The sequence below is a fragment of the Triticum aestivum genome, chromosome 7A, assembly GCF_018294505.1.
Source record: "Triticum aestivum cultivar Chinese Spring chromosome 7A, IWGSC CS RefSeq v2.1, whole genome shotgun sequence".
Taxonomy (NCBI): domain Eukaryota; kingdom Viridiplantae; phylum Streptophyta; class Magnoliopsida; order Poales; family Poaceae; genus Triticum; species Triticum aestivum.
Window position 1 is genome coordinate 437,052,590 of NC_057812.1, and position 72,089 is coordinate 437,124,678.

The 72,089-nt window shown below is 43.4% G+C and overlaps 2 protein-coding genes and 2 long non-coding RNA genes across 13 annotated transcripts; 2 read left to right on the forward strand and 2 right to left on the reverse strand.

Moving 5' to 3' along the window:
- The first annotated feature begins 23,125 nt into the window (after positions 1 to 23,125).
- LOC123147418 (lysine-specific histone demethylase 1 homolog 2) lies at positions 23,126 to 29,445 on the forward strand. Its single transcript, XM_044566663.1, has 2 exons — positions 23,126 to 24,749; positions 28,452 to 29,445. The coding sequence occupies exons 1-2, from the start codon at positions 23,204 to 23,206 to the stop codon at positions 29,183 to 29,185; spliced, it is 2,280 nt and encodes a 759-aa protein (XP_044422598.1). The 5' UTR covers positions 23,126 to 23,203; the 3' UTR covers positions 29,186 to 29,445.
- A 5,628-nt stretch (positions 29,446 to 35,073) lies between these two features.
- Positions 35,074 to 35,843, reverse strand: LOC123152375 (uncharacterized). The gene has a single exon (XM_044571939.1). It carries the CDS (start codon positions 35,798 to 35,800, stop codon positions 35,249 to 35,251), a length of 552 nt encoding a protein of 183 aa, XP_044427874.1. The 5' UTR covers positions 35,801 to 35,843; the 3' UTR covers positions 35,074 to 35,248.
- Positions 35,844 to 37,118: 1,275 nt separating this feature from the next.
- On the forward strand, positions 37,119 to 44,420 carry LOC123147419 (uncharacterized). 8 transcript variants are annotated; one of them, XR_006473190.1, is made up of 4 exons: positions 37,121 to 42,350; positions 42,455 to 42,496; positions 43,798 to 43,838; positions 43,956 to 44,420. It is a non-coding gene; the product is annotated as an uncharacterized lncRNA (long non-coding RNA). The 8 variants fall into 8 exon arrangements; XR_006473191.1 differs by having other exon boundaries at positions 37,122 to 42,072; XR_006473186.1 differs by having other exon boundaries at positions 37,124 to 41,417; positions 41,901 to 42,072; positions 43,798 to 44,420.
- Positions 44,421 to 48,391: 3,971 nt separating this feature from the next.
- Positions 48,392 to 53,293, reverse strand: LOC123147420 (uncharacterized). Of its 3 annotated transcripts, XR_006473194.1 has the most exons (3): positions 52,920 to 53,293; positions 52,485 to 52,556; positions 48,392 to 52,096 (listed from the first exon to the last, which is right to left on the reverse strand). It is a non-coding gene; the product is annotated as an uncharacterized lncRNA (long non-coding RNA). The 3 variants fall into 3 exon arrangements; XR_006473192.1 differs by having other exon boundaries at positions 48,392 to 52,556; XR_006473193.1 differs by lacking the exon at positions 52,920 to 53,293 and adding an exon at positions 52,675 to 52,907 and having other exon boundaries at positions 48,392 to 52,556.
- Between the last annotated feature and the right edge of the window lie 18,796 nt (positions 53,294 to 72,089).

Sequence of the window (72,089 nt, forward strand, 5' to 3'; positions counted from 1 at the left end):
TGGTTGTTGCGAACATCTGACATACACGTTTTGATAACTACGTGATAGTTCAGTTAAACGGTTTAGAGTTGAGGCACCAAAGATGTTTTTGAAACATCGCGGAACATACGAGATGTTTCGAGGGCTGAAATTGGGATTTCAGGCTCGTGCCCACGTCAAGAGGTATGAGACCTCCGACGATTTTCTTAGCCTGCAAACTAAGGGAGAAAAGCTCAATCGTTGAGCTTGTGCTCAGATTGTCTGAGTGCGACAATCACTTGAATCGAGTGGGAGTTGATCTTCCAGATAAGACAGTGATGGTTCTCCAAAGTCATTGCCACCAAGCTGTTAGAGCTTCGTGATGAACTATAACATATCAGGGATAGATATGATGATCCTTGAGGTATTCGCAATGTTTGACACCGCGAAAGTAGAAATCAAGAAGGAGCATCAATTGTTGATGGTTGGTGAAACCACTAGTTTCAAGAAGGGCAAGGGAACAAAGGGATACTTCATGAAACGGCAATTCAGCTGCTGCTCTAGTGAAGAAACCCAAGGTTGAACCCAAACCCGAGACTAAGTGCTTCTGTGATAAGGGGAATAGTCACTAGAGCAGAATTACCCTAGATACTTGGTAGATGAGAAGGCTGGCAAGGTCGATAGAAGTATATTGGATATACATTATGTTAATGTGTACTTTACTAGTACTCCTAGTAGCACCAGGGTATTAGATATCGGTTCGGTTGCTAAGTGTTAGTAACTCGAAATAAAAGCTACGGAATAAACGGAGACTAGCTAAAGGTGAGCTGACGATATGTGTTGGAAGTTTTTCCAAGATTGATATGATCAAGCATCGCACGCTCCCTCTACCAAAGAGATTGGTGTTAAACCTAAATAATTGTTATTTGGTGTTTGCGTTGAGCATAGACATGATTGGATTACGTCTATCGCAATACGGTTATTCATTTAAGGAGAATAATGGTTACTCTGTTTACTTGAATAATACCTTCAATGGTCTTACACCTAAAATGAATGGTTTATTAAATCTCGATCGTAGTGATACACATGTTCATGCCAAAAGATAGTAATGATAGTACCACCTACTTGTGGCACTGCCACGTAAGTCATATCGGTATAAAACGCATGAAGAAGCTCCATATTGATGGATCTTTGGGCTCACTCGTTTTTGAAAAGTTTGAGACATGCGAACCATGTCTATTAGTGTATATGCATGAAGAAACTCCATGCAAATGGACCGTTTTGACTCACTTGATTTTGAATCACTTGGGACATGCAAATCATACCACATGGGCAAGATGACTGAAAAGCCTCGTTTTCAGTAAGATGGAACAAGATAGCAACTTGTTGGAAGTAACACATTTTGATGTGTGCAGTCCAATGAGTGCTGAGGCATGCAGTGAATATCGTTATGTTCTTACTTCACAGATGATTCGAGTAGATGTTGAGTATATTTACTTGATGAATCACGAGTCTGAATTATTGAAAGGTTCAAGTAATTTCAGTGTGAAGTTGAAAGATCGTCGTGACAAGAGGATAAAAGATCTATGATATGATCATAGAGATGAATATCTGAATCACGAGTTTGGCACAGAATTAAGACATTGTGGAAATAGTTTCACAACTAATACAGCCTGGAACACCATAGTGTGATGATGTGTCCGAACATCATAACTGCACCCTATTGGATATGATGCATACCATGATGTCTCTTATCGAATTACCACTGTCATTCATGGGTTAGGCATTAGAGACAACCACATTCACTTTAAATAGGGCACCAAGTAATTCCGTTGAGATGACACCGTATGAATTATGGTTTAGAGAAACCTAAGCTGTCATTTCTTAGAAGTTTGGGGCTGCGACGCTTATGTGAAAAAGTTTCAGGTTGATAAGCTCGAACCCAAAGCGGATAAAATGCATCTTCATAGGACACCCAAAACAGTTGGGTATACCTCCTGTCTCAGATTCGAAAGCAATAAGGGATTGTTTCTAGAATCGGGTCCTTTCTCGAGGAAAAGTTTCTCTCGAAAGAATTGAGTGGGAGGATGGTGGAGACTTGATGAGGTTATTGAACCGTCACTTCAACAAGTGTGTAGCAGGGCACAGGAAGTTGTTCCTGTGGCACCTACACCAATTGAAGTGGAAGCTTATGATAGTGATCATGAAGTTTCGGATCAAGTCACTACCGAACCTCGTGGGATGACAAGGATGCGTACTACTTCAGAGTGGTACGTAATCCTGTCTTGGAAGTCATGTTGCTAGACAACAATGAACCTACGAGCTATGGAGAAGCGATGGTGGGCCCAAATTCCGACAAATGGTTAGAAGCCATAAAATCCGAGATAGGATCCATGTATGAAAACAAAGTGTAGACTTTGGAAGAACTACTTGATGGTCGTAAGGCTGTTAGGTACATATGGATTTTGAAAGGAAGACAGACAATGATGGTAAGTGTCACCATTGAGAAAGCTCGACTTGTCGTTGAGATGTTTTTCGACAAGTTCAAGGAGTTGACTACGATGAGACTTTCTCACTCGTAGCGATGCTAAGAGTCTGTTGGAATTATATTAGCAATTACTGCATTATTTATGAAATCTTGCAGATAGGATGTCAAAACATTGTTTCCTCGACGATTCTTGAGGAAAGGTTGTATGTGATACAACCGGAAGGTTTTGTCTATCCTGAAATATGCTAATAAGTATGCAAAGCTCCAGCAATCCTTCTGAGGACTGGAGTGAGCATCTCGGAGTTGGAATGTATGCTTTGATGATGATCAAAGATTTTGGGTGTATACAAAGTTTATGAGAAACTTGTATTTCCAAAGAAGTGAGTGGGAGCACTATGGAATTTCTGATGAGTATATGTTGTTGACATATTGTTGATCAGAAATGATGTAGAATTTCTGGAAAGCATATAGGGTTATTTGGAAAGTGTTTTTCAATGGAAAACCTGGATTAAGCTACTTGAACATTGAGCATCAAGATCTATAAGGATAGATCAAAACGCTTAATAGTACTTTCAAATGAGCACATGCCTTGACGTGATCTTGAAGGTGTTCAAGATGGATCAGTCAAAGAAGGAGTTCTTGCCTGAGTTGTAAGGTATGAAGTTAAGACTTAAAGCTCGACCATGGCAGAATAGAGAGAAAGGAACGAAGGTCGTCCCCTATGCTTAAGACGTAGGCTCTACAGTATGCTATGCTGTGTACCGCACCTGAAGTGTGCTTTACCATGAGTCAGTCAAGGGGTACAAGAGTGATCCAAGAATGGATCACAGGACAGCGGTCAAAGTTATCCTTAGTAACTAGTGGACTAAGGAATTTTCTCAATTATGGAGGTGGTAAAAGAGTTCGTCGTAAAGGGTTACGTCGATGCAAGCTTAACACCTATCCGGATAGCTCTGAGTAGAGATACCGGATACGTATAACGGAGCAACAATTTAGAATAGCTCCAAATAGAACAGTTATTTGGAATAGCTCCAAATAGAACGTGGTAGCTACATCTAGGAGATGACATAGAGATTTGTAAAGCACACACGGATCTGAAAGGTTCAGACCCGTTGACTATAACCTCTCTCACAAGCATAACATGATCAAACCCAGAACTCATCGAGTGTTAATCACATGGTAAATGTGAACTAGATTATTGACTCTAGTAAACTCTTTGGGTGTTAGTCACATGGGGATGTGACCTTGAGTGTTAATCACATATCGATGTGAACTAGATTATTGACTCTAGTGCAAGTGGGAGACTGTTGGAAATATGCCCTAGAGGCAATAATAAATTGATTATTATTATATTTCCTTGTTCATGATAATCGTTTATTATCCATGCTAGAATTGTATTGATAGGAAACTCAGATACATGTGTGGATACATAGACAACACCATGTCCCTAGTAAGCCTCTAGTTGACTAGATCGTTAATCAATAGATGGTTACGGTTTCCTGACCATGGACATTGGATGTCGTTGATAACGGGATCACATCATTAGGAGAATGATGTGATGGACAAGACCCAATCCTAAGCCTAGCACAAGATCATGTAGTTCGTATGCTAAAGCTTTTCTAATGTCAAGTATCATTTCCTTAGACCATGAGATTGTGCAACTCCCGGATACCGTAGGAGTGCTTTGGGTGTGCCAAACGTCACAACGTAACTGGGTGGCTATAAAGGTACACTACGGGTATCTCTGAAAGTGTCTGTTGGGTTGGCACGAATCGAGATTGGGATTTGTCACTCCGTGTAAACGGAGAGGTATCTCTAGGCCCACTCGGTAGGACATCATCATAATGTGCACAATGTGACCAAGGGGTTGATCACGGGATGATGTGTTACGGAACGAGTAAAGAGACTTGCCGGTAACGAGATTGAACAAGGTATCGGTATACCGACGATCGAATCTCGGGCAAGTACCATACCGTTAGACAAAGGGAATTGTATACGGGATCGATTGAGTCCTTGACATCGTGGTTCATCCGATGAGATCATCGTGGAACATGTGGGAGCCAACATGGGTATCCAGATCCCGCTGTTGGTTATTGACCGGAGAACATCTCGGTCATGTCTGCATGTCTCCCGAACCCGTAGGGTCTACACACTTAAGGTTCGATGACGCTAGGGTTATAAAGGAAGCTTGTATGTGGTTACCGAATGTTGTTCGGAGTCCCGGATGAGATCCCGGACGTCACGAGGAGTTCCGGAATGGTCCGGAGGTAAAGATTTATATATAGGAAGTCCTGTTTCGGCCATCGGGACAAGTTTCGGGGTCATCGGTATTGTACCGGGACCACCGGAAGGGTCCCGGGGGGCCACATGGGCTGTAGGGGGTGCGCCTTGGCCTACATGGGCCAAGGGCACCAGCCCCTAGAGGCCCATGCGCCAAGATATAGGAAAAAGGGGAGAGTCCTAAAGGGGGAAGGCACCTCCGAGGTGCCTTGGGGAGGATGGACTCCTCCCCCCTCCTTAGCCGCACCCCTTCCTTGGAGGAGGGGGCAAGGCTGCGCCTCCCCCCTCTCCCCTGCCCCTATATATAGTGGAGGGGAGGGAGGGCATCCATACCTGAGCCCTTGGCGCCTCCCTCCCTCCCGTGACACCTCCTCCTCTCCCGTAGGTGCTTGGCGAAGCCCTGCAGGATTGCCACGCTCCTCCATCACCACCACGCCGTTGTGCTGCTGCTGGATGGAGTCTTCCTCAACCTCTCCCTCTCTCCTTGCTGGATCAAGGCGTGGGAGACATCGTCGAGCTGTACGTGTGTTGAACGCGGAGGTGCCGTCCGTTCGGCACTAGGATCATCGGTGATCTGAATCACGACGAGTACGACTCCATCAACCCCGTTCACTTGAACGCTTCCGCTTAGCGATCTACAAGGGTATGTAGATGCACTCTCCTTCCCCTCGTTGCTAGTCTCTCCATAGATAGATCTTGGTGACACGTAGGAAAATTTTGAATTTCTGCTACGTTCCCCAACATCTTCCCCCCTCTACTCTCTTGTAATGAATTGAGTTTCCCCTTTGAAGTTATCTTATCGGACTGAGTCTTTAAAGATTTGAGAACACTTGATGTATGTCTTGCCGTGCGTATCTGTGGTGACAATGGGATACCACGTGATTCACTTGATGTATGTTTTGGTGATCAACTTGCGGGTTCCGCCCATGAACCTATGCATAGGGGTTGGCACACGTTTTCGTCGTGATTCTCCGGTAGAACTTTGGGGCACTCTTTGAGGTCCTATGTGTTGGTTGAATAGATGAATCTAAGATTGTGTGATGCATATCGTATAATCATACCCACGGATACTTGAGGTGACATTGGAGTATCTAGGTGACATTAGGGTTTTGGTTTTGTGTCTTAAGGTGTTATTCTAGTACGAACTCTAGGGCTGTTTGTGACACTTATAGGAATAGCCCAACGGATTGGTTGGAAAGAATAACTTTGAGGTGGTTTCATACCCTACCATAATCTCTTCGTTCGTTCTCCGCTATTAGTGACTTTGGAGTGACTCTTTGTTGCATGTTGAGGAATAGTTATATGATCCAATTATGTTATTATTGTTGAGAGGACTCGCACTAGTGAAAGTATGAACCCTAGGCCTTGTTTCCTATCGTTGCAATACCATTTACGCTCACTTTTATCATTAGTTACCTTGCTGTTTTTATAATTTCAGATTACAAATACCCATATCTATTATCCATATACCACTTGTATTACCATCTCTTCGCCGAACTAGTGCACATATACAATTTACCATTGTATTGGGTGTGTTGGGGACACAAGAGACTCTTTGTTATTTGGTTGCAGGGTTGCTTGAGAGAGACCATCTTCATCCTACGCCTCCTACGGATTGATAAACCTTAGGTCATCCACTTGAGGGAAATTTGCTACTGTCCTACAAACCTCTGCACTTGGAGGCCCAACAACGTCTACAAGAAGAAGGTTGTGTAGTAGACATCAAGCCTTCAGACATGCCGGGTGTACTGAGAGAACTCGCTGAGCACACTCTTAATATTGATCCAAAATTTAAGCCGGTTAAGCAGTTTCTTTGTCGGTTTAACGAGGAGAGACAGAAGGCCATTGGAGAGGAAGTGGCCCGGCTCTTGGCAACTGGGCTTATCGTCGAAGTTTTCCATGCTGAGTGGTTGGCTAACCCGGTGCTGGTACTTAAGAAGAACGACACTTGGCGTATGTGTGTGGACTACACGGATTTTAACAAGGCTTGTCCGGCTGATCCTTTTGCTCTCCCTCGTATTGATCAGACTATCGATGCTACGACGGGTTGTTAGTGTTTGAGTTTTTTGGATGCTTATTCTGGTTATCACCAGATCAAGATGGCAGTTAAGGACTAGGAGATGATAGCTTTCATAACTCCCTTTGGAGCCTTCTACTATGTGTTTATGCCTTTTGGGCTCAAGAGTGCCCAGGCGACTTATCAGAGATGTGTGCAAAATTGCCTTCATGGTCAAATTGGGCGCAATTTTCATGCTTATGTGGATGATATTGTGGTGAAATCCATAGAGAAAGAGACATTGATAGATGATTTGAAGGAAACCTTTGATAATCTCCAGGTTTATAAAATGATGCTTAACCCGGCCAAGTGTGTTTTTGGTGTGCCAGCAGGCAAGCTCTTGGGTTTTTTTGGTGTCTAACAGGGGCATTGAAGCTAATCCAGAGAAGATCAAAGCCATCACTTCTCTGGCTAAGCCGGCGTGTGTCACTGATGTGCAACGTCTGGCGGGTCGTATTGCGGCATTAAGCCAGTTCATAAGCCGGTTGGGAGAGAAGGCTATCCCTCTCTATCAGATGATGAAAAAGACAGATAATTTTGTCTGGAGTGATGCCGCTAATGAAGTGTTTGAGGACTTGAAGAAACAACTGGCTGAGCCGCCTATTCTGGTTGCTCCTGTTGATAAAGAGCCTTTGTTGCTATATGTGGCAGCTAATAGCCAGGCTGTCAGTGTAGCCATTGTGGTAGAAAGGAAGGAGGCAGGCAAGGAATATCCGATTCAAAGGCCGGTTTACTACATCAGTGAGGTGTTTATTGAGTCCAAGCAGAGATATCCGCACTGGCAGAAGCTTGTATATGGGGTATTCATGGCCAGCTAGAAGCTTAAGCACTATTTTATGGGTCATCCCATCACTATGGTTAGTTCTGCTCCTTTAGGGGACATTATTCAGAACAAAGAAGCCACAGGTCGGGTAGCCAAGTGGGCTATTGAGCTTGGTCCTCATGGTTTGAGATATATGCCTCGCACGGCTATCAAGTCTTAGGCGCTGGTGGATTTCATCAATGACTGGACAGAGCTACAGATGCCTGAGGAAAAGCCAAACAACACGTATTGGACTATTCACTTTGATGGGTCCAGGCAATTGGAGGGCTCGGAGCTGGAGTCGTGCTTGCTTCCCCTCGAGGTGATAAATTTTGTTATGTTCTCCGTTTGATGTTCCCTTGTACTAACAATGCAGCTGAATATGAGGCCTTGCTCCACTGTCTTCGAATGTCTAAGGAGATGAACTTAAGCCGGGTTAGGTGCTTTGGTGACTCAGATTTGGTGGCTCAGCAAGTCTCTGGTACTTGGGATTCTAAGGATCCACTCATGGCGGCTTATCGGCGAGAGGTGGACGTTACTGCTGGTCACTTCAAGGGTTATCAAGTTGAGCATGTTGATCGGAGGAAAAATGAAGCGGCGGATGCTTTAAGCCGGTTGGGTTCTCAACGTAAACCGGTGCCGCCTAATGTATTTCTTAACGTTTTGCATAACCCATCGGTCAAGTTACCTAAGAGGAGGATTTGGTTATTCCTGACCTAGAAGCTCAGTTGGTGGCGGCTCTTCATGTAATTCTTGATTGGACAGTCCCTTATTTGTCTTATATGACCCGGGGCGAGTTACCTGAGGATGAAACCTTAGCCAGGCAGATAACCCGGCGGTCTAAGTCAATGACAATTGTTAATGAAGAGCTACATCATCGCAGTGTCACAGGGGCGTTTCAACGTTGTGTTTCTCCAGAAGAGGGCTGTGAGATCCTGTGTGAGATTCATGAAGGAGACTGTGGTCATCATGACGGTTCAAAATCTCTCATGGCTAAAGCTTTTCATCATGGGTTTTATTGGCTAACAGCTCATGCTGATGCGGAGGACCTGGTCAGCAGGTGTGATGGATGTCAGAAATTTTCACGACGAGCTCATGTGTCGACTCAAGAATTGAGAATGATTCCAATTACTTGGTCGTTTGCAGTTTGGGGGCTTGATATGGTTGGAACTTTCAAAAGATCCAAGGATAAGAAGACACACCTTTTGGTGGCGGTTGATAAGTTCACTAAGTGGGTAGAGGCAGAGCCAGTCAGTAAGTGTGATGCAGCAACGGCGGTTCAATTCATGAAGAAGGTGATCTTCTGTTTTGGCTTTCCACACAGCATCATAACGGACAATGACACTAATCTCTAAGGGTGCTATGGAAGAATTTTATCAATGTGAGCATATCTGGCTTGATGTATCGTCAATGGCTCACCCCAATCTAATGGTCAAGCTGAGAGATCCAATCAAGAGATCTTGAAAGGCATCAAGCCCCGGCTTATGGTTCCCATGCAGAGGACGTCGGGTTATTGGGTGGAGGAGTTACCTTCTGTGTTATGGAGCATTAATACCACCCTAACAGATCTACGGGATATACACCTTTCTTCATGGTTTACGGAGCAGAGGCGGTTCTCCCTAGTGACATCCTCATGACTCACCTCGTGTGGTGGCTTATGTTGAAGCTAACAATGAAAAAGCACGTCAGGAAGCGCTTGACCTGTTGGATGAGGAGCGTGACATTGCAACGGCTCGTTCGGCGATTTACCAGCAAGATCTATGTCGTTATCACAGCCGCTGGGTTAAAACCAGAACTTTCCAAGAAGGCGATTTGGTGCTCCGGCTTAACCAGGATCAGACTGATATGCACAAGTTATCCCCACCTTGGGAAGGACCCTTTGTGGTCAGCAAGAATCTGAACAATGGGTCATATTACCTTATCGATGTTCGAGACCACAAGGACTCACGCACGTCGGAGGAAGAGACCCACCGGTCGTGGAATATTGCTCATCTTCGGCCTTACTACACTGGAGCCACTAGCTCTTCTAATGTACATATTTTGACAATGTATATATTATGATCAATATAATAAAGCTGACATCCCTGTTAAAGCATGGCCTCTGTCGTTTTTTCTCTTTAAATGACGAGTTTTTGGTCACTTGGGGGCTTCTGCTTTATACAGCAAAGTTATGATTACCCTTTGATCCAGCTTATAGGCCACATAAAAAAACTTGGGGGCTTGCTACCCAGGTTAAAGGGGCCAAAGAGAGTCTGTTGCAATAGCACAACTCAAACATAGGTGCCCCTTGAGCACAGCTCAAAATATTGCTTGGGGGCTCTTTTGTTCTAAAGAATAAAGAGTTTTATAACCCTTGTAATAGGCTTAAAAGCCAGGTGTATTCACCTAAAACCCCGGGTTATCCTCCCTTTTTAAGTAAGCCACTCCACCCAGGTATCCTGGAATGACCCGTCGAACGTTTGACAAGTCAATCTTATACAGACACTGAACTTGTCAAAGTTAAAACGACGATTGGTTAATGTGAGGTCCATCTTATAAGGTTTGTATATAGGCTTAACTCAGTGGCCTGGCAGCCCATGAAAAGCCTCGTTTTTTGTTGGTTTTTTAGTCGACAATTTCTTTCTTTTTGAGGTTTATTTGATAAGGCTTATAAAGTTTTATGATTATAATTCACCAGTGTTTATTAACCCGGCTTGGCTTTTGACTATGTATGAGATAATATCTGGTGTTTATTAACCCGGCCTGGCTTTTGACTATAAGTCACCAGTATGAGATGAGATAATATCCGGTGTTTATTAACCCGGTCTGGCTTTCTTTATAAACGAGCAATCTCTGATAATTACCAGTGCTCAAAAATTTGGGTTATCACCCTTACCGCACTGGCTTGGTAAACCAACAGTGTGGTCAAATATCACAGGTATGACATATTTTTAATCATATATGGTTATTATTCAGTTCAACCTTGGTTATAAATTGTGATAGTTTCCTATGGTTTATATCGGACATTATAACCCGTCCAGTGGTAAACCGCCAGGACACTTCACCTGTTGTATGCAGGAACAGATTCAAAATTTCTAATATCATAAAGCATACATGGCATATCTTAACATGGTGGATGAACAGTGTCATGCACAGCAAAATATGCACGATGGCATAGAAGAATAAGAGTTTACAGCTAGCCTATTACAAGGCGCTTGGTGCCCAAAAGATGATTGTTTTTAAGTCTTGCTAAAAGCAGATGATAAACCGGCCCCGATTCATGAATCTTGGCCTGGCTGGCTTGAAGGTTGTGATTCATCCCTTGTCGGTTCGTCTTCCTCCTCCATCGTCTGGAAGTTGGGTTTGGACCAGTCAAAGCCACGTAAGGCGACGCATTCAGCTTCATCGTCAATCAGATCAGATAGGTCAATATCAGGGGCGAAAGTGTGCTCACGAATTGGCGGAATTAAATCCATCACTTTATATGAAGGAGTCTGCATCTTTTGATTGTCTGCATCATAAGCCGGCTGGTACTTGGTGAGATTGGTCTCTTCAGCGATGATTGTTGCATGTGGATGAATCTCTTTGACACAGGCGGCAAAGTCTTGTTGGTCAAAAGAGGTTCCATCTTCCTTCAGACTAGGATACCCACTCGCTACATCTGTCGGGGCTAGTTCGGGTACCCATGCTTTGGCACGGCTCAAGGCTATTACAGCTCCGGCTCTAGCACAAGACCATTTGATTTCTTGAAACCTGGTGGGTAAGATGGATAGTTTCTTCAAAACGCCACTTAACAGATTTGGTCCTTGATTCGTTGGGGACATAGTAGCGAGAGTCCGCTGAGCTCCGGTGTATAATTGCTCAACACGCGTATAAACCGCCTTGAGCTTCACAAGTGTGTCTCGGCTAAGGTTGCTACTCCTGGGACCTAAAAAAGTTCAAAGATTGGTTAAGTGGCGGCTTACATTATGATGACAAATACTTACTTTGGATAAATGACAAGGTTACTTACCAAAGATAGCAGAAACTATCTGAGACACACGGTTCTTTAAACCGGTGAGTTCAGTGGTAACTTCCTCAAGAGCTGCCTCTGCTTTCTCAGCACGCTGAATCAGGGAAGTCTTTTCCTTAGCCCAAGCCTCTTTATCCACAGTGAAGATGGTCTTCAATTTTTCGGCTTCAGACACACTAAACTGGAATTTTGATTCGGCCTTTTTGGTCTTAGTTTCCTGAGTAGCCAGCCGGGTCTTGGCCTCGTTCAGTTGAGTTTCCAATTCAGTGGTAGCAGCCTGCATACAATACAAGTTTGTCAAGTTTCATGGCGGATTACAACAATATAAGTCCCAAGTGCTTTGCAAGCAACAACACTTGGCACTTGGGGGCTAATGTCTATCAACACAATTTTTCAATGGAAATGGCTTTTCTAAAAAGTCCCAAGTGCTTTGCAAGCAACAACAATTGGCACTTGGGGGCTAATGCATATTGCTTGTCTTTTCTTAAAGATGAGCCGGGTGAGCTGTCAACAGTCTCAACTGACTCATGGGGGCTATACAATTCAGTTCTGTTCTTTTACAGTGCTCAATAGGACCGGCTCATTCATACTGATTAAACTGGCCCTCGGGGACTATACATGCAAAATTGTGATACTATCAGCATCCAGTTTAGTTGTAAACCGGACTTGGAGGGAGTCTAGGACAGAAGCTTATAAGATTTTAAGTCTACATATTATTCAACCTTATCCTAATCAGCAGACTTGGGGGCTGGCAGTATATATAACTTATATAAGCCGAAAGACGTACCTCATACTTCTGGTAAATCTGCTTGACCATCTCAATTTCTAAGTCACGGCTGGAGTGTACTTGACTGAGATAACCAGATAGCACTTCACTATTACTCAATTGAGCATAGTGGGAGACATCAAACCTCACTTTCCGTCTTTCCATGACTTCTTGTTTGGCAGAATGTCTCGCTAGTACAGTTGGATTCCCCGGTTCAGTAAATCCGGTGCCAGTGATTAAAACGTCATCACCATGAGTCTCTAGCGGGTTAATTGAGCTTGACGGTTTAGTAATTGACGGATCAATAGTGGTTTCATCAACAGACGGCTCAGGTATCTCAGGTTGAGCATTGGGAGCTGGATCTTCTATTTGTTCAGGGTGTTCTGGTACAAAGGTTGGCTAGTCCAGTTCAGCAGCTTTCGGATCTTCGGTCGGCTTTATCACCTTCGCTTTCTTGTTGGGCTTTGCTTGATCGCTAAAAGAAATTTGGACAAGTCAGCATATTTCTGAAGATATAAAGGTACAGAAGAGAGATAATTATTCTTACCCAAGGGCAGTCTTGAAAGCCGGCAATTGAGTCTGCGATGAATCGCCAGAGGAAGAACGGTAAATCTCCTGCAAAAATGAAATCAAAAGAATTGAGTGGTTAACGAAAGGAACCCGCCGGTAAATAAAAGAGTCAAGGTTAAAAAGAACCTCATTTTGGCGTTTCCGAGGGGTGTTTGGTAAACCGGAGGATAAATCTTCACCTCCACTGGTATGGGTTTGGCGGCGGCTCTCATGTTGCTGTCGTTTCAAAAGAAAATGAGGATCTAAATAAGCCAAGGGGTGTGAAAACCTTACTTTCCGGGTTACCCGCTGAAGTTTCTGCCTTGCTAAAGGTTCTGAGTTGGAGGAAGTAATAATTACCTCCTCTTCGACTGCTTGGCTGGCTCCCGTGTCATCCTGGCAAAAGTCAGTGTCAATAAGGTGGTTGAAAAGCAAGCCAAGAGAGTCTAGGGCTACCTCCGACTCAGAGATATCGTCTAGCTTAAGCAGATCAGAGGCGCTTGGTTTCTTCCTAGATCTCTTGCTGGTCTTTTTGGCGGCTTTCGTGGCAGCCCTAGCCTTCTTAGCAGCTTCATGATCATACTTTGCCTTCCAGAAGTCAGATTTAGCCTGCGGAAGGATAACATATTTGAGTTCATGCAATATTTGAGTGATGGAGTAAGGAAAAAGAAATCAAAAGACTTACCTCTAGCACCGGGTTAAGCTTGCAGAAAGGATTTAAACCCACTTTGTTGCAGTCTTCAAATTTGTTATTTACAAGTGTGGTTTCCATCTCAACGATGCCCTCTTCAGTCAGACGCAGAGAGCTATGACGTAAGGGATCGTCTGTTCCCCTGGTATAAGTACACATCAAGCCGGATCGGCGGCTTAAGGGTATGATCCGCCATGCGACCCAACAGCGGATTAAGTCAACTCCGGTTAAACCGTTTCCTAGCAAGGCTTGAACTTTTTTGATTGTAGGGACAAGTTTCTTGCGTTCGGTGGCGGTAAGTTTACCAGGGAGTTGATAACTTGAGTCGAGACGCTCGGCATGATAACCCGGCAACGGATTTTCATCAGACGGCGAGATATCTTTGCAGTAGAACCATGTTTGATTCTAGTCCTTGGGATGGCTTGGCAGAGCTACTTGAGGGAAGATGGCATCTCGTCTACGTTGAATTGAAATTCCACCAAGTTCCAAGCTGGGCCCATTTGTGAACTCATTCTGCCAGTTCAGGTAGAAGTATTCCCTGAAAAGCTCGACACTAGGCTCTTCTTGAAGGTATACCTCACGGAAAACTTGAAAGTTACAGATGTTTGATATAGAGTTGGGTCCAATGTCTTGCGGATGGAGTTCGAAGAAGTGTAGAACATCCCTAAAGAACTTAGAGCCGGGCGGCGAGAAGCCCCGGTTCATATGATCAGTAAATATGATAACTTCACCGTCCTTTGGCTGAGGTCTCCCTTCGCCTGGGCCAGGAGCATGGTAATGCATGGCACTCTTATCTGGCAAATACCCAGCAGTGACAAAATCCTTCAAGGTGCTCTTAGTGACGGTGGAGGGAACCCAGTTACAGGTCGTAATTGTTTTGGGCGGCATGGTGAAAGGACAACCTAAAGACAGGAAATAATTTGCCGGCTCAAATTACTTGGTGGGATACAAGTCAACAATTGTAGTGCATGTTCAGAATGGCGGCTTAAGTAAGGGCTAATGATATATGAAGTAACGATAAGCCGGCAGAATAAGCCGCCATGACTAAGACATCCAAGAGCTACCAAGAGTAAAATTTGCTAAGTGTTAGGACAAACAGGTTCCATAGGTTGAGGCTATAAATTCGGATCTACCGCTATTCATAAAAGGGAATAAATTCAAAACCTACAAAGGCGATAATGGAAAAACAGAGGTGCCCTGGAAGAAGATCTATTGTGATGAGGATATATTCTAGTATCAGAAATAGGTGCTAAAACTACTACCGCGCAAGATTTATGTAGTTTTTGGATCTAATATATGGATCTAAACAAAGAAAAAGAAGGGCGGCGATGAACACCGACGAACACCGACGAAACCTAATGGAAGATCTATGGCGAAAGAAAGGATGGCTTACTAATGCTGTTAGGGAGGCGGAGCGGCACCGCGGTTTTCTGGTCTGTTCAGGGTGATGCAGCGGCTGGAGTTGAGGTCGGAGATGAAGGTTGATGGCGGCTGAGCTCATGCGGGTCGGTGCGTCGTGAGGAGGAAGAAAGCGAGAAGGAGAAAGAGAAGAATGAATGGTGACTCTGTGGTCATATTTATAGACTTGGAAGTACAAACGGCAGGCGCGAGAATTGAGGAACAGTAAAACGGATATGTGACGGCACACGCGCCTTGATTTTAGGAGGGTCAGTAAAGAAAGAGATTTATTAAGATTTGGATTCTATGTAGCATTAATCGCAGATGACGTCATGATGGGTTATCGTAACTTTTGGACACAACGTGATGGCGGGTTACAATGTTTCACAGTAAGAAGAGGAAGGATTTTTCTAAGTGTTGAAGATTGACATGAACAAGTTCAAATCAACCTGGGGCCTAATGTTGGGGATATGACTATTAGGTATGACCCGCCCAGGAGGGGCCGGGTCATCCCTATGGCGATTCATCTCTATGAAGCCCAAGAGCATATTAACAATGGCGGTTCATAGGTAGGCTTAGTAGAAGGCCCAAACCCGAAGGCGGCTTAAGGCCCACGGATATAAACTGCCATGTATGTAAACTTATATTGTAAGGTATGTAAGAAAGGACACCGAGCCGGATACGTTGTATAAACTGGTCGGGACTCTCTAAGCCGTAGGGCGTCAACCCGTGTATATAAGGGGACGACCCAGCGGCAGCTTAGGACAATAAACAACAGATCGAGAGCCAGTTTAAGCGTATTCCCTCCCTGCTCATCGAAACCCTAGCAATACCACTTCAAAGGGGATTAGGCTTTACCTTCACCGTAAGGGGCCGAACCAGTATAAACTCCTCGTGTCCTTTGTCCTGATTAACCCCTTTAATCTAACCTCATTGCGATGGCTCCACGACTAAGTCCTCACACTAGGACATCTGCCGTGACAATTCCATGACACCTACCTAAGGATTGAGCAAGATCCTTCAAGTAAGTTGTCATCGGTGCAATAAGGCAATAAAAATTGCTTCTAAAAGTGTTAGATCATTTCGTGTAAGAGAAAATTGAGTGTTGTACGAACTTGTGATGGCAAAGAATAAAAGCGACATACTGCATAATAAAGGTTGCTATCATAAGGGGCAATATAACGTGACATTCTTTTGCACTAAGGGATTGAGCATACAAACAAAAAAGCGCATGGCAACCTCTGATTCCCTCTGCGAAGGGCCTACCTTTTACTTTTGTGTATTTACTTTCATGCAAGAGTCAAAGTTTTTCTCTCTATTCCTTTTTATTTTTCTCTTTTGGCAAGCACCATGTGGCAAGGAAAGATCTAGGCACATATATCCAGTTGGATATGGGTAGCATGAGTCATTATTGTTGACATCACCCTTGAGGTGAATACGTTGAGAGGCGAAATTATAAGCCCCTATCTTTCTATGTGTCCCATTGAAACGTTTTGCTCATGTGTATGCGGTGAGTGTTACCAATCATAGAAGACTATATGATGGTTGAGTATGTGGATCTCTTCTTAAACTCTGTTGAATAAGTTGAATTGCAATTGCTTGGTGACTGAGAACATAGGTTGTTGAGATTCAAGAGAATTCGTTGTTTGAACCTTAACATGTGAATTGGTTGATACTTTACATGAGAAGTTTTATAAGAAAGAATTGTTTTTATGATGCTAGGAAAAGTGATTGAAATTGTCATTGATTAAACTTGTGCACTTTGCTAGCACTCACACTTCATAAATTATTTCTTTTATCATTTACCTACTCGAGGACGAGTAGGAATTAAGTTTGGGGATGGTGATACGTCTCCAACGTATCTATAATTTATGAAGTATTCATGCTAATATATTATTATTCTTGGATGTTTTATAATCCTTTTATAGTAATTTTATATCATTTTATGGGACTAACCTATTGACCCAGTGCCCAGTGCTAGTTGCTGTTTTTTGCTTGTTTTTTTTACATCGCAAGAAATCAATATCAAACGGAGTCCAAAACCGCGAAACTTTTTGTGGATTTTTTATGAACTAGAAGACATCCAATGGGCCAGAGCAGCACCTGGGGGTGCCCTGAGGGGAGCACAACCCACCAGGGCGCTCCTGGGGGGCCAGGCGCATCCATGTCGGTTGTGCCCACCTCGGTGGCCTCACGTACCCCTTCTTTGCCCTATAAATTCCCAAATATTCCAAAAACCCTCAGGGTAACCCTAGATTAGAAGTTCCACCACCGCAAGGCTCTGTAGCCACGAGAAACCAATCTAGACCCTGTTCCGGCACTCCGCCGGAGGGGGGAATCATCACCGGTGGCCATCTTCATCATCCCGGCGGCCACCATGATGAGGAGGGAGTAGTCCACCCTCGGGGCTGAGGGTTTGTACCAGTAGCTATGTGTTTAATCTCTCTCTCTCTCTCTCTCTTGTGTTCCTAATGGCACGATCTTGATGTATCGGGGGCTTTGTTAATATAGTTGGATCATATGGTGTTTTCTCCTCTCTATCTTGTTGTGATGAATTGAGTTTTCCCTTTGAGATTTCGTTTTATCAGATTGAATACTTTTATGGATTTGAGAGCACTTGATATATGTCTTGCATGTGGATACCCGTGGTGACAATGGGGTATTACATTGATTCACTTGATATGTGTTTTGGCACTCAACTCACGGATTCCCGAGGTGACATTGGGGTAATCTATGCATAGGGGTTGATGCATGTTCTTGTCTTTGTTTCTCCGGTAGAAATCTTGGGGCACTCTTTGAGGTTCTTTGTGTCGGATTGAGTATTACGAATCTGAATTTGCTTTGGTGTTATTTTAGTACAAACTCTTGGATAGATCGATCGGAGAGAATAGCTTTAAGGTGGTTTCGTACCCTACAAACAATTTATTCTTATGTTCTCTGCTAGATAGGAACTTTGGAGTGATTCTTCATCGCACTTTGAGGGATGGTTATGTGATCCAATTATATTAGCATTGCTGAGAGATTGCACTACTGAAAGTACGGACCCTAGGCCTCATTTTCAAGCATTGCAATACCGTTTGTGCTCCGTTTTATCAATTGCTACCTTGTTGTTTTATTGTTCTTATTACAAAAATCAATATCTACTATCCATATTACACTTGTATCACCATCTCTTCGTCGAACTAGTGCACCTGTACAAATTACCATTATATTTGGTGTGTTGGGGACACAAGAGATTTTTTATTATTTGGTTGCAGGGTTGTTTGAGAGAGACCATCTTCATCCTACGCCTCCCACAGATTGATAAACCTGAGGTCATATAGTTGAGGGAAAATTGCCATTATCCTACAAAACTCTGTGGTTGGAGGCCCAACACATGTCTATAAGAATAAAGTTGCATAGTAGACATCAGTGAGGCACTTGGGCACTCTATGTGCCCTTGCCATTGCATTAGTTGCATCAGTTTGAGTTCTCCATGGTGATACATGGGAGTGAAAAGTTGAGAAGCTTATTACTCTTGGGTGCTTGGTACCCTAGAGCTTGTTCCTCTTGGGTGCTTGGGCGCCCTAGGCGGTTGGTGGTGCTTCTGAGCTCAATCATTATGGTGTAAAGCTCCGGGCAAGCGTCGAGGTCTCCAATTAGGTTGTGGAGATTGCCCCGGGCAATTTGTATGGGTTTTGATGACTGCCCCAAGGGTTGCCAATGTTGGGAAACATAGTAGAAAACAATTTCTTTTACCCTAGCTATGATCACCCAGGAACAATATGAAGATGCATAGCGGGTTGTGATCAACGATCGTTATCAACTCCGGAGTGCAGTGGAAGTAGACGAGTCGGTGTAGATCATGCTTGAAGTCCCTTGAATGTTGATGATGATCCCGTGAATCGCCCACAAACGATCCCTCGAATGGAAGATCGAAAGCACGACCTCTCTACTTGGTTGCAAGCGTACAGTCTTCATGATCCGGCAGCGCTTCACCGTCCAGAGCTAATCGTCGCCGGAGAATTAGAGGGAGGAGATTAGAACCACACATGGCTTCTAATTACGAGGATTAGAGGTGGCTAGGGCTCACTCTAATTAGTCAACTAGGACCAACTAGAATGTGCACTAGATCAACTAGAGCGGGCTCCAAAACTTGTGTGTCCATAGGGTGGAAATCCTCTAGTATATATAGGTTAAAGGGGAGGGAGAGGGTAGCCACCAAAGGGGAAGGAGCCCCCTTGGTGCGCCAGCCTTGGGGGGGGAGTCCTACTCCCTCCCCAAGTAGGACCCCCCCCACTAGGAAAGGGGGGGGGCACTTCCACTTGGGCCCTTGTGACCCAAGTTGCCTTCCACCTCTTGGCCTTTTTATGCCCGTTGATATTTTAATTAAATATAAAATGTTCTAAAAAATTTCAGACCATTATATATATAATTTAACATCCCCAGAAACATTTTCCACATATATATAATTAATCGGTAATACCCGATATTACCCGATATTCACCGAAACCCTTCCGGTGACCCCGAAACGCTTCCGAAACCTCTCGGAACTATTCTGGATATTAATGAAACAATTCCACAAATATATTCTCATCACTCCCGTCCCATTAACACTCAGTAGATCATGATTACCTTAACCTTGTGACCCCATAGGTTCGGTAAACCATAGACATGAACGAAACCCCTTCGTTCAATGACCGATAGCGGAACCGTGGACATCCATATCAGTCTCTATGATTACACGAATGATATTCGAGTGAACCTTTGGTTATCATGTGAGGTTCCTTTTACTTTGTGATACTTTACAAAACCAGGTGTGCATCAGTATCCTCTAGAGTCATCACTATGCTCACTATACTGTTGCTCCCGTTACCGGTTTTGTTCTTCTTTCTCGTTGGCGTGTTCCGGCATCCCCGTGACATAGTCACATGTGTATGGCCAGACGATGATGGATGTCGTCACACCGAGAGGGCCCTAAGAATATCTCTACATCTTCGGAGGAGCAAATCCCACTCTCGAGCTGTCCGGACACTTCTCAAACTTTCCGGTGAGCCTGAAAGTTGTTGTTATGATCACCTTGTTACAGATGACATTTGAGCAACCCCAAAGCCCACCGTCTGGTAGGAAGTGACCGAGACACTCTCATGGTTTGAGGAACTAAAACACATGCTAACACTTCGTGTTATAACAGATGATATTAGACGATATGATCACTTAGTATAACAGACAAGTATTGGGTCAATTCAATATGATCGTTCTTCTAACGTCATACCCTCAATGTTTTTTAGGACTATCGTTACACTTAACGATATCCTAAGATCCGAAAAACGTGATCACCAACAACACTTGAGGCGGTCTTTGAGGCAGGACCGGGAACCTATTGTTTACCGTTTATCATTCCACACGTGCATATGAGTTTTCCACTGAATCACATATTCTGGGATCATAACAGTTATAGAATGGAATATAAACTCTTAACTATGAATAATGGAAATATAATAATACAATATTATTGCATCTAGGGCATATTTCCAACAGCCAAGGTGTACGGGTTAGGTGACCGCCCTAAGAGTTGCCACTTATACGGGTTCGGTGACCACCCTCAAGGGTCCCTTAGTGGAATCACGTCATCTTGCATTATGCAAGGGTGTGAGGAGATCTTGTTGCTTCTTGGGGAGTATTGTGCCTCCACACTGCTCCAAACAGATATTAGCATCCGCAAGGGTGTGAACTTGGGATACATTGTTGTCTCTACGTGCCTCGATTATCTCTTAAGCGAGCCCTTTACTTATGCACTTTACTTTGTGACAGCCATGGTGTGACATGTTATCTATCTTGCTATCACTTAGTTGTTTATCTTGCTTAGCATAAGTTGTTGGTGCACATAGGTGAGCCTAGTTGTTTTACGTTTTGTGCTTGACAAATTAAACGCTAGTTTTATTCCGCATTTGTTCAAGCCTAAACCGTAATTATTTTAAAGAGTCCATTCACCCCCTCTAGGCGACATCCACGATCTTTCATGAAGAAAGCAATTCCTTTGAAGAAACAGAAACTTACCAGAATGAGCATATACCTGCGGAAGAAAAACTACGCTAAGCATGCATTCAACTTAAAGACCAGGTCATGAGAAGAGTAGAAAGCATGCAAACCGAGTAGCAATACAAGGAAGCTAAATGAACATAGAAGGAAACACACTCAAGTACCGCTAGACCGAAGACAAAACAAAACATGCATTGAAAAGACTAAGTATTTGAACAAATTCTTCAATGGAGAAGGAGACAAAGTTTTCACAATACAAGTACTGAAAGTAAATAGCTGGAAAATGAAACTAGTAGCTGTGAGAAGACAATGGATTTGTTTGACCAGTTCAAGTTATGTGACAACTTTACGTCTCGTTGGAGAGGTTGGGATTTAATTCAGAGACCAAGTCTTTTATCTTATTATTCTCGAGCTAAGGTATGACATTCCAGCTTAATAGAAATCATAGACTACCCATATCAACAAGTTGCACCTTCTTTTCTGGGAGCCCATCAGAAGGAACCTCAAAGTTAAGCATGCTTGGCTTGGAGCAATTTGAGGACGAGTGACCGACTGGGAAGTTGATCCCGGGTGTGCACTAGTGAGGACAAACTGCACCGAAAAGACTAATGTTGGTCTGTGGAGTTAGTCTAGACTCCAAACTCTACGGGTGGGAACCGATGTGCGATAGGTTTGGTCGGGGCTTTACAATTGGTACCAGAGCCGACCCTCGCGGTTACATAACCGTGTGCGGATATGTGATGCATACATAGGGCACATGAGAATGCAGGCACTGACATGCACAACGTGTGCCAAGAAGGAATGTTCCTTCTGGGCCGACAGGATGTCGGTTCCTTTGAGGGAGGGTATATGTGACATCTCGGCTTAATAGAAATTATAGACTGCTAGTATCAACAAGGCACACCTTCTTTCCTGGAAGCCCATCTGAAAGGTGGGTGCCCGACTAGGAGTTGATCCCGGGTGTGCACGTGTGAGAACAAAGTGCGTAAAAAAGACAAGTGTTGAAGTGGTTGAGCCGGTGGGTTTGGCTAGGGCGTTACATAAGGTCACTTAGACCTCAACCATTCACTCATGTAAATCTTTAAGATAGACTTCCGAAAATTTCACATACTCATTTTTCGGTGTTCCACAATGACTCTTGAAGGCTATGAAAGACTCCTAACCATTTGGAAGATCACACTCTTCAAGAATAAGTTTTCGGTTCACATAGAACATAATCTCCAGCGATGCTCAATCACTTTGGATCTGTGTGTTTGGGTTTTTTCTCACTAGGATTTAGTCAAATGTTTCAGACGATGGGTTGCTCTAAATGAAACTTGTCATGCAATAATTTAGAGCAGTCAGCCAACTAATGGTGGACAGGGGTGGTTATTTATAGTTGGGTAGCAACCCGAGGTCCTGATATGACCGTTGGTCAGGTGGGACCCACTAGACAATTATTGTGAGCGGTCATGTCTGATTTGGCCGGACATGAATACATGCGTTGACGCTCTGAAGCGGCGCTGACCGAAAACATGCGGGAGACAGAGGGGTTTTTGGTGGGCCAAGTCGGTTAAAAGAGGGCTTGCGAGTGGTCCGGACTCCCACAAAGCCTCCCACGTTTGTCTCCAGGTTGCGGGAGAAATCACGTTTTAATTACGCCACAGACCGATACAGCCCCGTGTTAGATGGCTTTCGCTGTCCGGACGCATGCGGAAGATTTGCGGGTCGGTGTTGGAGATACCCTTATAACTAACTATATACATGTTGACTATTACATTGAGTATAAATAACATGGGAGCATATTATTATTAACCATGCTCTTTATTTGCATTCTTCACGACTCCGATGACGCTGCCGCTTCCGTGTTCCGTCTTTTTGGCTTCCCACGTCATGACTCCATTCTTGTACCACCGAACAGCGGGGCACATGACATTGATGCAATTTTTACAGGAAAGTCAACTTCCTTTTGCGCACCTCACAGAATGAACCACTTAAACTGACAGCAGGCCGCCGGCCCACGTCATCGTCCTCTTTTGGGTTAAGCCCGCACGCCCGCACGCGCACCTCGGCCCTCTCGCTGCGACGGCTGGGCCTGCCTGTCATTCAATCAAACGCATTAAAGTATTTTTCCCAGGTTCCCACCCACCTTCTCCCCCGAAAGCCCAAACTGACGCAGCCGAGCAAACCCAAACCCCAACTCCCCACACGACCCTTACCGGCGATGTCGCCGTCGCCGCCGCCGCCGTCGGGTCGCCCGCGCCGTGCGGCGTCGGCGCGTCCGGGGTCGTACGACGAGTCGCTGGTCGACACCGAGCTGCAGGCCTACCTTGGGAACTCCCCGTCGCGGCGCATCCGGCGCCTGCGCCGCCTCTCCCCGGAGGAGCGCCAGCGCGAGACGGAGACAGAGGCGCTCATTTCGCTCTCCCTGGGCTTCCCCATCGACGCCCTCCTCCCCGCCGAGGAGGCCATCCTCGCGGACGCCGATGCCGCCGCCCCCAACGACTACATCGTCGTCCGCAACCACATCCTCGCCTCCTGGCGCGCCGATCCGCGGGTGCCGCTCCCCCGCGCGCGCGTGCTCGAGACCGTTGCCTCGAGCTACGATCACCTAGTCGCCGCCGCGCACGGCTTCCTCACCCGCGAGGGCCACGTTAACTTCGGCGTCTCCGCCGCCTTCCCCGCATCCTCTCCCGCCGACGCGCTCCAGGCCCCAGCCGCTTCCGTCCTCGTCATCGGTGCTGGCCTCGCTGGGCTCGCTGCCGCGCGGCAGCTTCTCCGCTTCGGCCTCCGCGTGCTCGTCCTGGAGGGCCGCGCCCGCCCTGGTGGCCGCGTTTACACCTCCCGCCTAGGCGGGGGCCAGGCCGCCGTCGAGCTCGGTGGGAGCGTCATCACTGGCATCCACGCGAACCCGCTAGGCGTGCTCGCCCGCCAGCTCGGGATTCCTCTCCACAAGGTGCGTGACCGCTGCCCACTGTACCACACTGACGGCCGGACTGTGGGCACCAGGCTAGATAGAAGTATCGATTTGGTGTTCAATACGCTTCTTGACCACGCCACCAGGCTGCGGGAGGCTCTCAAGGAAGCCGCAGAGGGAATCTCTCTGGGGGAAGGGATCGAAAGGCTGAGAAGGTTGTACAATGTGGCCAAAAGCGAGGAAGAGAGGGAGGTTCTGGACTGGCATCTGGCAAACCTTGAGTTCTCCAATGCTGGTTGCTTATCGGAGCTCTCTCTGGCGCACTGGGACCAGGACGACCAGTTTGAGATGGGTGGTGACCATTGCTTCTTGGCTGGAGGGAATTCGAGGCTGGTACACGCCTTATGTGATGGTGTACCAGTGTTGTATGAGAAGACGGTGAAGCGGATTGAGCATGGAGTAGATGGCGTGAGCATCACAGTGGAAGGAGGGCAGGTTTTTCAGGCGGACATGGCGCTCTGCACTGTTCCGCTTGGAGTGCTCAAGAGTGGGAGCATTGTGTTTGACCCAGAGTTGCCTGAAAACAAGCTTGGGGCGATTCAGAGGTTGGGGTTTGGTTTGTTGAACAAAGTGGCTATGGTGTTCCCATCTGTATTTTGGGATGAGGAAATTGACACATTTGGGTGTTTGAATAAGGAGTCGAGCAAGCGTGGGGAATTCTTTCTCTTCTACAGCTACCATACTGTCTCTGGCGGCGCAGTACTTGTTGCACTTGTGGCGGGAGAGGCTGCTTTGGAGTTTGAAAAGATTGATCCTGTTGTTACACTTCATCGAGTACTTGGTATTCTTCGAGGTAATCACCACTAAAATTAACAACCATGTTCACGGTGTCTTCACAAGTTTAGTTAATATATTCAATGAATGTTGGGAGTTAGATCATCTATTTGTAAGAACTAGATGATACCCCCACGCGTTGCTGCGGGAATTCATAGTAGTAATAATATATATGATCAACATTTATGTATTGAATAATATTTTAGTTAGAATCATGATCTAGTAGTTGCATGGACTACATAAAGTTTATTATGTTTGCATGAATAACTCATACTTCAATTGTAAAAACGGTAACATTTAAGAGAATTATGCATTATTTTTGTGATTTGTGCACTCTTGGGAGATGTGTCATTCCATTTATTACACGATCATCAGTTACAACTGGATGAGCATATGCTTGGAGTTGTTTCATGCTATTATCTACCTTGTTGTTTCACCTATGAACAATCTTAGCAAAGGTATCTGCTGCCTATTATTTTATCGTAAACGCTCTGTTCTCTCTATATATACCAACCATAGTATTGAGGCATAAAACTTACTTGAGAGGGGGGGGGGGGATCAGAACTCAGAATCGTGGACATAGTGGACTACTTGCAGTTACATATGTCAAGTATATTTGAAATCTGAAAGGTAGCAAGTGTATCTATCTCAAGAAAACATTCTAGGAACAGAAGGGAGCAAGATTCTCCCATTCTGAAATTAGTATTAGACAGTTCAGACATTTCTTCAGTTCTTAATAGGCATCCAAGCAGCCTTGAATAAATGGAGTTCAAATAAATCTGTATACAACGGAATAGGTTAGATGATATCAAAACAAAAAGCATGATGGTCAGCAGTACGTACACAAAACATCAATGTTTGCTTGATGGCCTTTACTGATCTACTACTTACATATGATGCATACATATGGAATAAAGAAAATAAATTCACTTATAAAACAGTCATCCGCGCACATGAGATGTTTCAAGTAAGGCCAGTGCATAGTGTCAGTGTGCATGCTTACATCAGAAGTAGGATGAAAACAGAGCGGAAACGGACGGAACTGGCTGCTACCACATTTGTTTTCATATTTTTTGCAGAAGCGGAAACGAATACAGAAACCCCAGAAATGATACAAAGCGGACATGGAAACAGAAGTGGGCGTTGACCAGAACATAGAACCCTTGAGTCATAGAGAAATAATAAAAAAACAAATTTAATGAAATATTACCATAGCTACAAAATAATATGATTATGTTAGCAACTTAGCGTAGTACTTTTGGACAATTTGGGCCTAAAATCATCTATTCTGCTCAGTGTGTTGTTTGGTGGTTGGGCTACAAAGCGGCCATAGGCCTATACAAAAAACGGAAATTCCATATTCACGGAAACATAAAGTTCCGTTTCCACTCTTGTTCCACCGGAAAACACCGTTCCATTTTTGTTTCCATTTCCGCATAAAAAATTCCATTTCCATTTTCGTTTTGCAAATTTCCGTTTACGTTTCCATTTTCATATTTCCTCTCCATTTCCATTTTTCCTCCGGAAAAGCGGAAAGTTTCCACTCCATTTTCATCCCTAACCAGAAGTGATTCAGTAAAGCTAGCCCGGGACTCCCTGCGGAATCAACCTCCCAGCAGCGCCTGAACTGAGACATTAGGAGAAGATGAAAATAAATCAGCACCATGGGCAAGGTGCACTGGCAGTCGTGCCAGACCGGGAGAATCATTGAAGGCAAGGGGCTCGACGATCAGAGCGGCCCACCGGCAACAGGACCACATCCCGAGATATCCCGGAAAGTCGTCGGAGATGAGGTGGGCTAGCGATTTTGCCGGAGCCGAAGAGCCGCCGGAGGCGAGCGGATAGGCGGTCAGCCAAAGGATTGTTCTCAACCGGAGATTGCTTCCCCGCCGCCACATCCCATACGGTGTCGGGGAAAGGATGTTCTGGTGGAGAGGGCTCGATCGGTGAGACTTGAAGAGAGGGGCGAGAGAACATCACGTTAGTTGTTTTTATATTGTGAGATGGATCTAGAATAAAGGACCCGGGTGGACCCAGAAAAAAGGACCCGAGTGGAAGACGATGGGCCTATGGATGATGAATACACATGGTAGTGGGTAGAAGCTGGAGAGGCCATACTTTTGTCTTCCACATACAAATAGGTGAGGCCATCAGTTTGTCTTCCACGCACAATAGATAAAAGGGCAGCCCGGTGCATGTAGCTCCTGCTTGCGCAGGGTCCGGGGAAGGGTCCAAAAAGAGGGTCCTATTGAAAAAGAAATTATCCAAAATAGAAAGAAGTTTTTTTTCTGCTTTGGGTCTATAGTACGCAGCCTTTCCCTACATTTCTGCAAGAGGCTGTTTCCAGGACTCGAACCCGTGACCTCATGGTCACAAGGGAACAACTTTACCGCTGCGCCAAGGCTCCCCTTCCTTTCACGCACAATAGACACGTGACATAAATCATCCAATCCATGCTGCAGCGGGAATAGCCAGCTAATTCCGGTAATTATTGCCCTGTTTATTGACCTCCACATGCATTCAACGGGCCAAGAGGAGTGCGCTTAGTGAGAGGAGGTCAAGGAGGAGGAATGCGCTTAGTGAGAGGAGGTCAAGGAGGACACGTCGGGGAACTATGATGATTAACCTATGGCGGGTCCCCCCTGTAAGTGGGTAACAAAATGATGTTGTGGCTGGGCTGCTGATGCGGATAGCTTGCGTGTCAAGAGAAATAAGATAGTTGGGATGAACTCTTTAGGTATTATAGATATGCGGAAAGGCATTTAAAAAACTACATGAAGTGGTTTGCGGTGTTTGGGTAAACACTAAACAAAGTGCAATGAGCAAGAGAGGCAGGATAATGCTGATGCGGATAGCTTGCGTGTCAAGAGAAATAAGATAGTTGGGATGAACTCTTTAGGTATTATAGATATGCGGAAAGGCATTTAAAAAACTACATGAAGTGGTTTGTGGTGTTTGGGTAAACACTAAACAAAGTGCAATGAGCAAGAGAGGCAGGATAATGTTGAGTGGAAGCTTTTAAATGATGTGTATATCTGCTAATCCATATGAAAAATTATGTTTGAAACATATTAATGTTGTATACCTGGTATACACTCTGTATTCCTTGGTGGAATAGGTGGTCATTTAAGATCAGGTTTAAATAGCTAGAACAAGTAGTGCATGTGATTATGTTATAATCATTGTCACCACACTATTCCATTGAAATGTCGTTTTGTCTTGATTTGAGTCGTGATTTATATAGTAATAAAATAGCTATTTTGATGTATTATACCTTTTTTTTTCTGGACTTATTAGAAGGTGCAGTCGATTGTTTAGAGTATGGATGTCATTTGTTAGTAGCCATTACCTGTTTCTTGGTAGTTTTTTTTTCTCCAATCACAGCATCTCCAATGCTCCTAGGTATAGGTGCTTATTTTTTTTTTTCACGACACGTGGCAGAGAATATGAGAAAAGTTAAGAATTGCCCCTTAAGCATTTATGCTTATATGGGTGTTTGTGAGTTGTGTGGGAGCATTTAACTACCTATAAGCACATGTGCTTACATTGGCCATTTCTGGATTAGTTTATTAGATGGATGCTTAATGATATGGTAACAAGAACAGGGGTTGTGCAATAGAAGCTTATTAGGGGGATGCATGCAAATTCTTTATATTGGAATATATGATTTGTTTACTTGTTATAATAAGCACTTAAAATGTTATTCATGATTTGTTTGCAGGTATCTATGGCCCAAAAGGCGTTACTGTGCCTGACCCCATTCAATCTGCTTGTACAAGATGGGGTAGTGATCCTCTCTGTTGCGGTTCATACTCTCACATCAGAGTTGGGTCTTCTGGAACGGACTATGACATTCTTGCTGAGAGTGTCAGTGAAGACCGGCTCTTCTTTGCTGGAGAAGCGACGAACCGTGCATACCCTGCAACGATGCATGGTGCCTTATTGAGCGGACTAAGAGAAGCTTCCAGAATTCTCCGGGCTTCACAAAGCAGAGTGGATTCCGATCATAAAAAGTATGCTCTGCAGAAAAGCCTTAGACCTCCCGATGGCATCCTTGAAGATCTTTTCACGGAGCCAGATCTTGAATTCAGCAGATTCTCATTTGTGTTCTCCTCCATGACACCCGACGATCCACAGTCTATGGGCTTGCTCAGGATTACACTTGAGAATCCCCATTTGGAAGGGGACCAAAAGGATCAGGAGCCTGCGGCCGAGAAGGAGGCTCACCAGAAAGCCTTCCACTTATATGCCGCCATCTCTCGAGAGCAGGCCAATCAGCTGCAACTGGCAGGCGATGACGATCGAGGTAGGTTAGAGTTGCTATGCAAGGATCTTAGTGTAAAGCTGATGGGCTACGACAGTACATGTGATACAGGTAGCTCTCTGATTTTAAGCATCCAAAGCGCTCAGAAAGCCAGGAAGAGGCTGCAGCGCCCCAAGGACTTCAAATTCTGACATCGTTTTGTGTTACCAGATTGCCTCCCTCCCCCCTCTTTGTAGAAGAGAAGCATTCTTAGCTAGGTTGAAGAATCTGAGGTTAGATTGTTTTGCAATTTAGTGTTGTACAAATTCAGACATTGGGGCCATCCAAGACCCTGTCGTGTTGCGCTCCTAGTTGTAAATTGCAGCATCTGGGTTCAGTAGATTAGACCTGGGATGCAAATGGCATGATGAGTGGATCCAGATAGTTTTTTTTAAGGGGTATATGCACTGCAGATAGTAATGTTTGCTTTGCCTGTTAACGTGGCTAATAATTTCAGACGGGCATCTGTCACTCTGACCATGAGCAGCCGCATGATGATTTCTGTTAGAAAATGCAGGCTACTCCCAGCTCCAGCGTCGGGCCCTCCATACGGAGTAGGACGTCGAAACTAAAAAAAAAGTAGATGGTACCACACGGATTATTGTGTGAATTTGTTGCAATATATTTCATGGAGATTGGAACATCAATATTTGGTTAATAATATGAGAACTTAAACTAAAAATAGATATGATTACTTGTACCTGATCACTAAAATATACTAGTATAGTATTAAATATAAGTAGCATATCAATTTTCTCATGCATGATTATATATTGAGGTGGATCTTTTGCCATGAATGAAGCCATGCAGCCAGATGCCTCGTCGAGTCCACCGCCTCCACCGGCGTTGGAGAAGCCACCTCCGACCCCTCCGCAACGTCGGATGTCGAGTAGAAGATCCACCGTACTATAGGCAAAATGAAGGGCGGCTGGCATAATTCTTTTAGGAGTTTTCTTATTCTATTGGTGTTTAATCAATATAGAGCATATGTTTGTTCAAAAACTAAAAGGGTGACTTCCTATTCAAGCACCCTTATTCCTCTCTAGCCAAATCTTCCCCATTGTTGACTCTGATTTTCTGCAAGTGCACATCGTTTAGTTGTATTTGTTTTTGAAGTAAGAGTATTGATTCAACAAAGAGCCTAGGAAATGGTCTTTTGCACCCTATAGAGGTTTATTGGTATATGCCTACAATTTATTTTAGATCTCAATCAAAAATGGTGAGGTGGAAATATTATAAGTATGTGTGAAAGCGAGAGCCAAAGTGGGTAAGAATTGTAACCAAGGACAAGAGAGTAATAGAAGTGATGGAAACTACAACATGGTTAAAAGTGTTCCTGGTGAGTATGGATTCACCACTGCCATGATGATAAAGATATAGATCATCCCAGAAGTAGTACTTCAAACCGCCGAAGAACTTCTTTCTTCGTTGATGCAGGTGGCATATATTTTCCATCAAGGAAGTTAGCATAACCTGCAAACCAAAGCATTTCCTCCTTGACAACACCAAGAATTTCTCCCGGAAAGAATCACTAATGGGAATAGGAGCATCAATACAACGCCCTCAATTCTCGAAAGGTGATATGCAAGAGGGTTATCTTCTCCTTTTTCTATCAATGACTTGTAAATCAAATTCTTGAAGTAATAGAACCCACCGAATCAAGCGAGGCTTTGCATCTTTCTCAGTAAGAAGGTACTTCGGAGTTTGATGATATGTGTAAACAATCACTAGAATAAAGAATAGGCTCTAGACTTATCACACGCGAAAACAACTAGTAACTCTTTTTCTGTGGTGGCATAATTTTTCTGAGCATTATCAAGAGCACGACAAGCATAATGAATAATGTTCAGCTTCTTATCATCGTGCTGTCCAAGAATAGCACCTAAGATGTAACCACTATCATCACACACAATTTCATAAGGTTGATTGGTGGCTAAATGATGGAGCCATGATTATGCTTTTTGTAGTTGTACAAAAGCTATAATGCGATCCTCATCAAAATCGAAAGGATCATCCTTCTGGAAAAGGTTACTTGACAATTTAAGTACTTCCAAAAATATATTTAATAAGCAGTCTATAAAAACCCGCATGACCAAGGAAGCTTCATGTTCCTTTCACATCTCGTGAATATGGCAGCCTCTCAGTGACTTCTAATTTTGCTTTATCCACTTCTATTCCTCTGCCAGAGATCTTGTGCCCAAGCACAATACCTTCCTTTACCATGAAATAACATTTTTCCAGTTGAGAACACGATTAGTATCCCCACTCCTCTGCAAGACATTGCTAAGGTTATGCAAACAATTAAGTGGTTTCATAGACGGAGAAATCCGGGCTCACATGCTCCCTCATGAACTTTAAAATCAAAATAAATAGTAAAAAAAAAAATCATTTTTTTGAATATTTTTGTGATAAACATCGATGAATGCTTTCACTGCGTGCAAAAATTTGTGATGAAATGACATTCGGGGAAATGTGGGCATAAAAAACAAGATCCACGTTTTGCATCGGGGGGCATTTCATGTAGCGGCATCAGATAGAAATGGACATTAGTGGCGACCCATGGAGGTGGTTTTGACCCAAAAATACAGTCGACCATGATGTATACCCAGGGGCGGTTATATTTGTTAGGTACACTCTCTGAGGTGGTTCTAGAATTTTAATCATATGTAAGAATAGGTTGAGATGGTTTAAGCGCCTTTAGTTTCTCGCACGTGCATGATGTTTCATATTCGATTCTGCACGTAGTAAGTTAGTACCTTGGGACGCAACCATTTCTCTAATCCTTCCCCCTGATTATCTTGTATCACTCCTCCTTTCATTTCCAATCCATGACCAAACCCTAGCACTGCCACCACACATCGGATCTTAAGCGTGTCACTTCAAGGGACTGAGCCCATCACACACCTCTGCCAAATCAGGCCGACGTTGCTGCTAAACTGTCGAGGGTAACCATCTACCGAGACCTCTATCAAACTGGCATGTTAGCTGCCATGGCGGTGAGGAGAGGTTAGCCCGTTGATGCTTGGAAAAGACTGCCTTGCCGCAGACCTCCACCAATGCCTCCTCCAGCAGGGTACTCGCCCCTTACCACGACGTCGACCGGGATTTTTGGCATGGTGAGGTCCTGTATTTTACTGGCATGCATGCCAATGGGTTTGGTTTAGGGTATGCTTACTTATGTTTGTAGTTGTGAACTATGATAAATCATCATCAACTTCACCATGCTAGTTTATTATTATCATATGTTTCACTAGTCGATAATTTTTTGTTTTATAGATTAGGCGTTAGAATTTGGTTCTACTTCTGCCTAAGCCTAAACTTTGTGGTAAGTTCGGTAATATTTGAGGCAACTTATAACATAGGGGGGAAAGGGTTTGGATGTGGTTCTATTCATGTCCAACAACATTTACTCAATTATCTTGAACAATTTCTTTTCAGTGCCAGTCTTAAATTTGTTCTTTGTGTCACACACATAACACACTCAACATATCAAATGCCAACGTAGAAGAAGAAATTGTCAAAGAGAGTTCATTAAAGGGTGTTAGCCCTACTTATAGATAGGTGATGAAACTCGAGACCTTGTTGACCTGCAAAATTCTTGACCACAAGCCGGATTACACATTTGCTTACAAGGAGGGGAGAGATAGAGAAAGAAGAAGAGAGTGTGTTCCACCTCTACACATGCTTCTAGAGAACTATAATAAATGCAAAGGAAAGAGAAGGAGTGTAAACTATTGTATGTATGAGTGAGTGATGTCTACTATGCAATTTTATTCTTCTAGACTTAGTTGGGCTTCCAAGCGCAGAGTTTTGTAGGGCAGTAGCAAATTTTCATCAAGCGGATGACCTAAGGTTTATCAATCCATGAGAGGTGTAGGATGAAGATGATTCTCTCTCAAACAACCCTGCAAACAAATATAGATGTTCTGTTGTGTCCCCAATACACCAAATACAATTGTGAGTTGCATATGTGCACTAGTTCAGCGAAGATGTGATGATAGGTGTGTAATATAGATGGTAGCAATAACTTTTGTAATCTGAACAAATAAAAACAACAAGTTAGCAAGTAACAAAAGTGAGTAAAAATGGTGTCTCAATGCTTGGAAACAAGGCTCAAGGTTCATACTTTCACTAGGGCAACCACTCAACATCATTAACATAATTAAATCACATGATAATCGCTCAAAGTGCAGCAAAGAATCACTCCAAAGTTTCTAATCCCTCAAAGTGCTACGATAACACCATACGATACGTATCGTTCAACCTTTAAGCCTATATTACCCCAGTGTCACCACAGGTATCCGCAAGTTAATTACTAGACAAACATCATGTAATCTAAAATCCAAAATATTCAATCCAACATAAAGAAACTTCAAAGAGCAAGACTCAATTCACCACAAAAAGGATAGAGGGATATGAACATCATAAGATCCAACTTTATTAATCAAGCTCATGATACAATAAAGATCGGAATCCATCAAGAACATGGAAGAGAGAGATCAGACACATAGCTATTTGTACATATCCTCAGCCTCGAGGATGAACTACTCGCACATCACCATGGAGGCAACAAGGTTGATGAAGAGGTCTCCATGGATGGGTACCCCCTCCGACAGAGTGCCAAAAAGGCCTTTAGTTTGCATCACTTTGGAACAGAGGCTTGCAACAGCGATAAAATTGTTTCGGGTCTCGCTCCGAGGGTTTTGGAATATATGTGAATTTATAGGCTAGGAATTAGGTCAAATGAAGCTGCAGGGGCCCCACAAGCCTGGATGGCGCAACCGGGGGGTAGGTCGCGCCCTTGGGCTTGTGGGACCCACACCCATCTTCTGGTCCTCTCCTGAAACTTCTAGGGTTTCTTTTTTTTCCATAAAAAAACCATCATAAAATTTCATGCTGTTTGAACCTTCCTGGATATGGACTTCTTGCGAAACAAAAAACATGCAAAAACAGGAATTGACATTGAGCACTAGATTAATAACTTAGTCCATAAAAATGTTATGAATGTGCATCAAAACCATATATAAATGATGTAAATATAGCATGAATACTTCATAAATTATAAATAGGTTGAAGACGTATCAGTGATCGATAATAATGGCTCTTGATGACATGACAATAACCTACAATACTACATGTTATATTATTAGTCTTGCTAGTCATATCAATTGTCACATCATGACTCTCTCTATGAAGACATCTCCAACGTATATCATCAAAAGAGACACACTATTAGTCCGCGCACTGATCCGCGGACACGGATACTGGAGTCGACCATCCAACCCTGTCACCTAAACGTTTGCCCTTGTTTTCCCTTCTTTTAAGTCGCAACACTCAAAATAATTATGGAAAATAACATAATTTATCCATAAATAACTTGCAAATATCCTTAATACAACAATAGTTCAAATGTCAATATTATATATTAGATAACCAGATGTTCAATAAGTTTTTTGATTCATTGATTCGAAATTCAACGATACTCAAGTTAGAATCGAAACAAGTCCTCCCACACACTGTTGCCCTTGAGCTTCATCCAACAATGTATGAATGTAAATGACCTCTCCTCGGTCCTGTGGCACAAAACGCTCGCACTCATTCTCCATCAGTGAGTACCCCGCCATCGTTTTACTCTAGAAAACAACAAGATGGTCAACAATAAAAGTTGAATGGCATTTGACCGAACACCCTCGGGGCGGGTGTCTGCCATGGATGGCGTCGGCAGGAAGGTTGAGGATGCCTCGCTGTAGACGAATCCTGGGTGGATGGCGTCGTAGTCCAAGGCAGACAGGCACGTGGGTGGGGGTTGCAGAGGTCCGAGGATGCATGGGAGGCAGCTGAGAGGTACAAAGGCGGTGTCAGACAAGGAGGGTGAGAATGCAAAGCAGGCGGGCAAGGTAGAGTGGAAGAAAAGTGGACCAGAAGAGCATTTGAGCGGGCCGGAGGTGTCGGATTCCAACGTGGCAGCGGTCCAGACTCCTACAAGCCCCCTTCCAGTTTGCCTCCAATTTGCGGTAATTCGGACAACCGAACTGGTGTGTGGACCGATGAGCTACTGCATTGGATGACAAATTATGCCCCGACTGCTTGCTCCGAACGGTTACGGGCATTGTGAGGGTCCACATTGAAGATGCCCTTACAAGTTCTTATTAGTTTGATTGAACTTGACAGCAGATTAAGACAAAGCAAACAACCTAACTGGAAGTCTGCAATGCTCATATGCTACCGAGCAATTGACCGAGGGAGTAAGCCAGAAGGGCCTTGTTCCGGTCGACAAGATTCATGGCGTAGAGCGGCGATGACTTGAGCCGCACCAAGCGATCCCTACAGCCCTCCACGTACGTCACGCAGCGCACGTACTCCTCCCCGAGCCTCGTGAACCGGCAACGCGCTACCATGTCGCCGGCGACGTGCTCCATGCACTGCACAGCGTAGGAGTACTCCGTCAAGCATGTGTTGTAGGCCGCCCTCTCGTCGCCAGAGAGCGACCCGTTGCGGAGCAGCTCGGCCGCGGCGGCAGCCGTGGCGCCGTAGGACTCGAGGGCGCGGTGCGCGGCGAGGAGCGCATACTCGGTGACCTCGATGTGGACGGACGGGCTAGGATCGAATCCCCCGCGGAGCGTGTCCATGCACATGTCGTGCATGAGCTTGGTGCCGCACGCCTTTCGGCAGGCCGCCTCCACTGCCAGTGACGGGACGCCGGGGCAACGCTCGCCGGCGGCGCCCAAGAAAGGGAATGCGAGAATGAGGAGGAGTATGGTCTTCATGGTCTTTGTGTTACGGGAGATGTGTTTGTGTCTGAGGCTCTGAGCTGGCCACAACGTTGTACGTTTATACTGGATTTTCTGGTTGAGAACTGGAGATGGACTGACACGTGTAGCGCGCCTACACAAATGATGACATGTATATGGACAATTGGCAGAATGCCAATCTTGCTTGTTTTCTCATTGTGCTCATTAATCTCTCGCTATTTTCCACTCCACTGATGACATATATGTGGACAATTGGCAAAATGCCAATCTTGCTTGTTTTCTCATTGTGCTCATTAATCTCTCGCCATTTTCCACTCCACTGATGACATATATATGGACAATTGGCAAAATGCCAATCTTGCTTGTTTTCTCATTGTGCTCATTAATCTCAACCATAAGAGATGTGGTACTTGACTTGTGAAGCCTATGTTTTCTTTCTATGTTTTCTTTTCTTTGTTAGCAGGGAAGGGACCCGACGATCCTAGAAACCGGCTTATATTAACAAAGAGATTTTATGCAAAACATCGTACTACAGAATTTAGTGTGGAGTATTAAGCTGATCCAATGGTTAATATGACTCGATTTGCATTTGGCCAGAGGACTTTTTTTTGAGCCACGTACCATAGAACAATTGTTCTACGGTATTTTCATTAATTAACTAAAATATGTACAAATACAAAACAAGTGAAAACCCCTTCAACCTATGGCAGTTCTATGAAACATTGCTATCAAATTATAAGTTCTGTTCTACCCAAGTACGAATCCTTTCGGCTTTGGTTTGGTTTGCTTTGATCTGAGCAGCCCATAGTCCTTCCTATAAGTAATGCATCCAACTAGGTATGTGAGGAGGAGCCGACCTGAAGATCTTGTCATTTCTGATAGACTAAATTCCCCAACATCCCGTAGTTACAGTGTCCAATGCAATATCTTGTGGCAAGTGCAGAAATGCAAACTGGAATTCATCAAATACTGATATACCTCTTTTTCTAAGTGGAATAATGTTGTTCCAGCACTATAGAGCAAAGGGGCAATTTCAGAATAGGTGCAACAATGTTTCTTCTCTGTTATCCGCACACAGGGCATTTAGATATTAAGATATATTAAAACCGAGCACCCTCCCAGCCCTCTTAAGCCATCAGTATTTTTAATCGTTCGATCGTCACTTTTAGTCGTTTTTGGCCATCGGATTTGCTCTTAATTGCATCCAAATCGCGCGTGCAGGCTTCATGACGAGCGCTAGCCTTCTCGGGCCGCTGCTCCCGTGGTTTTTTCGGCCATCGTAGATTCAGTTGGGCCTACTGGGCCTGTACTCTCTGATCCCGTCCAGAGCACGCTCGGGTCTCTTTAGCTCGCAGCCGACCCCGGGTAACCTAGGTCCGTCGCCGTCCAGAGAGAGCGCATAACCGTCTCCTCCTCGATCCTTCCCACCGCCGCCTCCATGTTGCTCTGTGTTGGTCGAATCGAAGGGGACAGTAGATGAGAGATGAGAAACAGACGATGAAGGGATGACGAGTCGAGCTCAAACAAGGCGCACAGGACGCCGTCGGCCGCCCCTTGACTTCAGCGATGTTCGACGGCCACGTATGATCTCGATCTCTTTCCCTCTCCCTCTCTCGCTTCCCCCGTTTCCCTTTCCATCTTCGATTAGGACGAGGTTACGCACCTTGAATGATCGAGCGGCAATTGCATGGGTTCATGTGTGTGCGTGCGCGTGTGTGTGATTCCCACGACAGTGGTGGTTATTTGCGATGTCGCTGCAGGTTTGGAATGGTGGGAGGCTGCGCAGTTGGTGCAGAACTATGGGGGATTTTCGGGTGTCAGCTGTCACGCTTAAAGATGGACTTTCAGTCTAACTTGTAGCGTCGGATTTTATTTGAAGGGTAAGAAATCTGATATTTTTCAGGGGCTCAAGCTTTGCTGTAGAGTTCTCAACCTACGAAAACATATTGTTACTCTTGGAGGTGGTCATCAATATTTCACTGCTTGGACCCTTGATGCCAATCTCGAAGAGTTGATCATAGATGTCATTGCATTGCAGCTGGAATGTAAGGTTGGATTCTTAGTGGAGGCAGATGAGCTACAACTAAGGCACCTTTTCTTAGACCTTCTGAGTTTGATTTTTTTTTAGATGGTTGCACATATAAATGGTTGCTTTAATCTGAGAAGTGATTGTATTTAAAAAATGATCTTAATTCTTTGTGTTCCGAGTCATGGTGTGAAACAATCCTGAACAATACTATGGACCTCAATATCGAGAATATTTATAAGTTTTATGTGATGTGTTTATTTGCTGTAGGTGTTTGGTGACGAGAGATGCGATGAACATTCTGAACACATTACTTGCGAAAAAAATTGGTTCTTATGAGGGATGAACAATTCTTTGGCATATCTGAAACTTCAATGGCAAAGTGGCACCGGAGTGTCTTATTTCTGCACCTTCAGGAGGAATATCCTGACACAGAAATGAATCTAGCTGGACATATTTGCATGCTCGAACAGCTTCGGCGGAAGGAAAAGGAAAAGCTGGCAAGCGAGCTAATGGATATTGCAAGAGAAAAAACAGAAAATAAAAGGCAGCAAGAGGAACATTAGCAAACGCCAAAAGCCAGAGTGACAGCAATCAAGTCACCAGATATGATAGTGGTCCTTTTAAAGAAACGCTGTTCTGCCTTCCCCTGCGTCTCTGAGCAGAAGCAAGCAGGAGGACAACGAGCAGCGCTCTTCTATCATGTATGTCTTCTTCACTGTAATGGTAGCAATAGCACGTTCATAGGTTGATGGTATATTTTCCTTGTATCAGTTCTTAATTTCTTTCTACACATGAGACTGAATTCGAAAAGAATCAAGTGTTGGTCCCTTACTAAATTTGTGTTTTAAATGTTAAAGCTTCATTATCTGAAGCCATGCTCACATGGTAATTCTTTTTTGAGATTTTTACAAGTTCCCTATACGAAGTACTGTATCCTAAAAAAATACAATAAAAACATATCTGTAAGCAGTGTCACCGTCCTTGCATCTCCTATGTTCAGGAGGCCTTCACCTCATCCGAGGATGTTGGCGCTCCGTGTCTATGTGTGTGTTACTTTATTTTAATATTGCAGCTGCACGATGCTCAATATCGAGGTTATCATTTGTCGTCGAGGCAACAAAATGATTATACGGATTGTTTGTTTATCCATGTTTCTATCTGCAATTTTTTATATAAGGCTATTATTTTTCATCGATTTATTTTTTGCTACCTCCATGTGAGCAGAGAGAAGGTATTCGACTTTCATGGTTCAAAGGACTGATGTTTTCACTTTTATTGTTGCACAAATGGTCTATCTCTTATGAACTAAAAGAAATTTAGGTCCAACAACCAAGCTTATTTTATAGCTGCTATAAATCAATTGAGCAGACTAGGAGGTATTCCATTAATTATCACCTGTGTGGATGCAAGGAATTCCATAATGATATTCCATATTCCACTAGAAGAGTACTTCAAGAAAACGACATTTTTGTTCTTGGAATTCTGTGCATAATAGAAGTCGCTTGCCTTAGAATGTTGTGAATTTCTGTTGTGTCCGTTTTTTGCATGATCTCTTCACATGAATGGGGATTGATGCCACAACGATATTCTTCACTATTTGTGTTCTAGCAACCATTCCTACTATTGTGTAGTAGTAGTAGTTCGATTATTTCAGAGTCCGCCATCTATGAGGTGCATACTCAATCACCAGCAGTATCATCACACAATGTTTTTTCTTACTCTTTGTGGTACATGTTACGCCTTCTTCATCCGGCAATAACATCCTAGGAGTTATGCTTATCCACGAGGTTTGCCTTTTCATCTTCAAATTTGTGTGGATTTTCCTTCCCTACAATCCCATTGTCTTGCGACAAGCAGCTCTTGGGTATTTGCTTTGTTCGTAACATAGTGTTTGTAATCATTTTTGGCTTGCTGATGATGTTTGCCGCAGTTAATTTGTTGCAGGTAGCCAGGTACAATCGCCAAGTCCTTGGGACTGGATCTGGGTTTTTCTGGTTCCAGAATTCCTTGGCGAAGAATTCCCAATGATTGCTAGCCAGGATAGCTCAGTGGAATGTCATATCCTATCCAATATCCAAATATATGTTAATATTTGCTTGGGTTCCACGCTTATGTTTTCTTAATGATTCATGCCATGCTATTGCCGGCTATTATCGTTGTTGTATGTATCCTTCAGCTTCTTTAGGTGGTAAATTCATATGTGGAAATGTAAGCACACTTTTGCCGTAGTTGTTCCCACAGTCTTAATGCATTTCCTATCTGATCAAATGGCATGTATATAGTGTGTATAAAGCCTGCAAAGGAGAAATGATTATTGACCATGTCTAGAGTATGCTTGATTGTGGGTCTTTTACAAATTTGGATAACTTTTTGCTGATAATTCAGTATGATGTTAAGAACTTCCTTGCATGAGTTCGAGAAACTGAATTTGCCATTCCATCACATGTGGACAAATATTAATGCCATATATTAGATTATATCAACATTACTTCAACCTACAAAGAATCAATACATGAATTCAAAGTTAGGCAATTAGGCTTACGAGCTATTAAGCATCTGTGTATAAATGTACTTAACGCTTGAATGCAAAAAGAGCACCATAGTAGGGACGATAATGCAGTTTTCCTTAGGCACTGTCCACGTACTTTATGTTGTTTATATATATGATACTAGGGTATTACTACTTAGTGCTTCTATGTACTATACATCCAAAATTTGATGTATGATATGTCAGATATCACTTCATTAATTCGTAATGTTGTTTTTCCGGTTCTATGTATTACTTAGTATGGCTGAGTAATGCAACAAGTACTTTATAACTTTTTGTACAATTAAAATTTTAATCACAAAATCAATACCTGTCTTTGCACACTTTATTTATGCATAATATTTAAGAATACTATTATTATTCTATCGCAAAAACAGACGGGTGCGGCAACGCGCGCCATCAATGATTTCTGCCGTTGGATCTAGATTTATGATCGTTTTTGGTCGCTGGATCAACCTACGATCGCTATAGTTTTTGCGAGTGGGCATGGGCTGCTGCTCCCGTAACAAAATTGGGCTTCTCTGGTGAATTTGGCCAACATGGGCCTTTGAACGCTTTGCCAGGTGTCGGAGTGAAGCAAGCGGCGCCGCTTCAGCCCCCCACTTCTCCCTTCTCTCACGATCTTTGCGACGGGCGTCCGCTCGCCTCCGTGATGGTATCCTCGTGCCCGAGGATTCTCCCTCCCGTTCGCCTCCTACTAATACTAATCTGGTCCATCGTCTCACTGGATTTGAGACTGCAGTATCAATGTACGCCTTCCCCTTTCCCTCTCTCTGCTCGGTTTTCTTCCCGGTTATTGCAGATCCGTGTCTCCGCCACCGGTGTTCTTCACGGATGTTGATCAAGTCCACACTGCCATCGCCGCCTCTAGGCTGCTTCCCTTTCTCCACGCCACCGCTTCCGCTCCAGGTCGCTCCGCCGCCGTTTCTGTAACGCTCCTCCCATACTGCATCCCGTCGTCGGTCCTCATCCCCATCCCCGGCGGCGCCCTAGATGGAGGTCGGCAGCAGGTATACCTATGGCGGCCGCGCCCAGCAGTATCCACGGTGGCACAGGTATCCTCCCCGTCCTCCTTCTCCTATCCTTTCTCCTCTGCATACGACCCTCGTCTGCCGCGTCCCACGTACCTCCACTGCTACGGGATCCATGGTGGCGCCCAGCGGGTTTCATGGTGGCGCGGCCACCATAGCCCAGCCCCCTCCACCGTGCCCCCCTTCCTTCCTCCCGTCCTAGCCCTTCTCCCCTTTCCTATTTGCTATAGAACAAAAGGGATGTTCATGTGTGACTGATCCACGCCATCTGCTATAGAACAAAAGGGATGTTGTGGTCACAATCTTGAATGTAATGCCCAATCCTTCTAATCACAAATAAGCTTTGTTAAATTTTTGATATATTTCTTTGTATTATGAGTTTATTCGTTCTAGAGTTGGATATTGATGAACCTCATGCCAGCACACCAGGCAAATGATTATGTTTCTTGATGATGCTTCTATATTACTAGCAACAACATTTGTAATATCTCAATCTTCTCTTTGCAGAATGCGGAGAGATACACAAACATGTAGAGGATGGAGGAAGTGACTCGGTGGTGAACTAATAGCTAGCACACAAGCATGCTTGATATTCCCTGATCTATTGTACGTGTTTGATGTGTAGGCACTGAGGCGCATGCAAAACAGGTGAGCGACGAGCCCGAGCAGCTTGCCAAAGGTGAGGGCACACATAATCTGTGCCGCAATGTCTGGCATCTCTCTAATCCAATTCGCCAAACAAACATCAAATCAATCTGCAGATTTATGATTTATGATTTATTCTCTCCCTCTCGATGTAAGCAGAGCTTTCCAATGCATTTCTTTTCTTGTATGTAAACCAGACTCACATGGCTTGGATATGCAATTGCTTGATATTGTTTTCATCCCATAGAAGCTCTTGTGGCCTAATGGGCAAGTACCACCAAATGCGATTACTTATGTGCTGCCTATGACCATGTAATTTAACTTATGCATCTAAACTTAACTTATTATTTTTTTATTCTTATAGTATATTTGATTCTATGTCTGATGGGCATTTTCCTTTTTGATTGCTTGCACAGCTAATTGAAACCCCAATGGAAAATTTCAAGGATTATATCAAGGTATATGTTCGACTCTTTATGTTCATTTTGAATTTCTCATGTTTTACGATGAAGGTTTTTATATGTAATTCTCTGATTACGCTCTGCAAACATGCACTGGTTGTCAATATGTTAGCTGTCCACACTAACAACTTACCTTAGCAATGCACTTCTATGTAATAACATCAATGCTGCTGGCCAGGTCCTTTCATCTGGACCCATCAGTTTTCTATATCTCAAGAAATCCAAACATTAAGTTTTCAAACTTGAGTAACTGAATTTCGTTTGTCCAAATGAGAATTGTGTAAGTTGTACAGACTTCCTGTGATTTCTTTACCCAACTCATCTTACAGATTTCTTTACACTAATGATGCTAGCATCACACAGGAGGTTGTTCATGTCATCAAAAAGTGCTACAGGAATCTAAAGCCCAATTGAAATCATTTTTTTACCCAAAGTGCAACTAAGCTGCAGCTTCTTTTCGGCAGCTCTACACATTTTGATACTCTCCTACCAAAGCTGGTGTACTAAGATGTTAATTAGTGAGTACTGCTAAACATGCAGTGTGTTGTATCTAAATTAGTTGCATGCCATGTTGAGTACTTGCTTTCGTGGTTCTTAATTTCAGGATTTGTTGCCTGGTTCTATTATTTTTTGGATAATACTATTGAGATGCAGCCGTGTCACTTTGCCCCTAATATTTCTACACATCTTTATTTTCTCTACCTGCGTGCTTCTATTCTGTGTGACTCAAATGTCCAAACATTGTTATCTTAGTTCTGGCCAAGGAAATTCAGATTATTGTCATCTAAGGCTATGTTCGGCAACCCTCCACTCCTCTATCACGGAGTGGAGCGGGCAGAGCATCGTCTTAGCTGCTCCATAAATTACAACTGCATACCGCTCCGCTCCGGAATGGAGTTGCGGAGACGGAGGGAGTCCGAACATGCTCTAAGTGATCTCTATGTTAGCTTCAAGGTTAGCCTTAATAGTCAATGGGAGGTTTACCCCAAATAATAAAATGTAGATGTGGAAAATGGAAATATAGTAGATCTTGTTTGTTTAGGTAAGCAATGTTATGATTTGAATACCAAAAGTATTCAAGTCCAAGGTTGTTTTGTGTGTAGGCTTACTCGAGTGTAATTATCATCTACGTTTATGAACATGATTTTCAAATTTCAGTAAGTTTGGAAAGGCTACAATGGTTGCTCAGAGTAAGTTTTGCATTGGCGTTATACTGTTAGTACATTGGCATGTAGAATATTTTGTCTTGTGATGTTGTGTATTAAATCACATTTCCTTACTCTTCTGCTATATTGCAGGGTTCAAGGCTTCCTGACAAGTGACCTTAACCATTGTTCAGGTAACTCCTGAACTGCTTGTTGCTCTTGAGTAAAGTGATGCTGAAGGATCAAGGGTGTTTCTCAATCAAGAGCTATTAGTTACCTTGACCATGGTGCATCTCTTCTGATTTCTTCAGTTAAAAGGTCATCGATTGCTGAATTGTGTCTTCAATGCTACAATGGATTATGATTTATATATCGGTAAGGCATACAAATGAATTCTGTCAGTAAATGTGGACAAATGAATTCCACAGCTACATGAGCTTTCTTAACTAGATGTTGTTACTATAATAATAATTTTATTACCAAAATAGACGGGCGCAACAACGCGCGCCATCAGTGATCTAGTAGTTATAATTATCCGGGTGCATTGCCTTTTTGTTAAGTAGATTCCTTGTGTTAGACCCTATCATGGAGTAGGATCCAGAGGAAAATCTTATGTCTCAATCTACAAGAAGTTTTCCAAATGCGAACGAACAAGGAGTGGACTGTACTAGGCCCCATCATATGTTTGTACATTTTGATGGAAGAGTATCCTCTGGTTGTTCCTTTCACCGCCCAATAATCTGTGGCATTTGAAACATGTCTCTTTAGAATGTGCTCTTGAAGGATATTATATTGTCGAAATGCTTGCTAAGATATAGGTGTGTGAAAATGCTTTGCCAAGTTTTGTGCACTAAGAATCTGTTGAAAAGCCACAGTGTTGTTGATGGAGTAAGAAATTAGCTCAGGAATTTTTATCATAAGTGGTTGGCCCCACCAGCAGTCAGACCAAAAAAGAGTTGCATTTCCCGAGTTAGCTTTGCAAATAGCAAACTCCTTGTAAATAGGAGCTTAAGCATTGACTTCCACCAAAAGGCCGCACCATTCCTGGTAAGGTGTTATGGTAGTAAATTTCCCGGAAATGGTTGACCCAAGGCGTGAGGACATTTTAGTCATTTTATATTAGGCTTACACAATAAAAGAAATTAATCAAGGCTCGCCCAATGGAGATACTCTCGACCTTTTTTGCCGACAATGATCGTCGTTATTTGGTCGAGTCCACCCTCACCCCAGCATCTCCCGCTGCGGCACCGCCATTATTGTGCCATGGCACAACCCCGTCTCATATCGTGTCGTGGCGCAATCATCGGGCTAGTCAGCATCCAAGCGCTACTCAGGGGACTCGGCGTCTCTAGGCGAACATGCCACCATTGAGCGAGTGCACTGCTCGCAAGGTTGTCAGAATCGCGATCCTGTTATACGATTCTATGAATTTATGATCCAAACGAACCACTATGATTCTACGATTTTAGGCATAGAATATACGTTTCTACGATCCTGATAGTGAAGATTCTACGATTTGTGATCCTACCATCGAAGCTCCGATCCGATTCAAAATCGCGATTCTGACAACCTTGACTGCTCGTGTGCCTCGTGACAGGACAGCGGCACGATGCGGGGGCATTGCCGACCTGCTGATCGGTTGCAAGTTCGAGGGCCTTGGCCGGCGATACAAGGACAAGATCGCGCAGCTAGAGAGCCAAATAGAGGGGTTGTGAAGACCTGAAGCTAATCTCATCGCCGATGCACGACATGAGTGTCGTCAATAGGAACAAGGTCGTCCTCACCTATTTTGTTGGTAGATTGCTTGAGGGTGTTAGAGATACGTACCGGCGTGCATAATGCAGACCCTATTACAACCTGCATACGCCCGAATCACACACCCAAAACATGAGGGGGAGGGGGCGAGCCTGTATCGATCTGCTCGATGGCCCGGACGCATGTTTTTCCGCAAGCCGGAGACAAAGTGAGGGGAGGGGTTGAGGGCATCTGGACCATTGCCATGTGCACTTCTGACTGACTGGACCACCCAAACCCCCTCCTGCCATGCCTACATGTTTTTTTGCCCGATGTCAGATGCCTGCATTCATGCCGCAGTGAGCGGCTGTTCCACATTAACGCCGGCCCAGAGCGGATCCGACCTGTCACTAGCACCGACACTGAAGCGGTGCGTCGATCGAGAGAGCGTCGCCCGCTACACGCTAAGCTGAACATGCCTGCTCGCCTGAATTCATTAAAGCCACATGTGTGAGGAACCTACTCCAACCGCACATCCGTTCACGAGCCGACCGACAGTAAACATAATGTCGGTTGGCTCCTCGCATCCACCGGTTATTCAAACGAGGCCGGACGCCAGACAAGAACCACACCGCACCTCCTCCTTGCACCATATTCTTCACACTTACCATGGTATCCGACGAGCAGGAAGAGAGGTTCTTCGGCATACAAGCCGGCTGGGTGGCCCGCCTAGCCCGCCGGATACGAGCTAGACAAATCACCGCCCAACCTCCCTCGCCGCTCGAGGCCGTCAGTACCACGAGTGAGGCTGCAGGCTTGCGCGCGGAGGAGCATGTGGCCGCTCCAAGTCGGCGAGTGGTTTAGCAAGTCGCTGCTCCAAGCCAGCTCGCGGAGGATCATGGTGGCACGGGCAAAGATGCTGTCGTGGACGAGGCAGTGTCATACCGCTCCTCCTGCGCCATCCGCCGTTGCGCCCTGTTGGCGGAGAAATTAGTCGGCATCGTGGAGATCAACGAGGTGGCCAGCATGTCCGCGGACGCCGCCGACATCAAGGAAAAGTAGATCATGGGAGGCTGCCGCCGCTTGGGTCCCACGAAGGGCCTGCCGGCGTGTCTTGCCCTCTTCGCAGGTCACTGTCCTCACCCACCCCAAAAACCAACCCTGATCCATGCTTCACGAAAGTGGAGGCCACTCCGATGAGTGGTTGCAAGACATAGGGAAGGTACGGGAGAAGCGGGGGCATTCTTCCCCTCTAGCTGAATCCCTCCAGGGCATCCGGCAGTCCGACGAGTGGGCTGTCGGACATGGGGAAGACATGTCAGCGGAGGGGCTGCAGAAGGTTGTGAAGGGGACGAGACTTCATTTTTCGGGGCTCATGGCCGGCCGGAGATGGGAAACGGGCGCTGGCGGTCATTTTAGTCTAGGTTTAGAGTCCGGTCTAGTAGAAAAATGTCTAGATGTAAAGAATTTGCTCCATTTTGATGAAAAGCATACTTTTTATGTTAAAAATGCCAGGCTTGTTTAGGTTTGAATCAAATTTGTTCATTTTTATTGAATTTCATTTGAAATGTTTAGGTTTGAATCAAATTTGTTCATTTTTACTGAATTTCATTTGAAATGTAACTGGTCATATGCGGATAACTTTAGATGGCCGGCTCTCGTATCTATGTCTGCGGACTAGTGCCCTTGTCCGCAGATGGATGCGGGAACAAATTTACAGATTAACGTTGGAGATGCCCTAAGATGAGTGCTGGCTCCGCTTTATGGATACTGCAATAACCTACATATTCCACATTCATGCAAAGACTATGGACAGTAGACATATGATACTTGAGGGCCCTATGCCGGTAGTTTCGTTGTGAGAACGGATTTTCAAAGCACGAGGATTTTAAAATCAATGACATATACTTAGAGCACATCTAGACGTGCTTTAGCAAAACTGTTATCTTTTAATTATAAATTTACTATTGAAGGCAGAGCTTCTAATGACGATGCCAATAGGTTAGTCAAATTTTCTCATTTGGTGGATCAGGGGCGGCATGTTTGGATGGCTTGTCAAACCCCATGATCTATTTTATATCCCACACCATGTGAAATTTGATCAATAAATCTTGGTTTTAACCCCTTAAAGAAAGTAGGTGACGGCGTCCTTTTATTTTCATTACGTTGACAAGTATCGTAATTTTAACTGAAACAGGAACAAATACAACATATGAAAAAAACAGGAAAAATACACCTCCTAGCTCCTAGGTATGTATCATCATTGTGGCACATCAGATTAGATCAACCGATCTACCAGCCTACGTCCCTCTGGATTCCCAACGAAGAACTCGGCAAAGACAAGAATTGTAATTAAGAGAAGACAGAGTACAACAACTTCGCATATAGCTGCCCCGACGAGCACGGCGATTGTTATCCATCCCGTCGTTGAGTGGGATTCATAGACCTGGATCAGGGCCATGAAGAAACCCATAAACATCACACTGGCACACGCCAGAAGGCACATGAAGATACACCTGCTGTGCTGTTGGGGCTCGGCCTCCAAGGCTTCGAGATCAGCGGCAACGCCGCCGCCGCCGCCGCCGGGGTATAGGTCGTCATTGTCAAAGTATAGTCTTAGCCTGTCTACCCAGGGCTCCGCCGCGACGAGGTTTTCCTCCAGGTCCGGGTTCTCGAGGTCGACCATCGAGGATCGAGGGGCGCGGGATCTTTTCTCCTCGGCAAGGATTCCGCGGTTTCTTTCGTGACGAGCAGTTCGTATACCAGGCCAAATCAGCAGAGATACCCTTATTCCTTATTATATTTACTAGTAAACATACACATGCAACACACGTTTCAATTGTCATCAAATAATTATCAATAAATAGTTGTCCAATATTTACACGTTTCAATTGTCATCAAATAATTATCAATAAATAGTTGTCCAATGTTTACATAATTTTTCATCCGCACATGTCTTTATTACTGATTTATAATGTTTTTCGGATGGAAGCAAAACTAAATGACGGGCAAATAAAGAATGTGCAAATTAGTTCAAGATCAATCAATTTATGTAACTTATGTTGCTAGTACAGACACCCTAGTAGTCACTAAATGAGGGAGTACTTCTTAGCCATATCATCCCCATTCCACCCTCCTCTGTCCCATCAAAGAAATTGACACATAACACATGGCTGCAACAGTCTCAACATGATGAAGAGCCAAATCAGTTGCCTCTTCTGTCTCACACATGACCTTGTTTCTTGTCACGTCACAAAAGAAGAAAACAATCCCTTTCTCTGTAAGATTGAACAGAGTCAAGCCATATAAGAAAATGGACAAGCTGATTTTCATCATGAAATTTTGTGTTTTGAAATATGTCCTAAAGATATATGTTTAGTCCAGCAGCCAAATGGTTATACCCCAGAGTTGTTTACATCATTGCTTCACTCATGGTTCAATGCAATGATGGCATAAAAGATATCTTAGAAAAAGCCGGATACATAGTAATGCCTAATTAACACATGGTCAAAGCAATTATCAAAAACATGAAGAGCAGATTAACCATTGTTACATCCCAAATCTGTGAGAATATCTGTAAACAATTATCCGTAATCTGGGGTGTTTAGAGTACACCGGCTTTGGTTGTAATGGGGTGTGGCCGAGAGTGGATGTTCGCATCCATTTCGAGGCTTCTTGTACATTATCTTTGCTCTCTTCTATAAAAGTATGATACGCCTCTGGCATACTCTTGAGAAACTAAATTGTAGAAGAAAAAGGCGCAGCTATCAAAAGAAAACAAAGCTTTTAACCTTGGTGCAGTAAAAACAAAAAGGTAACTTATCCTTACAGTCTAATAACAAAACAACACATGAATAAACAACTTGCTGTTTTCTGTAAAGGATGAATTTCATTGGCAGCATGTCTGAACTATCATAAGAAAATTAGTCATACCTCCTAAAATTTGTTACTCAAGAAACTATCTGCAGGTCCCTGAAATTTTGCTATGCATTTTTGGAAGAGAAGCTGCATGATAGTTTGTTTCTCGAGCCTAAACAAAAGCAAAACTTCCTCTAAACACTTGCTTAATGTAAGAGCGGAATAAACTTTCATAATTTCAAAATGAAGATTTCGAAGTCATATAGATGGCAGATAATTCATACTTGAGGAAATTAGTTTGCCTCCAAATCCAACAACAATCAACAAAAATATACATGGAAAATGGCATTTAATAGTACACTGTAAACAGAACACTGAATGGATAATGATACTAAAATGTGTTTACAAAGGAACCAACCTGGACATGATGATAGATACACTAAGAATTTAAATTGTGAATGAAGTGTACTACCATCTTCATCAAGATCCGGTATTTCTTGTATATATCAGCAGTTGAGCACATCAAGTGCTTCTGAGATTGAACAGCATGTTAAATTAAACCAACATTCCTTTCATCCAAGAAATGGAATGGAAAGTAGTGGGCAGATCAAGAGTAAGCTTGAATCACCACGGTATATCAGAGATGCAGGTCCTGAATTAGTTGGACTTGAGGGCGAGGAATTTCTTCCACCTGAGTGCAAGGAGATGTACCCCTAAATTCATGACACCACCATAGACCTGCACGTGTGTAACATCATGGCAGCAAATTACAGTTTTCTAAAATATTGGCAATGTAACATCATGGCTGCAAATTTAGCTGAAAGGTCTATGCTAACAATATAAGCATTAATTTAGATAATAGCCGAATGGCCATGCGTTGTAGCAGTTTAAAAAGCATATTACTATAGCATGTCGACCTGCACACGCTGCCCAACTTGATATACTTGGTCCATGACATGCCCTTGGCTCTGCTGTGTAACAAACTGAGCTTTACCTCAACACCACAAACAGACATGCTCATGTTCAGCCTACAACAATTAAATTTTGGAATTAAGAAATGTGACAGTTTAGGGCAAAAATATCATAGCCTACCAAACATAAACTACAATGTAGCATATCAACATCATATGCCTCCCAGAAGCATTTAAAAGCAACTCAAATTGAATTTGGGTGTTGGATCTGATTACCTGAGATCATCTGCAACGACACGGTACGTAATCAAGAAAGATGGCAATGTAAAATAAATTATTATCGAATCTGACTTGAGATAGTAGACTAACTTGGTGGCATTTCATCAAGGACTATCATTATCACAAAAAAAGAAGAGGGCCAATTGTCTATTAGAATGCACATGGGAGAATGTATTGAAGTAGAAATAGAATATATGGCTGCATGTCTCAGTACAAAATATAATGTTGAAACAATATATAAACTATGAACTTATCATAATGTAGAAACTATGGAACATAGCATTACATGAGGTATTTTCATGGAGAAAATGGGTACCCATGTGATAATTCTAACTGACACGATACTTTGAAATTTCTAGCATATACTTGTTCGCATGAGCGTGGGAATCAGAGCATGTAAATGTGGTGAACCACAAATGATAGGTTGTCTATGTGAAATGGTAAAAATTCAGATTGTATGACCAAAAAAGTTTATATGCTGAAACCGGAAGCACGGCTTCCGGTTTATATGCTGTAGACACTGAACTTTGTATCTACTACCCCTGACAAAGTTGCATCCTTTCTATGATTCAGAAAAAATAGCTTCCTTTCTGAGTAGAAAAAAGCATAAATTCTTCCAATTCCATGAGCCAGGGCAGCTGCACTCTTCCAATTTGTCTCTACAAAACTGTTCCAGCTGGAGCGGGCCACCATATCAAAAATGGATTTAGAAGAGTTATAACAATGGCAATACAATCAGTGCAGAGCAGAACAACACACAAGTCAAGATTTGGTGGAGAGGGGAAGGGACCGTACCATGAAAACCAGAGGGAGGCCGAGGTCCGGCGTCTCGTCGAGGCCTAGGTCCAGCAGCTCGTCAAGGCGGAGGTCCTGCGGCTCGGCCACGACGTCCCAGTACAAATTGCCTTCGTCTCCGCCGCCGACGTCCTGGGCGGCGCGACCATTGGAGCTAGGAAAATTCATGTGATAGTTCATATGCTAGAAAATTCTAAAAAATAGAAGACATGATTATGGAGAAACACCGAACAACAATATGAAATTGTAAAGCACACCACCAACTAAAATTGCCTCTTCAAGTTTCCTGTTACAAGCCTAAAATTATCACAGGAAGATAATAATGGTGAGTGTGTGCATCTTTTTCTGCTTTCAAGCTTGGTGGTGTTTTTCTAAGCCTGCTTCCAATTTCTGCATGCTAAACAGTCCGGTCAAGTAACTGAATTGTCCTAATTCCTTAGCATAGTGGGCCAGTTTGCTTAGATGGTCAGACAACACATCCTGGATACCAATAAAGATCTTAAGTGCCTTTTGTTTATTCAGTTGATCTATGGATGCAGTGAGGTTACTGTAGATGATATCCAACTCTGAAGGAAGGTCAGCTCTAAAAGGGTTCACCACCGGCCTATATGCAACACCTAGCTTTATCTCCTCCTGCTATTTCTGAATACAGTGTAGTATTATCACGGCTACAGTTTACCAATTCTGGGCACAGAGCACAAGCTAGGTGTGTAAATAATGCATTGAGATATTGTTCGAACTAACAGAAAGTTCTACTGTGGGGATGGAAAATGAGGTAAAAAACTGAACCTGCTTTTAACTGCTGGTCAATAATGAACTCTTTCTCCTTCAGGTTATAGCACAAACTTGAAAGCCTGGAACAAATGGCCTACTTTCTAGAAACAGAGAAACGCAATAAGGGGATATAGAAGTGATAAAAGGTAAACACCCAACACCAGCGAACATTTTGTACAAACTCGTTGTATAATCAGTACCACTGATAGCTCATCCTTAGATCCAAAACCTTCTCGAAAAAAACTCAAATTCCAGAGAAGAATGTTGTATCTGGGTAAATATTTATGGTGGAATTCCTATTAAATGTTGCTCTGCTCCAGTAAAGCTAATGGTAGCTACACCAGAACATCATGCACTAAAATGACCTCTCTGAGGTATAAACTATACGGTGCCACGGAAAGAAATGAATGCGGCAGCTAGCTAGAAAGAAAGTGAGCAAAACTTTACATGCACTAAAAGGACTTTATGTGAGGGAGAACATTACTTAACTGTGTATGTGAGATTCAAGAATGCAACACCGATGCTTGTGATCCCTGCCAGCTCACCTAAAATTGAAGTAGCCTGCTCAAAAGAAAAGTTGGAAAGTCAACATACATATAATCAAGACCATAGTTGTCCTGCCCAAGTGAGACTTTCCAAAAATCCCAACCAATTCATGAAACCAGGAGAAGATCTTTACATATACACCGATTTTGCAATCACAAGCATGAACTTCTCTTGTGTGCAAGCATCATATCTCAGGCAATAGCATCAATTTCGAAAATTATTGAACTATTTTGCCCTCTTTGGAGTGGAGTCTGGACACAACCACATCTTTCTCCCTCGTGCTTCATCGGTCCATCCAATTGACGGTTCATCAGACTCTAAGGTCGGTTAGTTTGCAGATTAGGAATGGTTGAGCTTCAGAGCGCAAGGCAAACTTACTTGCTTGAGGACCGGGGACGGCGGGGCGGAGGCCAAGCTGAGTGGGGGCGCGACGGGCGGCTCCGGCGGCGACCAGTGGCGAGCGCATCCAGGGGCGGGGCGGCTCCGGCGGCGACCAACGGCGAGCGGATCCAGGGGAGGGGCGGCTCCGGCGGCGACCCGCGGCGAAGGGCGACACGCGGCGGCTCCCGCTGCTTCTCCCGTGGCGGCTGCAGCGGCGAGCGGCCCCCGCAGCTGCTCCCGCGGAGGCTTCCGCGGGCGGCGGCTCCAGCGGCGAAGGGCGGCTAACGGAGTTTGCGGGGTGGCGAACGACGCGGGAGGAGTAGGAGGGGGAGGTCGTGCGGGCAGGGACGAGAGTCGTGCGACCGGTTTTGTCTCTTTTTTTACGGCGGTGCTAGATTAGAGGGAGACCGACCGGGCCTGAGTAGGAAACGGGCCCTGAAGCTGCTACGCGAATCACACGGCTTTGCATAGGGAGCTCCTAAGCAGCGCTTTTAGCGCCGCTAACAGGTACTGGCGCCCGCGCGCTGCCCACCTGGGCCTGGCCCAACAAAGTCGATGCGCCCGGTTGCCACAACCTGAACGAGCGAAAAAGCGCAAAAAAAGTCACCCTGTCCAGGATTCGAGCTCGAGACGTTAACTTCACGTACTAGCGCACATAACCAGTAGACCTACTTGACTCTAGTTGATGAGGAAAGTATCAATAATATAAGGACATGCGGCCACGCTATTTAATGCACTTAGTTTTCTGAATTATTTAAAATAACCGTGAACTTGAATAAGTTCATCACTTTAGAAAAAGTAAACATTTTTGAAGAAAAGTTCACAAATTGGAAAAGGTTCATCGATTTGTAAAAAAGTTCATCGGATTTGAAAAGAAAAATCACAGATTTTGAAAAAAAAATCATTCAATTAGAAAAAGAGTTCACAGATTTTCAAAAAGGGTTCATAAAATCGAAAGAAGTTCAATTTTTTTGAAAGAAAAGTTCACCAGTTGTGAAAAAAGTTCATCAAGATTGAAAAAAGTTCATCAATTTGAAAAAGAGTTAACGGGTATTCAAAAAAGGGTTCATGAATTCAAAAAAAGTTCAATTTTTTGAAAAAAAGTTCATAAAGTTGGAAAAGGTTCATTGATTTTGAAAAAAAGGTCATCGATTTGAAAAAGAGTTCACGGATTTTCAAAAAGGGTTCACGAATTCGAAAAAAGTTCACCAATCATGAAAAAAGTTCATCAAAAAATGGAAAAAGGTTCATCGATTTTGGAAAAAAGTTCAAGAATATTTTTTTGTAACTTAAAAACAGTTCATCGAAGTTTTTTAAAAAGTTCATCAAGTTTGAAAAAAAGTTCATTAATTTTGAGAAAAGTTCACCAAATTTGAAAAATGTTCATTGAATTTGGAAAAAGTGCATCGAGTTTGGAAAATTCATATAATTTGAAAAAAAATCATTGAATTTGAAAAAGTTCATCAAATTCAAAAAACATTCATTGAATTTGAAAAAGTTCATCAGATTCGAAAAAAGTTCACGAATGCTAAAAAATGTATTTTAAAAAAGTTTAGCAAAAAAACTGTTCCAAAAAACGAAAAAGGAAATAAAATAGAAAAATAAAAATACCCAAACGAAAGCATTCCAGGAAAAAAAGAAAAATAACGAAGAGTATAAAAAGGAAAAGGCTTTGAGTAAACAAGTCAATGAGGGTGGCTTGTTGGTTGTGACAACGAACACTATGCCAGAAGATTGGGAGTTCGAGTCACGTTGCACACACCCTCTTTTTGCGCCTCTAAAACAGAAAAAAAGTAACGTGGGCCAGCCCAGGGCGGTGCGTGGGGTGTGCGTCCTGTATGGTTAAGCCTATAACGGACGCTACGGGCGCCGTTTAGGAAATGCCCTTTGCGTAACATTTTTGGTCAGGCCGTGCCACCAGCCAGAAAAAACCGGCCTGCCAATCACAAAGTTCACGCAAATCTTGGTTCAGACAAAAAAGTTCACGCAAATCTTCTTCCACCGAAGCTGGATGAATCATCGTGGGTTTCCATCTCTGGCAGGAGGCCGTCTCGGCGGCTCGCATCGATCCATGCGGCATCTCCTTTTTTCGATTGCTTCAGTACACTACTTTAAATTCTAGATCTGTTTTATGTCACATCTAAGCAGATTTTTACTTTGTTTGTAGTTTATTTTTTTGTCCTAGTTTTTTTTGTTTCTGGTTGATGCATTATATATTTATGGGAGCTTAGAGCAACTCCAACGGGCTGACCCAAACGAACGGTGATTCCGTCTGTTTTTTGTCCGTTTGGGTCGGCCATCCGCCTTCTTTTAGATTTGGGTTGCAATGTGCCCAACACGCCGATCCATATGTGCCGGCTTGGCTGGCTGGCCGCTCAATATTACATTGATTTGCATTCAAACATATTGTCAAATAACATAGTTTACCGAATAAAATATTATAGTTTTACAAGACGGATACAAATAAAAATGTTTCGCATAGTTTTACAAACGAATAAAAGAAGATACATCTATTGGTTGCCAACATGAGCCCATATATACTCAACCAAATCATTTTGCAGCTGCATATGAGTTTCCCAATCACGCATGTCTTCATGAAATTAGGTGAATTGTTCAAATGTTGCCGCTACTCCATGCTCAGGCACAACATTCTCACCCGAAAACTGAAACCCTTGATCGTACAGACGTTCCGGGCGCTCGTCTTCTATGATTATATTGTGCATGATCACACAAGTAGTCATCACCTCCCATAATTTCTGCGTGCTCCAGGTATTAGCAGGATACCGAACGACGCCCCATCGAGATTGCAAAACATCAAAGGCACGCTCGACATAATTCCTAGCACTCTCTTGCTCTTGGGCAAATCTTTTCCTCTTCTCTCCGACATGGCTGGGTATTGTCTTGACAATAGTAGTCCACTGAGGATAGATACCGTCACCCAGATAGTATCCTTTGTCGTAGTTGTGTCCGTTGATAGTAAAGTTCACCGGTGGGTTGTTGCCTTCGGCAAGCCTAGCAAACACCGGTGAGCGCTGAAGTGATACGTCTCCGTCGCATCTACTTTTCCAAACACTTTTGCCCTTATTTTGGACTCTAACTTGTATGATTTGAATGGAACTAACCTGGACTGACGCTATTTTCAGCAGAATTACCATGGTGTTGTTTTATGTACAGAAAACAAATATTCTCGGAATGACCTGAAACTCCACGGAACATCTTAGAAAAAATAATAAAAAATCCTCGCCAAAGATGAAGACCAGGGGGCCCACACCCTTCTCACGAGGGTGAGGGGTGCGCCCCCTAGGGCGCGCCCCCTACCTCGTGGGCCCCCTGTTGCGTCTTCGACTCCAACTCCACCTCCATATATTGAGTTTCAATGAGAAAAAAACCGGGAAGAAGAAATCATTGTGTTTTACGATACAGAGCCGCCACCAAGCCCTAAAACCTCTTGGGAGGGCTGATCTGGAGTCCGTTCGGGGCTCCGGAGAGGGGGATTCGTCGCCGTCGTCATCATCAACCATTCTCCATCACCAATTTCATGATGCTCACCGCCGTGCGTGAGTAATTGCATCGTAGGCTTGCTGGACGATGATGGGTTGGATGCGATTTATCGTAATCGAGTTAGTTTTGTTAGGGTTTGATCCCTAGTATCCATTATGTTCTGAGATTGATGTTGCTATGACTTTGCTATGCTTAATGCTTGTCACTAGGGCCCGAGTGCCATGATTTCAGATCTGAACCTATTATGTTTTCATGAATATATATGAGTTATTGATCCTATCTTGCAAGTCTATAGTCACCTACTATGTGTTATGATCCGGCAACCCCGAAGTGACAATAATCGGGACCACTCCCGGTGATGACCATAGTTTGAGGAGTTCATGTATTCACTGTGTGCTAATGCTTTGTTCTGGTTCTCTATTAAAAGGAGGCCTTAATATCCCTTAGTTTCCAATAAGACCCCGCTACCACGGGAGGGTAGGACAAAAGATGTCATGCAAGTTCTTTTCCATAAGCACGTATGACTATATACGGAATACATGCCTACATTACATTGATGAATTGGAGCTAGTTCTGTGTCACCCTATGTTATGACTGTTACATGATGAACCGCATCCGGCATAATTATCCACCACTGATCCGGTGCCTATGAGTTTTCCATATACTGGTTTACTCTTATTTACTTTCCCGCTGCTACTGTTACAATCACTACAAAATACCAAAAACATTACTTTTGCTGTCTTTACTTTTGTTGCTGCTACCACCACTATCATATTACTGTGCTACTAAACACTTTGCTGCAGATACTAAGTTTCCAGGTGTGGTTGAATTGACAACTCAACTGCTAATACTTGAGAATATTCTTTGGCTCCCCTTGTGTCGAATCAATAAATTTGGGTTGAATACTCTACCCTCGAAAGCTGTTGCGATCCCCTATACTTGTGGGTTATCAAGACCTTTTTCTGGCGCCGTTGCTGGGGAGCATAGCTCTATTCTTTGAGTCACTTGGGATTTATATCTGCTGGACACTATGAAGAACTTGAGAGATCCAAAAACCAAGATCTATCCCTCAACTACGAGGGGAGGTAAGGAACTGTCATCTAGCTCTGCACTTGATTCACCTTATGTTATGAGTAAGTTTGCGACACCTACATCTACTTCTGCTATTCGTTCTGATATGTCGCATGTTATTGATGATGCCACTTCTGATATGCATGATACTTATGATGAAACTGCTTCTATGTCTGATACTACTGTGCCCCTTAGTGAATTTATTGATGAACAAATTGCTAGGGCTAGAGAAAAAGAAATTATTGAATCTGAATACGATGATGATAGTGATGATGAAAATATGCCTGTTATTCCTGAAGGTTATCTTTTTGATATGGAATCTTCTGCCGCTATTTTTGCTTGCAAAGATAGATATGAGCTTAAGAGGTTATTAATTAAATGGAACAAAGAATCACTTAGAGATAAAATGAGACCTGACCCTGCTTTTGCTACTTCACCTATATGTGTTCCTGATAAAGATTATGAATTCTCTGTTGATCCTGATATAATTACTTTGGTTGAATCTGATCCGTTTTATGGTTATGAATCTGAAACTGTTGTGGCACATCTTACTAAGTTAAATGATATAGCTGCCCTGTTCACTAATGATGAGAGATCGCGTTACCTCTATATACTCAAATATTTCCGTTCTCATTAAGGGGTGATGCTAAGATATGGTTTAATTCTCTTGACCCTGGTTGTGTGCGTAGTCCCCAAGATATGATTTATTACTTCTCTACTAAATATTTCCCTGCTCATAAGAAACAAGATGCTTTGAGGGAAATATACAACTTTGTGCAAATTAAAGAAAAGAGTCTCCCACAAGCTTGGGGGAGGCTTCTCAAGTTACTTAATGCTCTGCCTGATCATCCTCTTAAGAAACCTGAAATACTTGATATCTTTTATAATGGACTAACCGATGCTTTCAGAGATTACCTGGATAGTTGTGCTGGTTCTCTTTCCAGGGAAAGAACACCGGATGAAGCTGAAATTCTATTGAATAATATGTTGACAAATGAAAATAATTGGGCACCTCCTGAGCCTATTCCTAAACCAACTCCGAAGAAGAGATGTGTTTTATTTATCAGTCTCAAAGATATGCAAGAGGCAAATAAATCTATGAAAGAAAAAGGTATTAAAGCTGAAGACGTTAAGAATTTACCTCCTACTGAAGAAATATATGGTCTTAATTCATCGCCTGTTGAAGAAACTTACGATCCCAATTATTTATTTGTTGAAGAACCTCCTGATCCCGATATCCCAACACAGGTAGTAAAGATAAATTCTCTCTATAGATATGATAAAGCTGAAGTCCCTCCTACTAAAATTGCTAGTCAATGCTTGGATGAGTTTGATAACTTTATGTATAAGCAAGATGACTTCAATGCTTATTTTGGTAGACAATTAAAAGAAAATGCTTATATGATTAGACGCTTGGGTGATTATATGGCTAATATTAAAGGTGAACTTAAACTTGTTAGCAAACATGCTTCTATGGTTACCACTCAAGTAGAAGAAGTACTTAAAGCTCAAAAAGAAGTGCTTGATGAAATGAATAGAAAGAAAAATGATTATGCTATTAGAGTGGCTAGTAGAACTGGTAGAATGACTCAGGAACCTTTGTATCCTGAAGGCCATCCTAAGAGAATCGAGCAAGATTCTGAAAGAAATAATATTGATGTTCCTAGTTCTTCTAAAAAGATGAAGAAGAAAAATGATAAAACTGTGGAAACTTCTAGTGAACCTATTGCTGAACCACCTGATAATCCAAATGATATTTCTATGTCTGATGCTGAAACAAAATCTGGTAATGAACATGAACTTAGTAAAAATATTAATGATGATGTTCATGATGATGCTCAACCTAGTAATGATAATGATATAGAAATTGAACCTGCTGTTGATCTTGATAACCCACAATCAAAGAATCAACGTTATGATAAAAGAGACTTTGTTGCTAGGAAACATGGTAAAGAAAGGGAACCTTGGGTCCAGAAACCCATGCCTTTTCCTCCGAAACCATCCAAGAAAAATGATGACGAGAATTTTGAGCGCTTTGCTGAAATGATTAGGCCTATCTTTTTGCGTATGAGATTAACTGATGTGCTCAAAACAAATCCTTATGCTAAATATATGAAGGATATCATTACTAATAAAAGAAAGATACCGGAAGCTGAAGTTTCCACCATGCTTGCTAATTATACTTTTAAGGGTGGAATACCAAAGAAACTTGGAGACCTCGGAGTACCTATTATACCTTGCTCCATTAAAAGAAATTATATTAAAAATGCTTTATGTGATCTTGGAGCCGGTGTTAGTGTCATGCCTCTCTCTTTATATCGTAGACTTGACTTGAATAAACTGACACCTATTGAAATATCTTTGCAAATGGCTGATAAATCAACTGCTATACCTGTCGGCATCTGTGAGGATGTGCCTGTTGTGGTTGCAAACGTTACTATTTTAACGGATTTTGTTATACTTGATATTCCCGAGGATGATAGTATGTCTATTATTCTTGGAAGACCTTTTCTTAATACTGCAGGGGCTGTTATTGATTGCAACAAAGGCAATGTCACTTTTCATGTTAATGGTAATGAGCATACGGTACACTTTCCGAGGAAGCAACCTCAACTTCATAGTATCAACTCTATTGGAAAAATTCCATCGATTATATTTGGAGGTTTTGAATTTCCTCTTCCTACTGTCAAGAAGAAATATGATATTCTTATTATTGGGGATGTGCATATCCCCGTTGAGGTAACTTAATGTTATTCGAAATTTCTCTGGTTTCATGATTATCGGAATGAGTTTGTTAACAAGACTTGATCAACTTTGTTAGTGGATTCTTTTTGATGAGCATGAGATGGATGAAACTAGAAGCACAAACTTCTGTACCCTCTCTATATTTTCTGTTGTTTATATTAAATAAAGTAAAAATAGTATTTTCTGTCTGTTTCCTGACTTATCTGTGCAATATAAAAATATCCCAAAAATAAAAGTCCTTAGAATGCCATGCCAATTTAATATGATTTTTCGGGAATATTTGAGAATTTACTGTGCAAAAATTACCGCGGGAGGAGCTGCCACCTGGCCACGAGGGTGGTGGGCGCGCCCCCCCTATAGGGGGCGCCCCCTGCCTCGTGGGCCCACGGTGGCCCTCCTCCATTTATCCCAGCACCCATCTTCTTCCTCTATCTCACACAAACCCGAAAAACCAACTCAAGCACGAGTTCCAGCCACTTTTGCTGCGATTTTCGATCTCCTTGCTCAAAGCACCTCTCTCAAAACTGCTTGGGGAGATTGTTCCTTGGTATGTGACTCCTCCATTGGTCCAATTAGTTTTTGTTCTAGTGCTTTATTCTTTGCAAATTTGTGTTGCATAGGTGATCATGTTCTTGAGCTTGCATGTCAAATTTATATGGTTCCAAGTAGTTCTAATGCTTTATATAGGCTCTAGGCACTTGTAGGAGTAGTTGCTATCAGTTTTATTGAATTTGGTTTACTTTTATTTTTAAGTTACTAAAAATTCCAGAATTTTTCAGAGAAAAACAATATGTTTAGGAAGATGTTCCAAGGTGGTTCCTCTAAGAAGCAAGGACCCAGAATTGCTATGCGCGATGCTGACGAGGATCCACCAAGAGACGCTCCACTACGGCCTTGCGAATGGCCGTCGGAAAATTTTATGGACCGTGCAGGAATTAAAGAAGAATTCAAATCATATTTGCGCAATGCCGGCCTTGAGGATTTTGAGGCTAACAAATGCCCCTAGTATCGTGATCTCACAAGTTCATTTGTGGGGAGGTTTGAGTATTCATCTTCGCGTAATTCTTCTTTAGTCATGTTTGATCTTTATGACAAATCTTATACCATGGACCTAGAGGATTTCACTTCTGCTTGCGAACTTCCATCATGGGGCAGTATTAGGGATCCCCCTAAATCTGAATTTAGAAACTTTCTTGCTAGTATAACTGTGGGGGAATCCAGAGATATAACGCAAGCTACCATATGGAGCATTCACTTTCCCGCTATACATTATTTTGCTCTTTTCATGAGTAGATGCATAAATGCTAAGGATGAAGCATGTCACATGTGTGTCCCTGATCTCAACATTCTTAGGAGTGTTGTGTTAGGAGACCAATCTTATCATATGGGAGCCATTGTAGCTCGTAGGTTGCATCATAATAGACATAATGGAGATTTCTTTGGAGGAATTTATGCAACCCGCTTAGCTCATTTTCTTGAAATAGACATTCGTGAGGGTAATATGGAGTTACCTCCTGCATATTTAGATTATAACTCTATGGCTTCACACCAGTTTGTCGAGAGGCCTGAATCACCTCTCCTATATCGCTTAATTTTTGATAAACGACATGTTTTCCGTATTACTCTCCCTGCTCCTGCCTTTTTTGATTCACAGACAAAAGGAAGATATGTTATTACCAGAGAGGAGGCAGAAGAGTACGAGAGGAGAGCGGAGGCAGCCCGACTCCACGCTGCAGCTTAGCAGGCGATAACCGCTGCACATCAGTATGATCCCAACTATCATTCCTCATCACAGTACGACCCCAACAACTATTATTATGGATATCCGCCAGGCCAGCCGTGGCCATATACCAACTTAGGCCAAAAGCCTAAGCTTGGGGGAGTACGTATTTCTCACCGACATTACATTTATGTTCACACACACTCATTACTAGATGTCGGTGCTCATACTTTTTCACTGTAATATCCATGCTAGTTCATTTTCCTTTTGCTGCTTTCTTCTTGTGTGTTTGTTAGACCTTAAGAAAAACCAAAAAATTAGGAGTAGTTTTTTTTTCTGCTGTAGTAGTAATAATTAAAAAGAAAACCCAAAAATATTTCCCGTTCTTCTTTTGCTTGTTGGGAGCTTTCCCGTGTAAATAGTTTTATTTCTTTTCTTCTATTTAGGGGTCAGTAGGAGAAGACCATAATTAAATTGTTGAAGTGGCTCTTATATGCATTATTGTTGATTTAACCAAGAGTCCATATTGCCTTGTCTTCTCCTGTTTATTGAATGCTCGCAGATTCCAGCTTAGTCCAATGCACGTGCACTCTTATTATTATTCACACCGTTCGATCGTGCAAGTGAAAGGCAATAATGATGATATATGATGGACTGACTGAGATGAGAAAAGCTGGTATGAACTCGACCTCTTTTGTTTTTGTAAATATGATGAGTCCCGCGTTCTTGATTCAGCTTATTATGAATAAACATGTTTGCAATGACAATTAGAGATCAGAGTTGCTTATTGTTGGAAATATGCCCTAGAGGAAATAATAAATTATTTATTATTATATTTCCTTGTTCATGATAATCGTTTATTATCCATGCTAGAATTGTATTGATAGGAAACTCAGATACATGTGTGGATACATAGATAACACCATGTCCCTAGTAAGCCTCTAGTTGACTAGCTCGTTGATCAATAGATGGTTATGGTTTCCTAACCATGGACATTGGATGTCATTGATAACGGGATCACATCATTAGGAGAATGATGTGATGGACAAAGACCCAATCCTAAGCCTAGCACAAAGATCATGTAGTTCGTATGCTAAAGCTTTTCTAATGTCAAGTATCATTTCCTTAGACCATGAGATTGTGCAACTCCCGGATACCGTAGGAGTGCTTTGGGTGTGCCAAACGTCACAACGTAACTGGGTGGCTATAAAGGTACATTACAAGTATCTCCGAAAGTGTCTGTTGGGTTGGCACGAATCGAGACTGGGATTTGTCACTCCGTGTGACGGAGAGGTATCTCTGGGCCCACTCGGTAGGACATCATCATAATGTGCACAATGTGATCAAGGAGTTGATCACAGGATGATGTGTTACGGAACGAGTAAAGAGACTTGCCGGTAACGGGATTGAACAAGGTATCGGGATACCGACGATCGAATCTCGGGCAAGTATCGTACCGCTAGACAAAGGGAATTGTATACGGGATTGATTAAGTCCTTGACATCGTGGTTCATCCGATGGGATCATCGTGGAATATGTGGGAGCCAACATGGGTATCCAGATCCCGCTGTTGGTTATTGACCGGAGAGTCATCTCGGTCATGTCTGCATGTCTCCCGAACCCGTAGAGTCTACACACTTAAGGTTCGGTGACGCTAGGGTTATAGAGATATTAGTATGCGGTAACCCGAAAGTTGTTCGGAGTCCCGGATGAGATCCCAGACGTCACGAGGAGTTCCGGAATGGTCCGGAGGTAAAGAATTATATATAGGAAGTGCTATTTCGGCTATCGGGACAAGTTTCGGGGTCATCGGTATTGTACCGGGACCACCGGAAGGGTCCCGGGGGTCCACCGGGTGGGGCCACCTGCCCCGGGGGCCACATGGGCTGTAGGGGGTGTGCCTTGGCCTACATGGGCCAAGGGCACCAGCCCCTAGAGGCCCATGCGCCAAAGGGACAAGAGGAGGGGAGAGTCCTAAAGGGGGAAGGCACCTCCGAGGTGCCTTGGGGAGGATGGAGTCCTCCCCCCCTTGGCCGCACCCTTCCTTGGAGGAAGGGGCAAGGCTGCACCCTCCCCCTATCCCTTGGCCCTATATATAGTGGGGGGAAAGGGAGGGCAACCTAACCTAAGCGCTGGCGCCTCCCTCTCCCTCCCATGACACATCTCCCTCCTCCCACAGCGCTTGGCGAAGCCCTGTTGGAATCCCGCTACTTCCACCACCACGCCCTCGTGATGCTGGATCTCCATCAACCTCTCCTCCCCCCTTGCTGGATCAAGAAGGAGGAGACGTCGCTGCTCCATACGTGTGTTGAACGCGGAGGTGCCGTCCGTTCGGTGCTAGGATCATCGATGATTTGGATCACGACGAGTACGACTCCATCAACCCCGTTCTCTTGAACGCTTCCGCGCGCGATCTACAAGGGTATGTAGATCCACTCCTTCCTCGTTGCTAGATGACTCCATAGATAGATCTTGGTGACACGTAGGAAATTTTTTGAATTTATGCTACGTTCCCCAACAGTGGCATCATGAGCTAGGTCTATGCGTAGTTACTATGCACGAGTAGAACACAAAGTAGTTGTGGGCATTGATGTTGTTCAATATGCTTACCGTTACTAGTCCAATCTTGTTTCGACGGTATTGTGGGATGAAGCGGCCCGGACCAACCTTACACGTACGCTTACGTGAGACTGATTCCACCGACAGACATGCACTAGTTGCATAAGGTGGCTGGCGGGTGTCTGTCTCTCCCACTTTAGTCGGATCGGATTCGATGAAAAGGGTCCTTATGAAGGGTAAATAGCAATTGGCATATCACGTTGTGGTCTTTGCGTAGGTAAGAAACGTTCTTGCTAGAAACCCATAGCAGCCACGTAAAACATGCAAACAGCAATTAGAGGACGTCTAACTTGTTTTTGCAGGGTATGCTATGTGATGTGATATGGCCAAAGGATGTGATGAATAATATATGTGATGTATGAGATGATCATGTTCTTGTAATAGGAATCACGACTTGCATGTCGATGAGTATGACAACCGACAGGAGCCATAGGAGTTGTCTTAATTTATTTATGACCTGCGTGTCAACATAAACGTCATGTAATTACTTTACTTTATTGCTAACCGTTAGCTGTAGTAGTAGAAGTAATAGTTGGCGAGAAAACTTCATGAAGACACGATGATGGAGATCATGGTGTCATGCCGGTGACGATGATGATCATGGAGCCCCGAAGATGGAGATCAAAAGGAGCAATATGATATTGGCCATATCATGTCACTATTTGATTGCATGTGATGTTTATCATGTTTATACATCTTATTTGCTTAGAACGACGGTAGTAAATAAGATGATCCCTCATTAAAATTTCAAGAAAGTGTTCCCCCTAACTGTGCACCGTTGCGACAGTTCGTTGTTTCGAAGCACCACATGATGATCGGGTGTGATAGATTCTAACGTTCACATACAACGGGTGTAAGACAGATTTACACACGCGAAACACTTAGGTTGACTTGACGAGCCTAGCATGTGTACAGACATGGCCTCGGAACACAGAAGACCGAAAGGTCGAGCATGAGTCGTATGGTAGATACGATCAGCATGAAGATGTTCACCGATGTTGACTAGTCCGTCTCACGTGATGATCAGACACGGCCTAGTTGACTCGGATCATGTAATCACTTAGATGACTAGAGGGATGTCTATCTAAGTGGGAGTTCATAAGATGAACTTGTTTATCTTGAACATAGTCAAAAGGTCTTCGCAAATTATGTCGTAGCTCGCGCTTTAGTTCTACTGTTTAGATATGTTCCTAGAGAAAAAATTAGTTGAAAGTTGATAGTAGTAATTATGCGGACTAGGTCCGTAAACTGAGGATTGTCCTCATTGCTTCATAGAAGGCTTATGTCCTTAATGCACTGCTCAGTGTGCTGAACCTCGAACATTGTCTGTGGATGTAGCGAACATCTGACATACACATTTTTGATAACTACGTGATAGTTCAGTTAAACGGTTTAGAGTTGAGGCACCGAAGACGTTTTGAAACGTCGCGAAACATATGAGATGTTTCGAGGGCTGAAATTGGGATTTCAGGCTCGTGCCCACGTCAAGAGGTATAAGACCTCCGACGATTTTCTTAGCCTGCAAACGAAGGGAGAAAAGCTCAATTGTTGAACTTGTGCTCAGATTGTCTGAATACAACAATCGCTTGAATCGAGTGGGAGTTGATCTTCCAGATGAAATAGTGATGGTTCTCCGAAGTCATTACCACCAAGCTGCTTGAGCTTCGTGATGAACTATAATATATCAGGGATATATATGATGATCCTTGAGATATTCGCGATGTTTGACACCACAAAAGTAGAGATCAAGAAGGAGCATCAATTGTTGATGGTTGGTGAAACCACTAGTTTCAAGAAGGGCAAGGGCAAAAAGGGATGCTTCATGAAACGGCAAATCAGCTGCTGCTCTAGTGAAGAAACCCAAGGTTGAACCCAAACCCGAGACTAAGTGCTTCTGTAATAAGGGGAACAGCCACTGGAGCAGAATTACCCTAGATACTTGGTAGATTAGAAGGCTGGCAAGGTCGATAGAAGTATATTGGATATACATTGTGTTGATGTGTACTTTACTAGTACTCCTAGTAGCACCAGGGTATTAGATATCGGTTCGGTTGCTAAGTGTTAGTAACTCGAAATAGAAGCTACGGAATAAACGGAGACTAGCTAAAAGGTGAGGTGATGATATGTGTTGGAAGTGTTTCCAAGGTTGATATGATCAAGCATCGCACGCTCCCTCTACCATTGAGATTGGTAACCTAAATAATTGTTATTTGGTGTTTGCGTTGAGCGTAGACATGATTGGATTATGTCTATCGCGATACGGTTATTCATTTAAGGAGAATAATGGTTACTCTATTTATTTGAATAATACCTTCAATGGTCTTACACCTAAAATGAATGGTTTATTGAATCTCGATCGTAGTGATACACATGTTCATGCCAAAAGATAGTAATGATAGTACCACCTACTTGTGGCACTGCCACGTAAGTCATATCGGTATAAAACGCATGAAGAGGCTCCATGTTGATGGATCTTTGGGCTCACTTGTTTTGAAAAGTTTGAGACATGCGAACCATGTCTATTGGTGTATATGCATGAAGAAACTCCATGCAAATGGACCGTTTGGACTCACTTGATTTTGAATCACTTGAGACATGCAAATCATACCACATGGGCAAGATGACTGAAAGCCTTGTTTTCAGTAAAATGGAACTTGAAAGCAACTTGTTGGAAGTAATACATTTTGATGTGTGCAATCCAATGAGTGCTGAGGCATGTAGTGGATATCGTTATGTTCTTACTTCACAGATGATTTGAGTAGATGTTGAGTATATTTACTTGATGAATCACGAGTCTGAATTATTGAAAGGTTCAAGTAATTTCAGGGTGAAGTTGAAAGATCATCGTGACAAGAGGATAAAATATCTATGATATGATCATAGAGATGAATATCTGAATTACGAGTTTGGCACAGAATTAAGACATTGTGGAAATTGTTTCACAACTAATACAGCCTGGAACACCATAGTGTGATGGTGTGTATGAACATCATAACTGCACCCTATTGGATATGATGCATACCATGATGTCTCTTATCGAATTACCACGATAGTTTATGGGTTAGGCATTAGAGACAACCACATTCACTTTAAAGGGGCACCACGTAATCCCGATGAGATGACACCGTATGAACCATGGTTTAGGGAAACCTAAGCTGACATTTCTTAAAAGTTTGGGGCTGCGACGCTTATGTGAAAAAGTTTTAGGCTGATAAACTCGAACCCAAAGCGGATAAATGCATCTTCATAGGACACCCAAAATAGTTGGGTATACCTCCTGTCTCAGATCCGAAAGCAATAAGGGATTGTTTCTAGAATCGGGTCCTTTCTCGAGGAAAAGTTTCTCTCGAAAGAATTGAGTGGGAGGATGGTGGAGACTTGATGAGGTTATTGAACCGTCTCTTAAACTAGTGTGTGGCAGGGCACAGGGAGTTGTTCCTGTGGCACCTACACCAATTGAAGTGGAAGCTTATGATAGTGATCATGAAACTTCAGATCAAGACACTCCCAAACCTCGTAGGACGACAAGGATGCGTACTACTTCAGAGTGGTACGTAATCCTGTCTTGGAAGTCATGTTGCTAGACAATAATGAACCTACGAGCTATGGAGAAGCGATGGTGGGCCCGGATTCCGATAAATGGCTCGAGGCCATATAATCCGAGAGAGGATCCATATATGAAAACAAAGTGTAGACTTTGGAAGAACTACTTGATGGTCGTAAGGCTGTTAGGTACATATGGATTTTAAAAGGAAGACGGACAATGATGGTAAATGTCACCATTAAGAAAGCTCGACTTGTCGTTAAGATGTTTTCCGACAAGTTCAAGGAGTTGACTACAATGAGACTTTCTCACTCGTAGCGATGCTAAGAGTCTGTTGGAATTATATTAGCGATTACTGCATTATTTATGAAATCTTGCAGATAGGATGTCAAAACATTGTTTCCTCGACGATTTTCTTGAGGAAAGGTTGTATGTGATACAAACGGAAGGTTTTGTCAATCCTGAAAGATGCTAATAAGTATGCAAAGCTCCAGCAATCCTTCTAAGGACTGGAGTAAGCATCTCGGAGTTGGAATGTATGCTTTGATGAGATGATCAAAGATTTTGGGTGTATACAAAGTTTATGAGAAACTTGTATTTCCAAAGAAGTGAGTGGGAGCACTATAGAATTTCTGATGAATATATGTTGTTGACATATTGTTGATCAGAAATGACGTAGAATTTCTGGAAAGCATATTGGGTTATTTGAAAAGTATTTTTCAATGGAAAACCTGGATTAGGCTACTTGAGTATTGAGCATTAAGATCTATAAGGATAGATCAAAATGCTTAATGGTATTTTCAAATGAGCACATACCTTGACATGATCTTGAAGGTGTTCAAGATGGATCAGTCAAAGAAGGAGTTCTTGCCTGAGTTGTAAGGTATGAAGTTAAGACTTAAAGCTCGACCATGGCAGAAGAAAGAGGAAGGACGAAGGTCGTCCCCTATGCTTTTATCATAGGCTCTCTACAGTATGCTATGCTGTGTACCGCACCTGAAGTGTGCCTTGCCATGAGTTAGTCAAGGGGTACAAGAGTGATCCAAGAATGGATCACAGGACAGCGGTCAAAGTTATCCTTAGTAACTAGTGGACTAAGGAATTTTCTCAATTATGGAGGTGGTAAAAGAGTTCGTCGTAAAGGGTTATGCCGATGCAAACTTTGACACTAATCCAGATTATTCTGAGTAGTAAACTGGATTCGTATAGTAGAACAGTTATTTGGAATAGCTCCAAATATAGCGTAGTAGCTGCATCTACAAGATGACATAGAAATTTGCGAAGTACATACGGATCTGAAAGATTCAGACCCGTTGACTATAACATCTCTCACAAGCATAACATGTTCAAACCCAGAACTCATCGAGTGTTAATCACATGGTAATGTGAACTAGATTATTGACTCTAGTAAACTCTTTGGGTGTTAGTCACATGGGGATGTGACCTTGAGTGTTAATAAATTAGTTATTATTATATTTCCTTAGTCACATTTGAGACTGTTGGAAATATGCCCTAGAGGCAATAATAAATTAGTTATTATTATATTTCCTTGTTCATGATAATTGTTTATTATCCATGCTAGAATTGTATTGATAGGAAACTCAGATACATGTGTGGATACATAGACAACACCATGTCCCTAGTAAGCCTCTAGTTGACTAGCTCGTTGATCAATAGATGGTTACGGTTTCCTAACCATGGACATTGGATGTCATTGATAACGGGATCACATCATTAGGAGAATGATGTGATGGACAAAGACCCAATCCTAAGCCTAGCACAAAGATCATGTAGTTCGTATGCTAAAGCTTTTCTAATGTCAAGTATCATTTCCTTAGACCATGAGATTGTGCAACTCCCGGATACCGTAGGAGTGCTTTGGGTGTGCGAAATGTCACAACGTAACTGGGTGGCTATAAAGGTACATTACAGGTATCTCCGAAAGTGTCTGTTGGGTTGGCACGAATCGAGACTGGGATTTGTCACTCCGTGTGACGGAGAGGTATCTCTGGGCCCACTCGGTAGGACATCATCATAATGTGCACAATGTGATCAAGGAGTTGATAATGGGATGATGTGTTATGGAACGAGTAAAGAGACTTGCCGGTAACGAGATTGAACAAGGTATCGGGATACCGACGATCGAATCTCGGGCAAGTATCGTACCGCTAGACAAAGGGAATTGTATACGGGATTGATTAAGTCCTTGACATCGTGGTTCATCCGATGAGATCATCGTGGAACATGTGGGAGCCAACATGGGTATCCAGATCCCGCTGTTGGTTATTGACCGGAGAGTCATCTCGGTCATGTTTGCATGTCTCCCGAACCCATAGGGTCTACACACTTAAGGTTCGGTGATGCTAGGGTTATAGAGATATTAGTATGCGGTAACCCGAAAGTTGTTCGGAGTCCTGGATGAGATCCCGAACATCACGAGGAGTTCCGGAATGGTCCGGAGGTAAAGAATTATATATAGGAAGTGTTATTTCAGCTATCGGGACAAGTTTCGGGGTCATCAGTATTGTACCGGGACCACCGGAAGGGTTCCGGGGGTCCACCGGGTGGGGCCACCTGCCCCGGGGGCCACATGGGCTGTAGGGGGTGCGCCTTGGCCTACATGGGCCAAGGGCACCAGCCCCGGGGGCCACATGGGCTGTAGGGGGTGCGCCTTGGCCTACATGGGCCAAGGGCACTAGCCCCGGGGGCCACATGGGCTGTAGGGGGTGCGCCTTGGCCTACATGGGCCAAGGGCACCAGCCCCTAGAGGCCCATGCACCAAAGGGACAAGAGGAGGGGAGAGTCCTAAAGGGGGAAGGCACCTCCGAGGTGCCTTGGGGAGGATGGACTCCTCCCCCCCTTGGCCGCACCCTTCCTTGGAGGAAGGGGCAAGGCTGTGCCCTCCCCCTCTCCCTTGGCCCTATATATAGTGGGGGGAAAGGGAGGGCAACCTAACCTAAGCCCTGGCGCCTCCCTCTCCCTCCCATGACACATCTCCCTCCTCCCACAGCGCTTGGCGAAGCCCTGTTGGAATCCCGCTACTTCCACCACCACACCGTCGTGATGCTGGATCTCCATCAACCTCTCCTTCCCCCTTGCTGGATCAAGAAGGAGGAGACGTTGCTGCTCCGTATGTGTGTTGAACGCGGAGGTGCCGTCTGTTCGGCGCTAGAATCATCGGTGATTTGGATCACGACGAGTACGACTCCATCAACCCCGTTCTCTTGAATGCTTCCGCGCGCGATCTACAAGGGTATGTAGATCCACTCCTCCCTCGTTGCTAGATGACTCCATAGATAGATCTTGGTGACACGTAGGAATTTTTTGAATTTATGCTACGTTCCCCAACACTTATGCCATGCTTGATTAGCTATGAGTTATAATGATTTACCTTGTGTGCCAACATGCTATTAAGATGGTTATGATGTGGTATGATGGGGTGGCATCCTCCTTTGAATGATTTAAGTGACTTGACTTGGCACATGTTCACACATGTAGTTGAAACTAATCAACATAGCCTTCACGATATTTATGTTCATGGTGGATTATATCCTACTCATGCTTGCATCCAATGTTTATTAATTTTAATGCATGTACATGGCCGTTGTTGCTTTCTAGTTGGTCGCTTCCCAGTCTTTTGCTAGCCTTCACTTGTACTAAGCGGGAATACTGCTTGTGCATCCAATCCCTTAAACCCCAAAGTTATTCCAGATGAGTCCACCATACCTTCCTATATGCGGTATCTACCTACCGTTCCTAGTAAATTTGTATGTGCCAAACTCTAAACCTTCAAATAAACATTCTGTTTTGTATGCTCGAATAGCTCATGTATCAACAAAGGTTGTCCTTATCTTCCGTGTTAGGCGGGTTATTCTCAAGAGGAGTGGACTCCGCTCCTCACTCACGAGAAAATGGCTGGTCACCGGGATGCCCAGTCCCATGCTTTATGCAAACTAAATCAAAATTA

What these genes read in the sequence shown, in the direction of transcription:
- LOC123147418 (XM_044566663.1), top strand. Translation starts at nt 23,204, where the DNA reads ATGTCGCCGTCGCCGCCGCCGCCGTCGGGTCGCCCGCGCCGTGCGGCG. An exon ending in AGTACTTGGTATTCTTCGAG is followed by an intron (nt 24,750 to 28,451) that starts GTAATCACCACT and finishes ATTTGTTTGCAG; the next exon opens with GTATCTATGGCCCAAAAGGC.
- LOC123152375 (XM_044571939.1), bottom strand. Translation starts at nt 35,800, where the DNA reads ATGAAGACCATACTCCTCCTCATTCTCGCATTCCCTTTCTTGGGCGCC.